The following is a 60948-nucleotide window of genomic DNA, read 5'->3' as shown; positions in this document are numbered from 1 at the left end:
TCAAGACCACATTTGAAAATTACAAGAAAATCTGGCTCCTTGGTGGGTAAAAGCTTTTGCACAGCGCTGTAAACCTGAAACTAATACTGCACAATTATACAGGTATATGTGTATGTATATGTGTATATCCACACATGAACCAGGATGTTCATGTGCGTGTGTTAATAGGGCAGGATGGGTGTATCTTTACATGAAACTGAAACCCTGCTAACGTTCACATTTTAGGAAACTTACAAAAATGATCAGACACTGCCCCCACCAAATGTTTCAGCGCTGGAAAGGTATAGATGGGGAAGGTCTGTGAAACTATCCAACCATGTGACAAGTGCCTCTAATGGAGTGCTGGACCATTAGTTTTCTAAAACCACCGAGTTTAACACTGTGGTATTAAAAGATATTATATGTCCTCTTCTATATGATGACATAAACCTAGATGTTTATCAACTTTAGCTTGGGTTTAGGGATTAAATGTTATGAAAGAAAGCTTCTGCTGCAAATTGTATGGATGTTCAAATACATTTCCCCAACAGGATGCAGTCAAAGAAAAGATGCATGCATAATTGGAAGTTTAAGATCCATGTTGTTGGTATTTGTGAACTAAAAGGCTTCACTATGTTGATTTAAAAAAAAAACCCCTGAGTTTCTCCTTTTAATATAAATACAGCTGTTTAATATAAATGCACCCATTCATAAAACAAGATTTTTTATTTTTATTTTTTAACAAATGTAATACTAAACTTCATCAAGGTAAATAGATGATCTAGACTAGTGATGTCTGGGGAAATTGGCTCCACTTACAGTCCACTTTGATCTCTCAGATATTGTAATATAATTAGAAAAATGGTGAAATTTTAACAGTATGTCTCAGTTTTTCTTATATGATAAAGAAGTGCTGCTGTGGTAAACAAAAAGATCTGTTAGCACAACTCTTTGGGCTTAAATTATAAGAAATAAATATGTAAAATTGTAGAAATAGTCCTGGCAGCTCATTGCCCAGACGGTTCTGTAATTATAAAGTGAAAAGGTTTTGTTAATCATCAGACTTTCTCTCTCCCCCTTCTCTCTCGCTCTCTTTTTAACTATGGGCCCACTGTAAAAACCTCAAATTTACTTAGTAGCTAGTGAAAAAGCAAAACTGTTTCGGTCATTTATTTGCATAATAATTAGTTTATTACTTTGGTGTAATATGAATGGTGATGGGGAAAGTCTTTATCATTACCAAAAGCTGTAAAACCTATTAAAATACAGTTAAGAGTCTAAAACGCATGCCCTCCCCCACAATTTCCAAAATCATCCACTGGACTAAATTGCAGTCTTTCCCGGCCGATTCTGGCCCCCGGGCCTTATGTTTGACAATCCTCCTCAAGCATATCAGAGACAGAAACACAAAGCTACGAAATTCCTAAAGCCTTAAGTTTTTCTGTTCACATAGGACAGAAGCAACAAGCTCTTGTTAACTTGCACTCCCCCCCCCCCCCCCCCCCCCCAAAAAAAAAGATGTCTAGACAAAATAGCTGCTGATTGATTTTATATAGATTCGATTAACCGTTTCAGCTGCTGACACCATGTGTCTTTTGTAGGAGGGGTGTATCAACTTTGAATAAAACGAAAACAGAAAGAATATGCTGTGAAAAAGTTTCAAAAGTTTGATGCTTATCTACCGCGCATGGAAGAGAATTAGGGCCACTGGGGAAAAAGCGGGCACGTCTTTTTTTGTGTTTTCCAGAACTCCGACTTTTTTCCCCTCCGAATTCTGATTTTAATCTCAGAATCAGAATTCAGACTTTTTTTTCTCAGATTTGCGGGATTAAAGTCAGAATTCTGACTTTTTTCTCAGGATTGTGGAAAAGAAAAAAAAAGACGTGCCCGTTTATTTTTTCCAGTGGCCCTAATCCTCTTCCGTAACTACGCCTACGCTCTTTCATATAGGGAAGTTCGAGGTAACTACTTTTATAGTTTACTCGGCAAAACAATCCCACGTAAACAGTTTAGTGTGTTTTTCCTTCTTCTCTATTTTCAGATGTCTTCTATAGTGTTTGCCATATCACATGGAGATGGACAGTGGTCTCTCTCGGCTGTCCGACAGTAACATTCTCACTGGCACACAGACCTGACCTAGAATTGCTACTTAGAATTCGACTAAACCATCTCGCAGTAACAGGGGGGTGGTGGGAAGCGACGACAGGAAATCTTGACTGGGATGTAATGGAGTAGGACCACTGGAAAGCTCCGGCGAATGGGGGGGAGACATATTCCTATTTTGTAATGTTACCGTGAAAATGTTGTGATTTGATAATTGTGCGGTGTAAATTCGTCGCTCAGGAAAAAGGGGAAATTAAGCTAGCATTCCAGGTGAGTGTTCCCCTTTTCACATCTAGCTGGAAAGTATCGCTACCACGGCTCGCCTCCTGGCAACGGGCACACGCGGGTCCTCCTCCCGGGGACATCTCACTTGGTATCCGTTCTTCTCTGCCTCTGTCCCCGAAGGCTGGCTAGCAAAACCCACGTAGCGTCTGGCCTGGCAGACAGTGAGCACCCTTTGAACCGTAAATGCCGATTTTTCCAGCGCAACAAAAGCGGATTATTCACGATGTTTTCGGCATGGTGTAAAACCCGCGGAGAAATATTGGTTTTTACCCCATTATACTGGAGGACCGCCCGTGCTTCGTGAAAATGAAAAAAGGATACAATGCAGCATGCATGTTTTGCATTCTTCGGGAGCTCCACACCGTTGGTATTGTATTTTCTTCATTTGAAACGTGTTTGGTATGATTTATAAATCCGAAACGAGATTATAGGCCTCGTCTGCTGATTGTGTCGGCCAGCCCTATCATCTGCCGAGCGATTTAATTGTTACATTGTTAACGGAGCGGGCAGAACTTGAAAATGAACGTTTGTCCAAGGCGGGCCTGAGTACTTTCATTAACAAACGAAGCCGTGGGATGAATATATGCGTGGGTTTTTGTGTGCTTGTGGGCGACGTCGTTGTTCTCGCTCTCAGCCGCCGTCCACTGCCTCCCTCTTCGGGGAAGACTTTGTTTGCGCTGGCCGAGGCTCCATGAATGCGAGTGCTGAAGTCCTCCCTTCCCCCCCAGTTCTCTGGCGAAACAGGAACAACTTCTTTTAGGAAAAAGAAAAAAAAGTTCCTGGAGTTTCAAGCGCCATGGAATTACTTTGTCCGCCAAGAGTTGTCCAGTGAGGCGCTGAGATTTCAGGGGGGAGTCTAATCCCTGTAGTTGCTGCGTGCTTTTACGTTTATTTAGCAGTTTTAGGTTTGTGTAGCTTTGTGTATATTTTAAGGACGCCTTCCTCGAGTAGGCCTGTTCGTGGGTAACTTGTGGCATTGTGCTGTGCTACCTTTGGAAAAAGAAAACAAAGAGTTAGACATGGTAACGAATGTGATCACTCTTTTACATTTTACTAATCTTGTTTAACTTCAGGGAGGATAAAAAAAATCCACAGGTCCGACAGTGTGGAAATAAAAGCAGAGTAAAAACACAGTCACCACCTGGGAATTTACTGCTGATGAATAAAGTCTTATATTGTTCTCCCTTACCAAGTGATTTCTTTTGCCTCACTGAACATTTTGAAAGCATTCGTCAGGTTGCTAAATGCAATGTTTTTCCCTTGTTTTTTCTTTGTTTTGTTTTTTTTTCCCCTTTTTCCTCAAGAGAAGTCTGCAGCTTTTGCACTTTGTAGCAGTCCTTTCTCAGATCAGATGCTGTTAGTTCCTCTGAGTTAGCAGTGAGGAGGGGGAGGTTCAGAGTCTGAGGACAGTTTTGGAGCATACATACCAGTTGCTGAAACTGAACTGCAGACCTTGCTGGGTCTCTTCAATTGCTAGGCAACACTGCTGTCTGCCATTAATGTGCATCATTGCATAGTCTTGAAGCTGTTTCACATGCATCTTTTTGTTTTTTGTAGAATCACTGCTTCTTTTCATTGGGACTTTGTGTAGTTAAGGATTTACAAAAAAAAATGCATTTTTGTCTTTCCACTGTGCATTTTTGGTGCACAGAAGTGAGGAAGCTCTTAAAAGAGTATCACAGACGCTCTCCTAATCCCTTATGTGCACACAGGTCGATAACTGAAGAATAAATACGTGTCTGGGTTAAAAAACGCGAGCCTACACTGTCACTGTAGCCCCTAATGACCTCAGCTTTGCACTTTTTATGTGTTTGCTACATGTTGGACTTGTGAACACCGGCTACTGAGTGCTTTTTCTTGCCGTTTGCTTGTTTGTGTTTTGCCCGTTGAGCAAAGTCCCTTCCCTCTGTTCCAGGTGTGAATGACTTGTGGCTGTAGGTTGTCGTGAGGTGGCCAGGTTCCTGCACAGCCTCTGTGGCTGACTGGGAGAAGTCGAGTGGAGAGCAGACATCAGTGCCCAGGGGACCTGAAGGCCTGGTTCTCCATATGAGGCCCTGCTGAAAGGGCAGGGGGGCTTCTGAGGTAACCCAACTCAACTCTGGCTCTCTCTTCTTTTATTACACACTTTATCACACAGTTTCTTATACACACACACTCCCCTTGTCCTCTCTAGGGTGACAGAATGCTTGTAAATGGGCTTCCTCGTTGTTTTCATTGCTTAGGAGTAAGTAAAACAAGTAATGGCAGGATTATAAAGCCAGTGTCTGAAGTCACTCCCTGTTTACGATATGGCTAACTGTATTTACAGTGAACAGTTTGTTTTAAGTTTCTGAATTGTCCTTAAAAAAAAATCCTCATTGTGTTAAAATGTAGATAGTGGCCCGATGCTTGTCAGAAATAATGGAAAATCACACATGCTTGAAAGTGTCTGAAATCTACATTTTTCTGCTTACTGTCTGGTAGATGACATGGACTCTGTTATACAGGAGTTGCTGAAAAAGCTAAAACAAAGGGGTGATTTTGGACAATCTGTAGCCGTAAGGCCTTTGTGTTCATTATATGTTGGAATAAGAAGAGCTAGAAGCACGAGGCGCATGTTTTTCAGCTCTGCTTTTTCCACGCTATAATTGCTGTCAAAAACTCACTGGTGCCATAAACCGATAGCTTAACGCTGCTGTGATGTAACCATAACAAGTCAGGCGCGGGCACTTTGCAACGCCGGTCACTATCTCTTGACATTTATCTTTGGAGGTGCCTGCTTTCTGATGATGGAGCCTTGAATTGCGGAGCAGGCAGCCTGTTTGACTGCTGTTGACGCTCAGGGGGTAGCGGCTTGAGGAAAAGGACCTCACCGCCGCAGTGCATTGGACTATCAGCGCAGTGTTTGGTCTCGCTCTCTGATCTGCACATGTTGAGGACACAACACGGTCAGGGCGCTCTTCCTGAGAACGCTGTGCGCACTGTTTATTTATCTGCTATCTAATCTGAAGTGTGTTAACCAAAAACCACAGCGAGGTGAAGGACGCGGGGAAATGGATATTGATGTAAAGCGGCAAAGGATTTATTTTTGCCTCTGAGTATTGGACTCTCATGTTTCTGTGCATTTGTTTGCTTCGTGGGTTTTCTAATTAAAACTCGCAAGCCTTGTGTTGTGTATGACGTGGAGGGATGTGTTGGAGAGGCAGTTTGTCTCTGTGACTGTGTGGCGGGTAAAGGGGGAGGGGGGGGTCCCCTCCCTTGTCGTATAGTGGATTAGACTACCCGACTCAGTGTGTTTTTCTACTGCTTTAAAGGTTTATTTCATCTCTGTAGGACCTTTTTTTTATTTGTACTAATGAAAGATCAGTTCATTAAAGACATTCATTCACAGTTCATTAAGAAATTCAGTTAATTTCATGAATGGCTCTCATGGTTGTAGGATGTCCACAAGGAGAAGGGAAAATAAAGTTTGACGTTTAACTTGTATTACTAACATTATTCTGCCCTTAACTTAGCATTGTAAGATTTTGTGTATCTTTTTTTTTTTTTTAAGTCTAGCAGTGTTAAATTATTACTACAATGCAAGAGACCTGTAATCTAAGTACTTGATATACTGCAGTGTGGCCCTTAAAGGGAATTGAAACACTTCAAAATCACCAAACTCCTATAAAACAGGATTGTCAACTACTGTGGTGCGTAGTTATATTCATCGTTCCCACCAGAACTGTAGAAATATGATGGTATAATAGGCTAAAATTATGAACTCATAGAATATATTTTTATTTAGTTCAATGGATGTAGAAAGCAATTTTTAACTCCTCAGATTGTAGAGGATTGCTCAAAACCACTAAAATAAGCTTGCCGCTGCAGGATGTTTCTGAGAGTAGGTGTAAGCGGATGAAGGTTAAAAGAAACTTTTGACTTCTTTGGCTATTGATTTGTATTTTGCTGCTGATATTGCCCGTTCACTCCTCTGGCAATTATAATGGACAGTTGATATATTTTCTCTCTCTCTCTTTCAGTAGATATAAATATGGACTTAATGCATTTGATAGGTATCTATGCCTACAGCAACTTTTTTTAATCTCTAGCAACAATGTTTCTCATCCTCGGCATGAAATTGTGAACACAGTTCTTCTACGAGAGTCAGTGTAATTAAAATCAACAATTAGTCGCAATCAGTGGGTTCAGAAGGTGCTATTTGGGGGGGGAAAAACGTTCGCTTGTATCGGATTGAGCCAGTTGATGAAATCGGTGATGAAGTTTAGGCAGCGGAATTGGCATTTAGAGAGAGAAAGTGGAAAATGATGATCTTCCTGCTGCAAATTGGGTTACACGGCAGAAGCCAGTTAGAACCAGTAACAATAGGAGGTGAAATGGGATAAAATGGAAGACAATAACAGAGTGAAGATACACAGATAGATTGATGGATGGATAATAACGTGATGGTATTAAAACAATACAAAACTTTTATCCTGTTGTAGAAACATGGACATCAGTGCTTTCAGTGGATAAAATTACACACTTCAAATTTGCAAAATCTCTGAATTCTCAATCTGCTACAAACTGTTGTACAAAAGCGAGCGCATCGGTTGTGTGCGTCCTGTTGATCACAGTTGGTCCATCATAAGAAATATTAAGATTAATTACTATAATAATAAAATATAAGGGGTACGGTTAAGGCCTAAATATGTAAATTCACAACATGGAGCCCGTAGTAATAAGTCTTTTCCGCTTTCCTACCAGCTGCAGCTGAATGTATAAATGTGTTTCTCTAATAGCTGCAGTTTCACATCGTTTTAGTGTAGGAGGTCACGGACTCGTGTGGATGTGTGGTGGGATTGTTGCCCATACAAGATCCTCGGGGATGTGTCTGGCTGAGTCAGAACGTACCAATCAATCTGCTTTCATGTTTTTTTCGCTGTGATTGACAGTTATGGCACAGACAGGCTGCTTCTTCTACAACGAGGGAAAGGGCGCTCGCAAACAGAGCTGCTTTCAGGTGGAACCTGGGTGGTGGTGGTTGTGGGAGGGGGGTGGGGGGGAGCTCTGTGAACTGCATTTACCTCAACTGTGAGCCACCAAGCAGAGGGCCTTTCCTGCTACAAGGCTGACACTTTTTTTTGGGTTAGCCTAGCTTACCATATGACCAGGACTGATTTCACACACTTACTCACAGTGGGGCCGACATTACTTAGTCTGTAATCTGCCAGCTGGCCCAGTACAAAGTCAGAGTGATGTCTTGATTGTGAGATAACGGTGTGGTAAATTCACAGCTAGCAGGTGGTCATCCTGTGTCCTGCTTTCTGCATGTTTCATCCAGGCGGCGTTCTCATCAAAAACACTTAAAGTATTTCAAGAAGTGAGAGACGTTTGACTCTGACTACAACCTGTTGTGTGCCACATCTGTGAAAGTGCAACTTTGGACAACATCCCCACTGTAAAAACGCTGGATAACGTCCAGCGTTTTCATGAGTGAAAAATGGCTTTAACGAATAACAAGGTGGCCACAAGAAGAAAGCATTGTATCGTGATGAAGTTGACTAACTGGGAGTTTTTTATTGTTTCATTTCTTTATCTTTGGTGATCCGATAAGATGCCCAACAGTGTTTGTTTAAACTTTAACACAATTCAGGGAGCTCAGTTTTAATTTGAAATCTCAATTTATTCATCTGCTGTGGTAACTCTTCATCGGTAAGTATTCTTTGACTAAGCGATCACTGTAAATATGAGGAAGATTCTGGTGCTCCAGCCCCTTATTCTCTTTAGTTGAGCTTCTGATAAGTGATAGTTTCAGCGCTTTGTAAAAAAAAATGCACTGTTTTAAATTAGTTTGTGAGAAATAAACAGAGCTTCATAGAGTTAAATGTTGTTTATATGGCTGAAGTGATTAATCTACATAATGCTTGCCAGGAAATTGTTTTGCAACTAAGTTGATATATTGATGTAAAGCAAACATTAATTTAAGTCCATTTTTAAGCAAAAATACCAACTCTACCAAAGTGTAAGCTTCTCAGTTGAAGAATGATGCTTTTTCATTAATGCTTAGTTTTGACTGTTTTCTAACAGTAACGTCAATAGATAATTTATAGTGAAAAATCACAGAGTTGTGCAGGGGTTAGAATAGAATAGAATAGCCTTTATTGTCATTGTACAGAGTACAACGAAATTGGAGTGCCACTCCCTTGGTGCAAGTTTCAATAATAAATATAAATGTAAAATATAAAAAGTACAAAAAAAACAATCGTAAGTACTCAAACAATAGTATGTACAATATATACAGGATAGCAGCATTAATATAATGACAGTAGCTGTGCTGCTTCATACCAGGAAGGTCCTGGGTTCAAACCCATCGGGCATCTGGGCGGTTTGGAGTTCGCATGTTCTCCCTGTGCTTGTGTAGGCTTTTCCTGGGCTCTCCAACTTCCTTCCAAAGTCCAAACACGCACATGTAAGGTTAACTGGTGACTCTAAATTGGCTGTTTGAGTGAAGATTAGTGAAAATGTTTGTCTGTTTCTCTCTCTTTGTTAGCCTTGTGATTAACTGGCGATTTGTCCAGGGTGTAACCTGCTTCTCGCCATATGACAGCTGGGAGAGGCTCCAGCCCCCCTACCAGCCTCATTTGGTTAAGAAGATGGAAAAATTGTAGTTTATACTGGACTTGAGTCTTATGGTCACTGCATTTGAAAAGCTTGCTCAGAATAAAGCCCCCTGCATTAGCGCAGGTATAAGAGGAGAAGAATCCAGAAGAATCAAGCAAATAAATCACAGTTTTCCCCTCCAGGAAGTCTTATCTTTTCAAGCTACTCGAGAATCTTCCTCTGTATAATCTGGGAATCTCTGAGCTCCTTTATTTATATAATTGAAATGTCAGTAAGGGCTGTCACGGCTGTACACTTGTGTATAACCTGGCTGTGTGTATATTAGGTTACAGAAATTAAGAGGTGCAAGAAATAGCCCTCTTCTGCTAGTACTTACACGGCTGCATTTGAATCGAATTGACTCGTTTTTTCGGGTTTTCTGTTAGTGATAGCACCTGGTACCATGTACTCTTTTAGTACTTGCTTGGCTGGGGTTCCAAGTGAGCTGAGTTGATCGGAAAATGTAATGTCAGCAGACTGTGTGCCACCGATTGGTCAGTCAGTGGTGTCATGAGAGTGACTCCTTCCCAAAAATTAAAACTGTCATTTTTGAAATCCAGCATCGAGGAAAGTAGCGGCACAAAAATCACGGCCCGAGTAAAAGCCATAGACTGAGCGGGTATGCTATCGGCTCGACGTCGTTCATTGTTGTATTGTTTGTGCCACATACAAAGGACATCACAGGACATTTGGATGTGTTGCTAAAACAACCCCACGCACATTTAGGTGATACACAGTTGTAGTAGAAAATGAGTCGAGCTGAGTAGGTACCGCGTCCCACCACTTGGGGTGAGGGTAACAGTGATGCATATAAACAAGGGTTCAGACCACACAATGGTCACTGTGTCAGTTTAGATGAATATAGAGTTATGATATCCTGCCTTTTCGTGACTGAGGAACATGGCAGACTACATGGTGCTACCCAGCCAATCATGCTTGCAGTCTTTCCTGATACTTTATGCTTTCTGTGAAAAGAATCCAAACACACCGTGGCAGTTGAAGCAGTATGATACTGGTTGACTAGTGGTCATTTCACAGTTCCACCTAAACTAAAGTGGTAAAATCATTCTTCATCTTCTTTGCCATGCCTGCAGTTGTTCACAGCTGAACTTTTGAGAAAACTCAACAGCCGGCACAGTGCTCTGTACTGATATTGATGAACCACACAGGAAAGACAGAAGTGCCACGAAACACCCAGAAAAATGTCAACATGCTAGTTTTTTTTTTTTTTTTTTTTTAAATGTATGTATTATGTGAGAAAAATCAACTGCCTATTTTCATCCTGTGTCACCTAGATTGGGCCGTAATTGGGCACAAGAAGATGCATATCGTACCATCTTAACCCACTAAGAGTCAGACTTTGATTTTAACTAGAATGGACCAAGATCTTTAGATAGATGATTCATGGACTATTCACAATGGAGTAATTTCAATTTGGAGTCACCACTGTTTATATTGTAATCAGATCATTTATAACCAGTAGCAAAAATTAGCTTTTGTTTTGTTGCATATAAACAGTAGTTTCCAAGCAGACAAAATCAGATGTTAGCGCCTTAATTATCTAAATCAGCTAACTTAAAGGTAATCTTTTATTTTTATATTTAGACCGCAACTGTAAGCGCTTTGTTATAGGAGGCAGACAAAGGGGATTTTTCACACGTTGCTGCCTATAATTACAAATGTCATGTGTCTTGGATGTGGCACAAATTACACACACTGGTTTTATTGTATTATAAGCTCATCGCTTCAGATGGGAATCTCAAGAGACCTTCCAATACAGATGCTGATTTGACATGTATTAGGGCCCTTTACTGAAGATGCACTTCTTTTAGTGCATCTGTATTAGATTCTTTTTTTTTTAACCCGCTGTCGAGTAATTCGAGCCACCTGCTTGTGGTTGTGAGCAAAGGACTTGAATGTGTTGTTTCTTAATCAGTTTTAGATCATGAATGTGAGGAACAAAACAACTCTAAGCTTCATTCTGAAAATGTATTTTCTTGAGTTATGTTGGCAGTTAAAAAACATCGCCTTAAATGGTTATTGGTGAATAAATCGCATAAAAAGAAACCAGGCAGGATGCTCAGCATGCATCTGATATCAGGATTAAGAAGCATCACCATTAATGTGAAGATTTCATTTTAAGTTAGTTCACCAGGGGCGTGGCTTTTGCATGGCTTTACATATCACTTATTGCTGCGATTCCATGGTTATATGCAGGGACCTAAAGGAAGCTCAGACAGAAATGCACACGAGCATGCTCTGACTCATGGGAACAGCACATGCCATAAACTTGAAGCAGAGTTCTCAGTGGATCTCCGACATTATTAGGACAGCTAAGTACTGCCTCATGTTGGTATTTGTCTGTGCACCAGTATAGTTATGTGCGTGTATATTGCTCTGTGACTGTATATTTAATTAGGCAGGTCTTAGCCAGTGTGTTTAAAATTCCATGGGTATGACACACCAGTGTAAACTGGGGTAATTCAGGGACACAATCTGTCTCATATTCTCTCCAGAGTGCTAATTTTGTTGTACGATAAAAGAACGAAGATAGAACATCTATTATATACTCTTTGTGTGTGTGCGCGTGTGCTTGTGTGTAGTTTCTCTCTTTAGGAAATACCAGGTCAGTAAAGATGCCTGAGCTTTGTTACGTGGTTTGAAAGGTTGCAAAGCCTGTTTCTTGTGGGCGCTGTGGTTTGTAAAATACAGAAAAGAATGTATGGAAAATATTTTGCGTAAGCACGTCTTGAAGTTTTGCATAGTGTGTTGTCATCTTTCCTGCTTAATATTCTTTTAAAAATTTTGATGCAGTTTGATTAATGAAACGTTTTAACTAATAACAAGTTGCTTGCAAGAAAAGCTTGTTGACCGGTGAGGAACGCAAATTTCTTTTCCTCTTTACCTCAGTGGTCTACATGGCTGCTGAAAGGCCTGGCCGTTGGGATTTCCCACAATACTTGTAGTCACAGGGAGACGTCCTCCCAGCATGAGCAAGGTTGGAATGTGGCCCGAGTGTGGGAGCGACTGTGCGGATGAAGGAAGGGGAGTCACGGACCAGAGAGCAGGGGAAGGGAGGAAAGAAGGGGTCTGCACAGAGGGCAGCAGAGTTTGTCCTAACTGAGTGCTGTTCCTGTGTTAATTCATATCTGAGATAGAAATGAGAGAAATCATTATTTAGAGAGGAAAAATGCGTATGTGTCTTACTGTTTACTGCTCATATTTGCTGCAGTGACTGCTGATTCCAGGAGTGCTCTTGCATTAATTAGCAGTTCTACTGGAGGTCTTCATGGGTTTAAAATTTTGATCCTAAAGGGATCCAGAGGGGATCTGAAAAAATTCATACGCAGTCTTAAATGGACCTTAAGATAATTGGACTAGATCTGAAATGCAGTTGACCTGAACAGACCCAAAGAGAGACCACCAGCAGTTAATTGGCAGGATGATGCACCATCAGCTAACAAGCAGACTTAAAGAGAGGCAGTTAAATTTTTTTTTCTTCCCTCTTTTCTTTGCTGGAGTTTTCTTTTGCCTCAATCACTTTGTACTCTGCAGTGTAACACAATGTATTTTGATGTCACAGCTGAAAGCAAATCTACTGGGATACATGTACATTTTAATTGTGGAGTTTGCATGTCGTCCTTGTGACTGCATGGGTTGACTGCAAGGCTACGACCTTCTTAAAAAATGGACAGATTGGTGAACGTAATCATTCAGACATCCAACCCAGAATTAAACTCCTTAGGTCCAGAATAAGGTCTCTCATATTATGGTATGTCATGAGTTAGTATGGCTTACTATGCTAAGATGTGCTAGTCATGAAGTAGAATTAATAGAAGGGTGACCAGCTTCTAGGTATAATGGTTAAGAACTGGACCCACAGGCATCGATGTTCACAAGCTCACTTCCAGCTCTGGTCGTCTTTCTGCTTTCTCCTGCTAACAGAGTATACTTCAGTAGAAATCTCAGCTACAGTTTGACCTGATTGGTTTGATCCAAATGGACATCGAAGGGTTTTACAACCAGTTTTATTCTTGTATAAATGTTTTCAGTGTGATTTATTGTTCCAAGTCTTATCTGGGATCCAAAAGTTGTGCAGTCTTTGATGTTTCATCTATAAAGTCCAAGATGTGCTGTATTTTACAAGTGAGAAATATTGTCGGATTCTTTTTACCTTGATACCTTTTAAAAATCTTACTGTCAGGTTTTGATACTAGCAACCCCCTTAATTTGCACTTCTTGTCATAGAAGTACAGGCACGTTCTTGCCAGTTATCCCGTTGTCTTTGTCTCGTATTGAGCACAAAGGTGTGTGTGTGTTTGTTTTGTGTGAGCAAGGTACAGTCACTTAGCCAGGGATGCAGAGACAGAGGGCAGATGGAAAGAGATGGAAGTGCGGGGTGAAGTGTGTGAGACGGAGATCAGAGCAGGCCAGAGTGCTGAGTGCCAGTCCTGCTGCCGGAGCTGGCCACTACACATGGCACCATTCCCAGGCTACGCCAGCAGATGTGCCACTAGTGAGTCAGCGTGTGTGTGTGTTTGCCTACTTGCACTCGACTGGGAGACAGACACCCACCCGCACTCTCTGTGAAGACAATGGCTTGTGTAATGACTACCGTATCACACCCCTTTCCCATCCTCCTGTTTTCGTTGCCACTTCCATCACTGTGATGGATACGGTGAGGCTTCTGTCACCACGATATGATATGACACAGTGTGACATTACACACATGTCGCCTCCCAGGGGATGGTGGGCCTGGTCTGCAGACCAGAGGAGAATGTGTTGTGGATGGTTTGAATTGGGAAAGCTGTTATGCAGGACCAGTAGGAAAGCTAATATTGGAAGTAATGGAGGGAGCTGAGGAAAAAAGGAGAAAGATGGAGGTGTGTAAATATTGGACTCTGGGAGCAGTCAACAATTTGGAAAATACAGAAGACTTTAAGTTTCTTGTAACAACTTGATTTCAGTTGAAAGGAAGCCTGGTCATACTTGTGCGTGCGTCCTTGAGCCTCTCACAGTGCATGCATAATGTCAAATGTTAGTCTAGTGGCGTCACAGCTCTATCTTTAGTGACATTCAGGATTCTTTGCATTCTGTGTTCGCTAAGTGTAAATAATGAGCACAACGCAGGGTGTGGCATGCTGGCAGAGTCCTTTCAGGAAGTCACCTGAACAGGTGAGCATGCAGGTGTTTCCTACACTGTGGTATTGTTAATGTCCAACAGATATCTTTATCTTACTTTCATTTTTTTTCTTACTGTTTTTTTTTTTTTGTCTCACTTCTTCAAGACAGAAAGTAGCTGTAATGTTTGTGCAGGTTGTGCTGTTTATTACCTGAGCTAAAGCTGCATATCAACATCATCGTCATCATTTTAGATTTGCATTAAACTTTACATAAACTAAAATGCTAGTATTTTAGCGGTGGCAGCTTCATAATGAAGTAGAATTGCAAATGACAAGTTTAATGTATAAATAATAAAACTCATTGTCCTTGAGTTCAACAGATTGGCAAGTTTTGCTTGCTGTAACTCAGTATTTCTGTTTAAGTGACATTACAGCCACTATTCTTACTTTGTGGCCCTGCTGTCTTACTACTCACTACATACTCATGCTTAGAGTATGTAGTGGCAGTATGTAGGGGCAGGAATAGCTCAGTAGGTAGAGTGGTGACCCCATGATCGGAAGGTCGGGGGTTCAACTCCACTGAACGGCTACCCTGAGGTACCCCTGAGCAAGGTACCGTCCCTACACACTGCTCCCTGGGCGCTGCATTGGTGGCTGCCCACTGCTTCACTGGGTGAATGGGTTAAATGCAGAGGAACTATTTCCCTATGGGGACTAACACTTACACATTATTATTATTATTAAACTCAATTCATATCACAAATAGAGCAAACAGATATAGAAGATTTACCTGTCCTTCAAGAAGCTAAGATGCAATTTAAGGTATAGTACAGCGCATGTAGATTGGAAAACCATAAAAAAAATAACTAAAGCAAAAAGTAATATAGTCAGTGAGAGCAGCCATCATAAATTTTATAGTCCAGTCTAACATTTCAAGCCCATGTTGATAAACACACAGTAGCAGTATCTGACACAGACACCACTGTGTTATGCTTTGTTCCCATTATACACACACAGTACACTGACAAAGTTAAAGGACTGACTCAGAGAGATTTTGTAAAAGTACAGAAATTCAGTGCTGCTATCCTGTAATCACCACCTGTGGCTTACTTTGACAAAGGGGCGATCGTGGCTCAAGAGTTGCCAGCTCGTCTTGTAATCGGAAGGTTGTCGGTTCGAGCCCCAGCTCTGACAGTCTTGGTCGTTGTGTCCTTGGGCAAGACACTTCACCCGTTGCCTACTGGTGGTGGTCAGATGGCCCGGTGGTGCCAGTGTCCGGCAGCCTCGCTTCTGTCAGTGAGCCCCAGGGCAGCTGTGGCTATAATGTAGCTTGCCATCACCAGTGTGTGAATGGGTGAATGACTGAATGTAGTGTAAAACGCTTTGGGGTCCATAGGGACTAAGTAAAGCGCTATACAAATACAGGCCATTTACCAAAGTTATCCAGATTTTCACTACATATTTAACTCCAAAGGGAAGAAATCAAACATCGTTTGAACATTTGGAAGGTTTAAAATGTGTTTTCATTAGAAAAGGGCATATTTTGGCATAAGGCACATCCTTATTTCACCACTCTGTCAGATTTTTAAAAAAAATCATTTTGTTGCATATAAGCTTTTATTCATGTGACCATTTCACTAAATTGAAGTGTGTGTGTATTAGGGCTGCCACGATTAGTCGACTAGTCACGATTATGTCGACTATTAAAATCGTCGACGACTAATTTAATAGTCGACGCATCGTTTGAAGCTTTGTAAGATCACAAAGGACGCAGGAATGAGTAGTAGGATTTAAGAGTGTAATAACGGACTGAAACAGAAGATGGCAGCACTACATGTACAAGGATGCCAACTGCCGTTAAACCCCGAAGAAGAAGAAGCTGTGTCCCAGAATTCATAGCGCAGCTGTCAACAATGGCGGCAGCTAGTAGTTTTAACTTTACTCTTATTATTCTTTCTGGGTCACAAAATAAACGTTTAACATATTTTCAGGCGAGAATGTAGCTGTGTAAACCTCAAATATCTGCTCAGTTTATCAAGACACCGCATATTTTCAAAAGCGCTCCGACGTTTTCGGAGACGTCTGTTACCCACTAGCTCGTTAGCTAGGCGGGGGCAAGGCTAACTAGAGCCGTGAGAACACCGGACTCCCGGCAAATCGTTTTCAAACCCACCACCGTCTTTCGCTACTCAGGTTAAACATATATATAAGTCACTTAGATAACTTAAAAATGTTATTGTTTGGCTTTCTTTAGTATTTTATTTGTTCCTGAGTAAATCGGTTTGGCTGAGATTAAAGTTATAGTTTTTGCACAGCTAAAACTGTCAAGCAGACAGCTGATTATCAGAAGTGTGAGACGCTGGAGAATATACTCCGGTGTCCTGTTATATTTTAGAAAGCAAGGAGTTTATTAAACTTCACCGAAACAATCTGCAAATTTCATTAAAAATTAATAAACTACCATCTTGTCTTTATTTTTAGTTAGCACAAACACTTCAAGCTGTAAGCTAATGATAGTTATATAAGACCAGATGCTGCTGGTGCAATAAGCTGTACGCTGTACGTCCAATGGATGATGATCTGATTAGTCGACTAATCGCAAAAATAATCGGTGACTAGTCGACTATCAAAATAATCGTTTGTGGCAGCCCTAGTGTGTATAAGCTGTTGTGATGAGATGTAGAGCGTTGTTTTTTTTAAATTTTGTTTTATTTTTCCTGCTCTGAGTTGGCTGCTGCTTTTTCAGATTGTACAGTTGGTTGCTGATGGCCATGTGTTTTGTATATTCTTACAGAAAACTGTGAGAAGAGGTGGAAATAATGCTTTTTGATATTTCCCCTAAACAAATAATGGGCAAAAGCAATTCTTGAGATGGAGGGTGAACAGACGGAGAGTGGGTAGGGAAGCTAGAGTGAGAAAGAGGGAGCAATACTCCATTGTGACTGAACTGCAAAATGGGATTTGCATAAATAAGGCTGAAACATCAGCAGGCCCTTTTACAGCCACCAGCAGGGCTGAGATGAGGGAAGAGGGATGGTGTGTGTGTGTGTTGTTTTTTTTTCTTTTTTTTTAAATAAATCTTTGTTGTGTTTAAAATTTTCAGCCAGTGGACTATGTTGACAGCAACATAGTTCTTTTCTTCTCGCTGATCCCACACCTTACCAGCGGAGTATACCAGTAGATACTGCATTGCTATAAAGCCTCCCACTCCCCTTCAGAGGAATTTGGGTGACGTAGATTGGAAGGGTCTACTCTCTAAGCAGGCAGCATACAATGACTGTTACATAAGCATGAAAATAAAATAGTCCTCCAGTGCCACCCGCATCGGAAAGCCCAAATCTAATTGAATTGAACTATTTTCTGCCCCCTTCATATTTATATCACAGGCAAAAAGCTCATTTTTGGAGCGTCATTATGCTGTTTTCCCATTAACTTGCATGAACTGCATCTCCTCGTGTTTGCCGTGATAGACAGTTCAGCATCTTTACTGGAGGTGGAGGAAGTGAATTCTCTGTGATTACCTCTATGATGCTTTCTTGTTTAAATGTGTGTGTGTGAGACATGCTGGAACGTACACACCTGATGTGTGTGTGTGTGTGTGTGTCCGTGTATTCCTTATGACAATCATGTCAGCAAGCTTTCCAATTAGTGTCTTGTTAGCGTGCGATTGGAAAGAACAGATGATTGACAGTTCCTGCTGTTTGCTTCCATGTACGCGCACAGACTTGCATCACACGCATATGCTTGTTATTGGGGTCTAGATTTAGATGAAGCCCCTCCAGGCTTTACATGCAAGTTGGAGTTGAATGAAGTAGAAGACTGGTTCTTTGATATATTATAAACTATATCTACTAATGCAAACGAAATATATATATTTTAAGTGATTTTATTTTATTTTATTTTTTCTTGCTCTTCTCTCAAGGCTCTCCTCCTTTTGTATTGCTCCATAGTGAAGGAGTCAGTCAAGGCCAACTACTGCCTGATCCCACCAGGTCCGAACATTTTTAACTTGCGCTGGACACCTTCTCCTAAAGGGTTCACTGAGCTTTAAGCAAAGTGCTTGTGATGGTTGAAAAGAGTTTAGTATACATCCCTCAGCACCTTGTGAAGAGGGAATAGAGAAGCCTAAATTTCCCTAGCTGGCAATCATGCCCAGTTTGTGCAAAGTAAATGGTGTTTTTAAATGTCAGTCAGCTTTTTTTTTTTCTGACGTTCATTGCTCTTTTTAATGTACAAATGAAATGGTACACCCTCTAAAAGTCCTAGTTGTTACTGGTGTCCTAAACATTTTACCTGTTTAAAAACACCAACAATCACAATCAGATGCCACTTTAGGAGTAGCCTTTATTAATATCTCATTAGGTTTTGTAGTGTACATTTAAATTTTTTAGGAGCAGGAAGGTTCATCCAATTAGATTTCTCTTGGAGACAGACGTTAAATTCAGTTTACATTGTTAAAGTGAAGGGGAACCCTGAGCATGTTTTTGTGGCCGGTACACAGTAGCCGATAGCATCTGATATAGTGTCATCGTTAGACTCCGCTCTAGCACAAGCTCCAATTATAGAAACAAGACGTTAACAGCAGAACCTGTTTTCTGCGTGCCTGTTCAGCTGGTAGTGTGTAATTATTCAGACACAAAGTTTAACTGAACTTTTATATGGGGACTGTCGCGTTAACAGAAGCTCTTGTTTCTGATTTATGCTGTATATCACAGCTGCAGAATTACACGTGCTTCAATATAAAATGCGTAAAAGAAGTTGCCTTTCGTTACATTTTTAATAATGAGCCTAGCATTTCTCTGAAGTGTCTCCACTACAGTATTTTTTTTACATTTAAAGGTTAATCTAGTCAGTTTAATTTGGTTCTACAAGCCGCCTCTGTTTCTGTTGAGAAGCCAGCGTCTGCCTGTGTGCAGTAATCTGTGCTCCTGACTGCTGTAAATCACTTCTTCTTCTGTGACCAGTGAGAGATGAGTGTTGCTGCTGTAGCAGGAGTCGGTGTATTTGTCTGCTTCCCAGTGCTGCCACCATCCCCCCATACAAGTAGAAAAGGGGGCGACACAACCCCCAAACACCATTCCACCTCCCTCTCCCCAGGGGGACTCTGGAGCCAGTTACAATGCTGAGTGTTTTGGAAGAGCTCCTAAATATTTTCAGGATGACAATGTAATCTCACTGACTGGGCTGCTCTCTTGAACAGGATTCTCGTGCAGTTCTCGCTCTCACTCACCAACACACACAAAAGACAGTGTTTGGTGTGAGTCACAGTACCAGCTCGACAGCTCTACCACATGTGCCAAAGATAAAGAAAGTATCAATGACTAACCTAACCTTTTTTTTTAAATTGTAAAATCATTATATGTAAATCAACAGATTTCTTTTTTCCAGATAAATATTGGTGCTCTCTGGTGGACAAACTAAGCAGTGGTGGCAGCGTTTGGGCTGTGACTTAGTTTTTATCAGTTACTATTGAACCAGACTCCATATCAGCTTATAGTGGAGCATTTATATTATCAAGCACCTTGAGATGATTGATCTTGCATATTGATGATGTATAAATTGAATCAAACTATAGAGTTAGTGGAGGGGAAGACTGATGTTTTGTGTCTGCTGTTTTTTTACAGTCTTTGTTCTGTCAGCTGTTTAAATTGGTCAGTTGTTTTAACTAACACATGTTGAACAATGAGGATTGAAATTATGTACGTACTTCCAGAGTTCACTACAGATTTAGACTGTATTTGTGAGGGGTGTTTGTAGGAACACCCATGAGCTTCCAAAGACAGTGTATGCACAATTTCTTAAACAAATTATTAGATTATTTATTTTGTAACTTTTTCCTGCAAATACAATTGTGAAGTACTTGGTGATTATTACCGGAGCATTATAATCCGCCGTCTCTGTAATGAGTCTCTTATCCGTCACCGTTTTGGACTGCAGCTGGATGTGGTAGACTTTGTCTGCTCTGAAGCACTCGATACAGACGCATGAACCGGTTCTCCCCCAGTCGGTAGACCTTGAGGACACAGCAGATCTGTAGAGTTGAAGAAGATTATCATTACCAGCTGCAGTCTAAGGGCTCCAAGGCGCTTCTGCGGTGGTATTGCAGACAGACAGCTTTGTGGATGGCTGTATACATGTTGTAGCTGTTTACTGTCACTAGGGGGCGACGCCACAAACAACTGATCTGTAGGCTACTTTTACTTGCTTGTGCTATTGTTGGTCCATCACTTGTGGACAAAAGCAGGTTTATAACTTGCAAATTGCTTAAGTGAAACCAAGTGTTCAAAATAAAGAAAAGCGTCCACTGCAGCTTCTCATGCTGCTCCTGTTTGTGGCCCACTCTTCAAGCCGTCAGGGTTCAGGTTATGCATACACTCATCCACGTCGAGCTATGTGCTTTTGTTGTTGTTGTTTTTTTTTTTGAGGACTTTTGACGTTGGAGTTGGTTGCCTACGGAGAGCCTCTCTGCAGACAAATACCTATGCAAACAGACACAACGTCTCTACCATAAATTAAGTATAAGACGGCGCATGTAATGTGTCCATTTGCAGGATGCGATAATCTTGGAAAGCAGCTGAATGATGTTGAAAGCTGTCATAGTAGAGACCAGGCTGTTGATCTGCTGGCAAGCGGGTTAGCAGTGTCTGAATTTTAAAAATGAAAGCAAAGGGTATTGTCCATTCGTTGCGGATGGCATCATTCTCTCAGATGGATATGGAATAAAGCTAAAGCCAGTCTCTAAATGTATTTGGGCGGGTCTTAACATACCTGGGCGGCCTGCCCATATAAAGTCTGTGTGTGAAGCACTGAGTGTGTTGAGGGCGAAAAAAAAAAAGCACTATAAGCAGACATTTCAGACACTGGGGGAAAAACAAACATGCTGAGGTTACAATTAACAATGACTGAAGTCTGTGTAAGTCGTCAGGTAATGAATTTGACCTACGATTTTCTTACTGAATAATGTCAGAATTACTTTATTAAGCCCTGTTTTGCCCAAAGCAACTTTAAAAGAGGGGGGGAAATAACAAAGATTGATAATAAGAAGACTTTGGGTAGAGTGTCACTTTGAACTCTCTTGAGACGGCGTCTACCTTTTCCAGTTTTGTTAACAGTCCTTTTTCTCCTTCTTTTCTCTCAACAGTGTGCCCAAGGGCCGTTGAAAGCCCCCTTGGGGGAATTTCATAAATACACACTGAACAAGAACAAGAGAAGCCTTCTGGACTATTGTTATTTTTTTCCACACTTTTCCCACACACACACATACACTTACACACATACACGCACACCCACACAGACAAGGACGTAGAGAGAATGTTGGAGGTCCAAGAGGAGAGGCCAGCGGCGGCAGGTACAGCAGCGACACATTTCAGCAAGAGGGAACGAGGAAAGAAAGAGAGAGAAGAGGCCAAGGACGGTCGGGGAAACCTGTCGAACATTGGGAATCCTGTTCCTGGCTCCAGGAACGTGCGTGCAAAAGCGCCGCTCACACACACAGGCAGTCCTCACCAGCTCATCACTCCACCCTGTTCTGTAGTCTTGGGAGCTCCATCAATGAACTCCAATAGGCTAAAGAACTCCCCGTCCACCAACACACAAAGGTGAGTGGATTCATACAATGTGACAACCTGTGGATATTGCCCTGCGATACTTCCTTTCTAATAATGATCAGCTATTTTGTGGGTGTAACTGAAATCTAGGTTATACTGGCTATATATTAAAGCTATGGATTAAAATAATGTTTAATCCAGACTGTTTATGATGGACAGCAAAGCATTTTTAACTGCATGAAAATCTTTGGAAGTACATGGAAATAAAACTTTTTAAAGGGTTGTTTGAAAAACTACTACCCTTTTTTTTTTCTCCTTTTTTTTTTTGTTAAGACAACCTTCCTAGACAGTTTGGTGGACTATTAATGATGACTAAACCACTTAAGCTTGTTATTTAGCTTCAATAACATGTAATCAAACTTTACTGAGGAAACATCTGTCCACGGCAATTCTTTTTTTTTTTTTCTACGTAATTGGAAAAAAAGAAGAAGAAAAAAAGCCAAGGTCTTTAACAACAGTTAAGAACAAGGGGCAAATTGAAAAGCTCTGCCTGTTTTTCCAGCTTAGATTTAGTTGAAATAAGAAATATTAACTTTAAAAATCAGCAAGACCGAGGCCACATTAAGGCGGCCTTTTTGCTCATATGTACTGTACTTTCTAGAGAGCTGTTGTTCTAGTATTTGAATGTAAGAAATAAACATATTCCTGCTGTCAGATCTGTTTACGCTGCTTACAATCAGCATGTCGTTTAAACCCTTATAGCCATCAAGAATGGGGCAGCTCTTTTCCTAATTGATGCATGTGGGCACAGAGTTCAGTTCAATTTCAGTTCACTTCTGGTTTATTTAAAGACCCTACAGTACTCAGAAAACTCCAACGATTAGATGATCCGGTATGAGCAAGCATGTTGTGACAGTGGGAAAGAAAAACTCCTTTTGAACAGGAAGAAACCTTTGGTAGAACCAGGCTACACGAGGCACAACTGTCTGCCACGACTATTTGAGGGAATGAAGGCAAAGTGAAGAGAAAAACGGGAGCACAGGGAGACAGGACAGTTATTTCTTTTTCTATTCCAGCTCCTAAACCTGGTAGGAAGACCTAGTTTAAAATGGTGTCTCTTCTCTAGTTTGGCTAGAAAAGCTAGCCATAGTTAGAAATTACTCTTAAGTAATCTTTTTGCATGGACATCATTTACTTTTCTGTAGCAGCAGGCAGAAAATGCGTTTGGATAGCTGTTAACACAGAAACTAGGCCCTATCTAGACTCTTTTGGCTGATTACTTTAACTTAATTACCTCTGTCTGCTTGCGCTTCACCAGTGGCTGTGGCTTAATGATTGTAATGTTACTTTTTCCTACACACTCGACAGACGGAGTCACTCAGTCCCTGCAAGGACCCTGAGGCACACACGTTACCTACAGGGCTTTCTTCTTAAAGAGGAAGGCTCGGCCGTTTATAAAGTCATCTCACTTGCACATCTAAAATTAAAAAACAAAAAAGTAAAATAAAATAAAAACAATAAATAAAATAAAGCTAACATGTTATCCTTATGCTTTTTAAGGTTATTACTACTCTGGTATTTTCATTTCTCTTTACTGAATTGAACTTACTCTCTTGATGTCTTTAATTGTAGCGGTATTTTGAAGTGAGGCTTGTAAGCAAGTATGTCTACACGATACCTGATAAATCTATAAGAGTTGCATGTTGGCAAGGTCAAGAAGGTGGTACAAACCTGAACAATTTGCTTTACCTGTATGGTGTGGAAATTAGGTGTTGGTCAGGTGTAATGCTAATGTAAAATCATTTTTTGTGAATTATTAGTTTAAGGTTTTGATGCGTGATCCAGAGCTCTTCCAGGGTCAGGGAGTACACTGGGCTTGGAAGTTTTCCCTGCTGACTCATGGTTCTGGAGCCTCTGGAAATGACTGCACGGACTGCCAAACTTATGGCTTTGCCTTCTTGTTCTGCTGGCTGTGTGTCTCTCTACATACGTACAGTGTGCAGAGCTGTGGCTGAACCTTTTGGACATGTTGGCATATGTTATGCTACTTGTACGTGTGTGTGTGTGTGTGTGTGTGTGTGTGTGTGTGTGTGTGTATATGAGGAAGAAAGAAAGATATTAGGGTGTGGTATGGAAGTTCTCTGCCAGTTGGATGTTTCCTGCTTGCCTGAACTGAACTGCTCTCAGAGCCGGTTAGCAGCAGTCATTTGTAGGTGCCCTGTCTCTTTGCAGATGAGATCTGTGTGCACTGAATTCCCCATACCGGTAACTTAATCTTGCGTTCACAGACATCTATGCCAACTGTTGGTTGTCAAACTGATGCTGTGTTTAGCAGTTGCAAGTTGTTTTTTTTTTTGGTTTTTTTTTGGGGGGGGGGGGAGGACTAAAAGAACACAAAGTTCACATTTTCCTTTGGTTTTCTCTCTGCCACCCCTCTTGGGTACCATATCGGAGGGGAAAAAGGCACATGTTATGACTAGGTGTCGTGGGATTAAAGACCCTATGGATGGCAAGGTGCCTCCGCATTTATCTGTGATTTACCTGGTTCATTCTTGATTCCAGAAAATGATTATTAGATAAGCCTGCTAAAATGCCCCTGGCCTTTTGTTGTGTCCAAAATATCTGATGTTTTTCACAGATTTCAAGGCAAAGTAGCTGTTTTAGTTCATGGCGTAAATGTATCCTTATCTATTCATTGTTTTTCAGCCCTAAACCTAAGACGGAGGCCATGGTACGATCACCTCCTGTCGTGTCTCCCTCCACTGCCGCCCAGAGTGACTCTAAAATGCCCAATCAGGGCAAACCAGGGAGTACGGGCAGCCAATCACAGCCCTCACCCTGTGACCCCAAGACCAAAGGGGCTCAAAATGTTGCAGGTGGAGTGGGGCTTAAAAACGGCCAGAGCCTAAGCTCCGGCCCAAGCTCCAAGGTGAAATCCAAAAGGAGCATGAACAACTCTGCAGAGTCATCCGAACAACCAGAGAGTGGTACGCCTACCAGTGAGGAAACAGGTAAGAATCACCATAGCCAGTACAGTATTATCAAATCATCTGCTGTGTTGTTTGCTAATACTACACACTCTGCCAAGAGAATACAAATTGGACATCTTGAAAGATGTACTTTGCAGTCCCTCATTGCCAGTCACATTGATAAACCTAAGGCCACTGATGGCTTTGTGTGTGCGTGTGTGTGTACAGATAGTAGCAGGGCGAAGAGGATATGTGTTACGGAGAGGAGGGCGCCGTACAGTGGAGCTGACTGGTACTCTGGGGGAGAAAGTGACGAAGATAACAGAGGATTCTTCAGTAAGTGTGTTAACATGTGCATTCAAGCATATATAATATTCCCTCCATTAATCAACTTGACTTGACAGCGGTTTTCAGTAGAACTACATTTCCCATAAATCTGTGCTTAAAGTCGTGGGTGATACCCTGTTCTCTCCCTGCAGACTCAAACTCCAGCGATGTGAATCCCCAGGACACTGTCACACATTCTACCTCCAATGCCGGACTCAGTCGCTCCTCAACGCCCTCCCACAATACACTGGGAGGCCAAGTCTCCACAACAGAGCCTGCTAGTGGCCAGAAACAAGGCTCAAAATTTGTTTATGTCTTCAGCACAGGGATAGCTAACAAGTAAGGAAGCCAGAAGTTACCTTTTCTATTACTTCGTATTTGTCATATATTTTTTGGCTTAGAAATAGAATATTCCTGTTTAATTGTTGGTGTTCACAGTTGGTTTATCTAGCCAAGTTTTAAATATTAATGAGTTTATAGAAAGTAAAACATTTTTTCTTTTACATAATAAAAACCTACATCTGCAGCAACACGATTAAAATAGAATTGCTAACAGTGATATTTTCATTGAGTGTATCTTTGTGCTTCTGTCATCAGTGACTGTTAAAGCTGTTTGTATATGTGGGACTAAGGTACTTGGCTTCCTCGCCTGTCCTTCACCCAGCTTTTTCAATTATAGCCTAAATATTTTGTGTGTATCTGCACAAGCACGTGTGTTTTTCAGTGGGAGTACATGCTTTGCTTAGATTACCACTCTCTTTTGGGAGTTGGAGATCAAATATGTGGATGCCCAATAGAAGGTGTGCACGTGTAATACTTTTCTTAGTCTGCTGACCTTGGCATTACCTTCATGGTCGCATCTAAGACTCATTCATGTGGCTCACTGTCTCACACACTCACACTCACTATTGTGTCTGATGACTGATATCTAACCGTCTGCCTCCTTGTCCTCAGGGCAGCTGAAGAGGTTATTAGTGGCCGTATAGAAAACATCATTGTCTTCCACATTACAAACATCTCCAACAACAGGGACATAGCTCACCTCCTCTTGGTAAATACTCATTTCATAGTAAATAAATACTAACATATATACATGGCATATGAAATTTTATATATATATGAACATGATTATGTTGACACTGCTACATCTCAATCCCGTTTCTCTTTCTCTGTGTTAAAGAACAATGCAGCAAACGACTCCAATCCTCCCCAGCAGCCTCCGTCCCACACCCAAGATCAGAGCCACCAGCCTGGATCCAACCCGTCCTTACCTGGCACGTCAGAGCCAGCCCCACCACAGCCTTCAAATCAAGGGAGCCAATCTGGTGTTCTTCCGCAGGAAGGCTCATCCTCTACAGGCATGGAATCCAAAAATATTCCCAGCAGCAGCCCCAGTAACACTACAGCCCCAGTTGACCAGGTCCCTGCAACCCAACCAGAGGCTGGCCTCAATCCCCCAACATCAGGTGAAAGTGGACAGGGTGGAGGAACTGGTGGAACAGGTCTGACACCCCAACAGCAGCAGCAACACCAGCAGCTAACCCAGGAGCTGTTGAACATGGAGGTGAACACAGAGGGTCTGTCACAAGAACAGATAGAACATCGGCAGCGCTCTCTGCAGACCTTGCGAGATATTCAGCGCATGCTTTTCCCTGATGACCGTGATGCCCCGCCAGCTGGAGCTCAACAATCTCATGGTGGACCCCATGATGGGGGTCCTGATGCGCCACCCCGGAGGTCTGAGCAGGGCCCCTTACAGGCTATGATAGCGCAGTCTCAGAGTTTAGGCCCACCAGGTGGACCAGTAGGACCTCGTCCACAAGGTCCACCTTTTGGCCCACCCCATGGTCCCAGGGACATGCCCCCATTTCCACAGGATGAAATGGGTCCACACATGGGAGGCCCAGGTGGATGTGGAGATGGAGAGCAGATGACCCCAGAACAGGTGGCGTGGCTGAAGCTACAGCAGGAATTTTACGAAGAGAAGAGGAAGAAACAAGAAATGCAACACCGGCCAATTGGTCCTGATATGATGATGCACCCCCATGGTCCACGTGGCATGATGCGAGGGCCCCCCCCTCCTTATCAGATGGGCCCAGGAGAAATGTGGGGAGGACCCGGTGGGCCACCGGATCACTATCCAGAGCGCATGAGCATGGGTCCTGGCCCCAGGGGTATGCCCCCACATATGCAGAGGATGCCTGGCTTCTCTGGTATGATGAATCCCGAGATGGAGGGCCCCCCGAGGCCTGGAATGGGATGGCCTGATGAGTTGCCTCCCCGTATAGGAGAAGCGCGTTTCCCTGGAGGACCTGGGCCAATGTTTGCTGGTCCAGGAGCTCGTGGTGAGCGTTTCCCAAACCCTCAGTCAGTCCAAGAGGCAATGTTTCACCAAGGAATGGGTGGAGAGAAGGGTCTTCCTCCTGGGATGATGATGGACATGCAGAGGATGATGGGACACCAAAGAAGTGGAATGGAACCAGGTAATGGCATGGGTATGTTTCCCAGAATGCCCAGTGATGGTCCCATGAGTCCTTCCTCTAGACTGCCAGGAATAGGGGGCCGAGAAATGGGACCTGAGTTCGGCATGGGGCCTGGCCCGGGGCCAGGACCTCATATGCATCCTTCAAAACTACGAGATCCCCCCATGAATATGAGCCCTGATGAGATGATGAGAATGAGAGGGGGTGGAGGGCCAATGGAAAATATGGGTCCACAAGGCAGGCCCATGCAGGGTCGGTCATTCCCTGAGCAGACGCAGCCAGGAGACTTTCCTATGGGGCCTGGGAGATCCTTCCCTGGGGGTGCTGGAGGAATGAGGGGTCCACATGCAGACCAAGCATTTGGTCCAGAGCACAGATCTACACCAACTGGAGGCAATGGCCGTATTAATCATATTCCCTCTGCTGGGGGTCCTGCACAAGGCCAGAGGGGCCGCAAGCCAGCAGATCTGAATGTCCAAGCAGGAGGTGGGAACTCTCCCAGTGTTAATCCACTTAAGTCTCCTCCTCTGAGGCAAGTGCAGTCCCCCATGATGGGCTCTCCCTCGGCTAATCTTAAGTCCCCTCAAACACCGTCCCAACTGGCTGGCATGCTCACCGGTTCCACAGGCCCTGCTGCCCCCCCAGCACCTCCAACTTCAGCACCAATGAAGTCTCCTCACTCCATGATGGGATCAGCAGGTGCTTCTCCTGTTCATATGAGATCTCCTTCTCTCCCTAACCCATCTCCAGGATGGGCTTCCTCACCAAAACCACCCATGCAGAGTCCTGGAGTGCCCCCTCAGGGTGGCAAGCCTCCGCTCAGTATCACCTCACCAAATATGATGCCAAGTATGGAGCAAGGTATGCATTGTTTTTCCTTTTCTGTTGTTATCTGTACCCTTTTCTTGTAAAAAGAAAATTCCTAAATAAAAACAATGAAAAAAGAGAAGTTGTATTCAGTTAATATTGGGATTTTATTTTTTAAATGATTATTGGGTTGAATTTTAGTTACAGTTATTGTCTCAGTGATCACATTTCAGATATTTGACTCAACTTGTTGAAACAGAATCAACCTAAAAACTGAAAATGATATGGATCTGATGTGTCTATCTTCCATGTTCATCAGATCTTTCAGATTAACACATCTGTGGGGTGGGGTTGGGTGGGTTATGGTCCAGTGGCTCCCTCTTCTGGCCACATAATATAGTAGCCACATTATCTTACTAAGTCTGAATTTGCACACAAATGGCAAGGAATGTCACTTGTGGTAATTTAATGTGAAACAATCCACAAGAAGAAAAAAAAAATCGACTGTTGTATTTTATTATTTCTTTGTCATGTCCTCTGTTTCTTCATATGTTGTCGTCTAGGTGGTAACGGCCCTCCCTCAGCCCCTCCTTCATCAGGGGCTCCATCTGGCTCCATGTCTCTCCCAGGCAATGTCCCGTCTGGTAGCCCTTACACCATACCTCCTGAACCAACACTATCCCAGAACCCGCTCTCCATCATGATGTCACGCATGTCCAAGTTTGCAATGCCCAGCTCCACCCCACTTTACCACGATGCCATAAAGACTGTTGCCAGCTCTGATGATGACTCACCGCCAGCTCGCTCCCCTAACCTGCCGTCAGGGAACAATAATGGTAAGACGTGAAATATCTTCTGTATAATATTTAATTTCAGTTCTCTGAACTTGAGCTACTTTACCAGTCGCTATACTCTGTATATAATAATTTCTTTTTGACTTATAGGTATGGCAATGAATCACCAAGGCAATCCACGTATGATGGGACCTGGAAATGCTGGACCTATGCCTGCCCTCAGCCCTCTAGGTATGAATCCAATGGGATCCCAGCCTCTCTCACATGGCATGCCCCCACAGATGCCCTCTCCCAATGCCCCAAATATGGGCCCAGGCATGATGCCTCATGGTATGATGATACCACCAAATCCTCAAGACCCTGGAATGGCCAACCCTCAAATGATGCCACAGGGACGCATGGGTTACCCTCACCGGGGCCAGGGATACCCCCTAACCCAGTCACCTTCCCAGCAAGGCCCTTTCTCTCCGCACAATGGTCCCGGTCCCCAAGGCTTCCCTGGCCATCCTATGGGTTTCCAGGGAGAGGGAGGACCTATGGGAGGACGGATGGGGAATATGTCTCATGGGGGAGGGGCTGATGGGGTTATGTGCAAACCCAATACCCCTGGTGGGCCAGAGTTCAATAACATGCAAGGTGGATTCAGTGACGCAGACCTTCATGAGGTAATGCGGCCGGGAGCTTCTGGTATTCCCGAGTTTGACCTGTCCAGGATAATCCCTTCAGAGAAGCCCAGTCAGACTCTGTCTTACTACCCTCGAGGTGGAGGAGACAACCCCGGGGGGAAACCGCCACACCCTTCTGGCTTTCCCATGCAGAGCATGATGGGCGACGGCCCACCAAGGATGGGGATGCCAATGCAGGGGATGGGGGGAATGTCAGGGGGACCTGGTCCTGGGGGAATGGGCCCTCAAGACATGCCAATGGGCAACCCTGGCCACAATTCAATGCGGCCACCGGGATTCATGAGCCAAGGCATGATGGGCCCTCAGCACCGGATGATGTCCCCTGGGGGCCCAGGAGGGATGATCCAGGGGAGACAAATGGCCCACCCAGGTCCTGGAGGCTCACCTAACATGATGATGTCACTGCAGGGCATGGGCGGCCCCCCGCAGCAGACAATGATGATGGGGGCTCAGATGAGGCCTCGTGACATGGACATGGGCTTCAGTCCGGGCCCTGGAATGTTCTAATCCAACAGAAACATTGTATCTAGAATGTTCTTGGACAATACACAAGGAAGGAGTAATGATATCGGACTCTGGAGAGTATTCATTAAACTGATGGACTCGAGTAAAGGAGGTAAAATATGAACGAGATGGCGTACCCAGAAAATGAGCAGAGTGGAGATAACCAGTCACCTGGTAATGTCCTGTGTGAACTATTCCGGCGGAGACTGTGATAGGGCCGCATTGGAGTACTTTTTGCCACAAGAACATTTAATTTTGACTCATGAACTTCAGAATGTATGGGATTGTTGTGGTCACACAGTTTTGCAAAACTGTTCATGTGGGGGGGTTTTTGGGTTGTTTTTTTTTTTGTTTGTTTGTTTTTGGGTTTTTTTGATTATCTGACTGTAAAGATGACTTCGACATCAAAGAGGAATCAAACCTAACTAAAAGTCAGCGTGGAGATGCTACAGTATATGTCTACTTTTTTGAAATTAAAAAAACAAAACAAAAAAACAAATTTGTCGCGAAAGTGGTATGGAACAAGAGAAAGGAAAGAAGAATTTGTGCTTTGTGAAGACTTTAGTGGAAATCCATCTTGTCTCTCGCTCCATTGTTTTGACTGTATCTGTACAGTATATACGTGAGAGTGCGTTGGCGTGCTTGACCGAATGTGCGTTTGTGTGGTATGTATGTATGTGTCTGTATGTATAGGCATTCTATCAGTGACCTCTCAACTCCTCTTACCAAGCTTTCATTGGGGGAGGAACGTCCCCCTAAAAATACTGTACTGTTTACCATTGGTGGGCTATTCAAATTTTAGTCTATTTTAATTTTCTTTGTAACTCCAGTGTATAACAAACCAAACTATGACCTCATTAAGATAATAGTATTATTAAAAAAGCACAAACATGGACCATCTGCAGAAAGCGTCTTCTTTCTCTATTTTTACCATTGAGAGCAAACACATTTTAAGTGTGATGATCCTGGCAGCTTTGCAGCACCATGATAATCTCCAGTCCATTTCAAGTTGTAGATGACATTTGACTCTGTGCTCCAAAACTTTCAGGACTTCCTACGCTCGCCAGCGTGAATACTATTGCTAATACCCAGATGTGCTGTGTTCTTCTTGTTCCTGTTGTGTTCCTGTTTTGTTTTGACTCTCTTGTTGACTCTGGGTAATGATCATTCCCACAGCAATAATCTCCCGATGGTCAGCAGAATAGGACAGGAGTGGCTGTACGCCGCAGCAGGTATGCCAGGTATTATAGAACTAGAGCTAGGTAGATCTGGTATAAAAAATTTAAACAGATAAAATAATTTTTTTTTTTTTTTTAGTAAGGCAGGTGTGGTGTCCGGAGTGAGACACAGAAATGTAAACACGTACTGCTTACCATCCAGTTGACTTCTTCTCTTTTCTCTATTGTATAAGCTTGTCATGTGTTTCTCCATTGGCTTTGGTGCAGAATAGCCTACCAGGGCTGTGGTGATGGACTACAAATAAAAGATATTCTTTTGTTATATACATGTCTATGGAGTGTGTGTGTGTGCACACGTGTGTATGTTTCCACAGAGGAGTCTTTACTATTTCACTTACAAGGACTAGTTACGCGTCTTTGTCTTGTACATACTCATACCAGCTTACCAACATTCTGCTACAAGAAGTGCAAGTCATATTAAGGAGCAGCGTTGATATGCTGACATTTTATCAGGAGGTACTAAGTGAGACTATTTTCAGAGGACACCACACTTCTAAAATAGATTCAAGCTTGTTGATGCGTTCAAATGCTTCTCCATTAGCTTCAGAAGAGGCCTTGAGGTTTTTCTAACCTGTATTTTAAAAGTTTCATTTGGCCTGTGGGAATAGTTCAGAGCCTCTCGCAAGATGTGAGCTTACAGGGGGGAGAAGAAAAAAAAAAGACTCCATATTGATTAAAATCTGTATTCATGTCACACCAAACCAAAATAAATCTTTACATTTTGAGTGGCAGGTCATGGGAACCTCCCACAGATGAGGTACAACGTGTGTTTCTGGAACAGCGCAACGCTTGGGTCCGTGTGATTCAAGCATGCATTGCACTGTGGTCTCACAAGGAGGCAAAATGTTGCATTCAAAACATGTAGCAGAATAAGTGTTCTAACACAGTCTCTACTCCACACCTTTCTAAACACTTGATCCAGTACATTAAACTATACTTCCCTGAAGAATGATCGAACCGTATATGATGAATACAGTTGGGAGCGCAACTGATTTGATGGAATAATTTAATCAGCAATCAGACACAGGCCACATAATACAAACCTGTCCATATATCAGTGTGATGCATAACTGCAGTAGTTGTTTAAAAGTGTAAAGGAAAGGTTGAGAATGCTGTTGGAGATGTTAACAAACACCACCCCAAAAAGAGGAAAAACAACAAATTTATCCTATGAATAAATATCAATGCTAGACTAAAGCCTGATGTAATACATTCCAATGTGCCATAAAGGCCTCATTTCTAAGTTAATTAAAAACACAAACCACATCATTTTACTGACTGAGATGTCCCCTAGTTGCAAAAAACATGATTTTCTTTGCAGCATTCACATATGCTTTATATTTTCCCAGTGCAGCAAATGCTTGCAACCATAAAGAATCCCAAACAAATGTAAACCTTACTCCTGTTCAGGTGAGTTACCAGTTTATTCTTAAAAACGAAGCTAATTGTGGGGTTAACAATTAGAAAGTATAAAATAACTTCAGCCTTAATCAGTAAGCTTAACTTGCATTCAAATATAAAGCATCTATCACACTCTTCCACTTTGCACTCAGCTGTTATTGAACTAATCGTTTAACTTAATTTTAAAGGTTCTATATATCGGGTTTTTCATATAACAGCAAAAAGCTATTCATACAGATGTAGTGGAGTGATGATGATCTTAGCAGAGGACGAAGCTGCAAGCCTCCTGCGTGTTGTAAAATGAGTGTCTTTGTTCTTTGTTTTTGTAGCCACTGTGCGTTAGTGTATGAGTCCCTCCCTTTGAAAATGTTTGTCCTCCCTGCATTTATAAAGAGACAGAATGCAGTTCAGAGTATTCACATGGTGCCCCACCCCCACAAAGAGCACAAACAGAAGAGGCAGGGGAAGTCAAGGTAATGTTACTACAGTTTATGACATTACCAAGCGCAATAAAAGCACCCCATCAATTGTTAGTCCATCTAAGATGTCAAACAAAATCTGTGTGTTTTTTTTTTTTTAAAAACACACATCCAATCTGAATGCAGGACAAAAAATATGGGAAAAGTGCCGCTGATGGTGGGTGGGCATGCAGCATATCACAGCCATTTAATGGCTTTTACTGTGTTTGCATAGAGTGATGGTCGGGGCTGGATGCTTTTTGTTGGCTCACGTGTGCACAACCTTTCTGTTTGTAAATGAATTGCAGCGAGAAAGGGGGTGGGGGGGTGATTGCTTTGGTCTTAAGATGCCAGTGCTCTAGTGCACCATTCAGTGCTTCAAAATGTCATTTATAGCACCTTTAATGCGATTGCCATGGTAACAAGATGATGTTGACTCCTGAAAGCAAGCGGTGTAACCCGAAAGCTCTACAAAAGTGGCTGTACTCCAGCGTGCTCTGACAGTGAGATGATAATGACTGATGCCGGCTGGATGGAGAGAGGACTGAGGATGTTAAAAAGGCATGATGCGTGCTGGCTGTCAGCGGTGTGCCGATGCGAAGGCTTGCTCAAGGTTCAGGGTTCGGTCGGGCCTACGGTTCTGTTGCAGTGCGAGTGGTAGTCTTCAGGGCTCAGCGAGTACGTGGAGAGGACCCGTTTGAACTCCTCCAAGGGGCAGTAGACTGCACTACAACCCCCAATGAGTTGATCCTGCAGAAAGAAAAAGTAACTTGAGGTTATAGAAAGAAAAAAAAAAAGCAATTTTTTTTTTGTTTTTGCTCATCCTGCGACACATTCTCAGCTCCTACCTCGCCTACATATGACACTTTAACAAAGGCCTCATTAGTTTTCCGGTTCTGGTGCAGCTCCACAGTGAGATCAGCGGCATACGGTGGCCATCTCATGTCAAAAATCCCCAAAGCCAAGAGACAAGGAATCAGAGTGGTGTCATGTGCGGAGTACAAAAACACCTTCCTGTTCGAGAGAGCATTTCAAGAGTGAAGCATTTGAAGACCAACCACAGTTATGTGTGAAATAATGCGCGTCCAACCTGCTTGGCTCTGATGAGGTGCCCTGTAGTTTCTCCTCGATGTTGTCCACCAACATGTGCAAGAGAGGTCCCACAGACAGCTGCAAGCTCTCTCTGCCACAGACAGCAAGAGAAAGGCAGCCTGTGAAGCTGAATGCACAAGTGGTAAATCTCAATCTGGCCTTTTAGATAAGCCCCTGGGACTGGTGACTTTGGTTAATCTGACCTCTTGCTGGGCTCGAAGATATGGCACATCATATCCACGGCTCTTTGCTCCACTTTATCCCTCCAGGTGTCGAGCACTTGAGGGCAGGGCAGGCCGTGTGTCTGTTAATGCAAAGGAACAAGTCGCAAGTCTTCAAATAACTCCGTATAATTTCTGTTTAAATAGCATGAAGCTAAATGCATTGATTTCATTTGTCTGTGAGAATTAAATGACAACAGATAGACATCGACACCACCGCTGACTTTGACTAGTGAGAACCCTCCAGAAAAACTGCGGCTTCCTACTCATTAAATGTGATTTCACCCTCTATTGTGACACATGGACACATGCTGTCAATCTTAATATCTGGGTTAATATCAGGCTGGATCTCAAGAAGATTAATGAACTCTGATGCTGAGTTTCATCTTACATAAGGAGCAGCTTGCGAGGTTGCGGCTTCCTGGCCACGTCTTTACAGTAAATCCTATGTAATTCTGATAGCTTGTGGCAAGAGCTGGCAAAAAGTCACATAAATCACAATGTGGCAGTGTCACCTCTCTGGCAACCATGTCATCCCTAATGAGGATGAAGTCAACTTTCTGGTGAGCAGCAATCCCCAGCTCGCTCTGGATGCTCTGCAGGTCTGCCGCGATGTCTGGCAGAGTGGTCGACTCTGCCCAGCGGTGGCTGCAAAGAACACACGCGGTGTCAGCCACAAAACACAGATACACCGTGACAACCTGTCACAGGCGCCTCAACTCTGCTCATAATGTTTCCACAGCACATTATTTCAAGGCTCCAGTAGGATGGTTTAGGCTTGATGGGACTCTATTGCTAGGAAAACACACTCTCTTCATACCCGCAAAGGATTTTAAGCATCTTGCATCCGTGATAGTTAGGATACAGGATTTCAGATTCGGCCTCCGATGTTAAAATAGGCACAATTGCTGCAAGTAGAACAGGAAATTGCAAAATAAATGAAAAATTAAATAAACAGATGAGATGAGACAGAAAAATGGGATAAGTAACATACTGCACATCTCCGCTCTACCTTTTTGTTTTTGCTGGAAGAGCCCTGCAACCAGGCACTTGGCAGACTCAATGGTCCTCACAATATTAGTGGAGCGCACGCTAGAAATAAGGAGGAAAAAAATAGGTCATGGAAGGCACCCAGTTCTAAAATAGTAAAAGCATTTAAACTCATATCCTTTGTACTTGCACTCATAAACCCAATCTATCAAAATGTCAGAGCACAGATATGAGGGGTTTTTTTCTCCTTGCTCCTCATTATGATTTGGACCACTTACTAGACCTCAGCTGGGTTAAATGTGGAGGTAAGGAAATCGCTTTCTTCAATGTATCTCCCCCTTAGTCTTTTGCCCAACTCATACAGCTGCTGCATGCCCAGTGTGGTCAGCTGACCAGGGAATGTGCCACCCTGCCAAACACAACAAACAGGATCAGGTTATATACCCACAGATGTGGCCGGGCAGACACACACCTGTGATCACATGCAGGAATCCGGGCTGGATGTGGTACAAGAATGGCTGGAGTCCATATTGGGGGATTTAGTTTTCTAAGCTAAATCCAGTGAAGTTAAACCTCTTTAGCAAAGCAGCTCTCAGCACAGGAAAGTAACAGCTCCACGGACACTGTGACCGGACACGATATGTCAATAGGAAGCTCTACGTACAGTTCAGCGGCGAGTGAGTGAGCTCAGGCCAGTGATGTCTGTAGTGGCACCTTTAAGCCACTAGATGGAGAAAAACTACATGAATTGAGGAGAGTAACAAGTGTGCTACACACATAAGGTCTATGGAAAGCCCAGAAGAAATGTGTTCAGACATTAACTTTGTCATACCACTAAAAGCAAAGCAGCATTATTAGGTTTATTCCATCATTTTCATAGTGAGAGTCAAAGTCAACTAAGCCAGATGACAGCCAGCAGCCACATCACACCTATTTAAAAAAACAAAAAAGACAATGACTCACACTAAGTATGTTTTTCCGATAGCTGTCTTCTATAGGAGCCGGGGGCCTGGGGCCACCCTGAAGATCTGTCACTACATAGTCGATGCTGGTGTGCGGCGGTGGCTCCAAAAGCGTTGGCACCCACTGGGCCTTTGTTGAAAAAAAGAATTTGCAGTTTTTTTTCATGTGTGAAACATCATTTTCTACAAAACATGCTCTTAACGGAAGACAGTTTTACCTCCATAATATCAGGTATTGACTTTAGGGGCGTTCGGGCGCCGTGCCGGAACAAGATCTGGACCAGCTTTAGCTCGTAAGGGGAATCAGCGTTCGTGTCAGCAAGGTTGGAACCTGTAGCAGCCTTTTCCGGTTTAGTCTTCTGCTGTGACCACAGCATCGAGCCAAACGCCACGGACACCGACCCTAACGCAGCCGCTCCGCCCCAAAGTCCCTTCATGGCTGTGCTGTGAACAAAAGACACCAGCTGTCACCACAGAGCCACAGAGTGAGATAAAGCATATGCACAGGATCGAAACAGTCTGTGTCCCTTACATAAGAGATCGATTAGAAAGTTGGAATTTGATCTAAAAACTATTAAAGCTTCCAAGTGCATGGTTTTAAGAGACTATGAAAACATACAAACATCCATTTAAAACTCTTTTAAACTAAATTATTTGGACATTCTGTTTGAACAACATCAGTTAATCAGCAGTCACAAATCCTCATCAGTCTTTCAATACAAAACTGTGAAAACTCAAAGGATTTCAAATAAACAAGACAAGAAAAGCAGCAAAAGCCTCACATTTAAAAAGCCTTTGTTAGGCCATTAAAATCAGTCTAACAGCTGCTTCTGCTCTTTTCACTAACCTGTGTTACCTGGCACAGTTAGACCTCCTGTCACGGTCAGGGATGTCAGAGATGATGATGGTGTGGCCAACTGTAACACATTGAGTAAAGCGGAAGTTGTTACTACAGACAGAAGCGTGAGTGTAGAGAATCAACGTTAAAAAAAAAAGTTGACGGTTTCTGATGGTGCAACACTGGTGCAATGAGCTCCCCAGGATGTGACGTTTTCCTCATTAAATATTTATTTTTTTGTAACACTATCTACTTCTGCTATAAAACTCAGATTATTAGCATTTCAACAGCACAGGGCACAGGTTAGGCAACAGGAACTCAGTGAAACACGTTACGAAAACAGAGCTAACCGAGGTGAACTCTAAACTAGCGAGGTGCAGCAGAGGGTAAAGTCCCTGCTGTCAGCCTCGATGCCAGTATCACCAAGGAAGATCACTGCTACCACACAGCCACGGCATTACCTACAGATACAGAATAAAGTGTTACCCTCGATTAAAACATACACGGCGTCCGGGAGATGACAAAATTCACTTCAGTCATTCAGCAACTAAGTTTCCACCAGTACAGAGGCGCAAGTCATGTCGGTAACTGTAGGCCGGCAAATAATGCTTCAGAATAGAAGAAAATGAGAGAGAGGTGAAGATTAAACTACATTTCCCGACATCCCCTCGGAGTACTGCCGCTCTTCTGTTTTTGTTTGGAGACTTGAAGGGGAGAACACCACCAAAGTACGCTACTCCCCTCTACAGGAAGAAACTGTATCTGCATTTCGAACTAAGAGGATTTGTTACTTTAATCTATTTTATAAAGTTATAGATCAAATATATTCGAATTTGGACAATTTGTTTATCCAAAAGCGAGGATTTTCTGGGCTTTTTTTGTTGTTGTAATCTTTAATTGCAAATGTACACTACTGTGCAAAAGTCTTGAGCAACCCAAGACAATTCTTTTTAAAAATTATAACTTGAGATAAAAATGGATATGCAGTACATTACGGTAAAACAGAGTTTGTGGAGTTCAGACAAGCTTGAAAGTCAATATTTGCTATGACCACCTTTGTTCTAAAGCACAGCCTGAACTTCCCGAGACAAGGTTTTCAGTCTACTTCTTGCGTAATTTGGCGTACCTCAGCACCTTCTCTCTGTTTCCCTTCCTTAAAAGCAGCTTCTTGACAGTCACCCTTTCACTGAGAGCATTTTTGATGAAGCTACAGTGAACAGTAGATGAATAAAAAAGGGCCAGATGCATACTTCAGGTCCTGCGGCAGGGCTTTGCTGGAGTTTTTTCTTGGTCAGTTGCAGGAAAATTAATGAAAAAAGCCTGGAGTTTTGTTGCTTAAGACTATTTAGAAAAAATTATAAGAATGTTCAGGTCCTTAAGGAAAATGTAAAGAAAAGAGGGCTGACCCTGATCTGGATCTCAGCCGTCTTATGGCACAAACGTACTTATTCTATGTGTGTTATATCAACAAGTTTAGCTGTTTTTATTTTAGTAAAAGATATTAATACTTGTCTGAATTTCCCCCCAGTTTTTCCTTCTAACTACAGCATGTAAATCTATTAAATTAAATTTCCAAAAGTCTTAAGCAGAGCTGCAGAAAAAAAAACAAGAAACATGCCCCATTTATATTTATATAAGATCTTTAAAAAGAAGACTTTTTTTCAGGAATTAACTTTTTAAAAAAAAAGATGTGAGTCACGCATTCACGTAGAGATACCTAACGCATGACTTGCTCACGAATTCCAGTCACACTGAAGGGACCTTCATCTTCCATGTTGCCAGAGTCCTCTTAATCATTACTGAATCATAACTCAAGTAAAGCAAAATCTCCTTGAGCTTACTCTTGTTTGGAAAGAGGTCTTAAAAGGACACCAATTGGAAAAGATATATAACACTTAATAGTTTTCACTGTAGAGTAACTTATAAACTTCCTTGTAGGTTTTACATTTGTATTAATTTTAGTTTGATGCTTAGTCTCGTGTTTGTCTTTCTTTAATGTATGACCATTTATATCCTTTTAAGCTGATTCTGGTTCTTGCACAATTTTCAAACTATTTTTTAAAAATGAATCCTTTAGAAAAGAAGACAGGAAAACATTTTATTAAGCAGCAAATGTGCTATCACCATCCTGGTCTAACTCAGAATACACAAATATCTCTGTGAAGCTCAATCTCAGAAAGCTCTGAGGTTCCACAGAAATAAAAATAATACAAAAGCAACAAGGATTTTCCAATTCAGCTTCAGCATGTGGCAGATTAAGCTGGATACCAGACCTCAGCATCCTGGCAGAAATGGCGAGACAGTCTCTGTTTGTGTAAACATTGCTTATCTTCCACAATCTGTCTCCTGCAGGTCCTTTGTGAGGACGGCAAACAGAAAGTCGCTGCAGCAATGGTACAGTGATTCAGAAATGCTGGAGACTCTTCATCTTTGTTCGGATCTGGAAATTGCATCACTTTGTCTTGATTTCAGCATTTCTGCATTGAGCACGTTATTTAAATGTTAGTTGTTCTAAATGTTCATCTTGTGCAATTCTAACAGTTTAGTGTGTGCATATTTACATATACTAAAGTCTTTCTATGTTCATACGACAGACAAATCAAAGGCAAGTGTTGTACGGCACTGAATAAATCACACGCTGAGAACAACAGAGCAGATTGTACAGCTGATGATTTATTTATTTGTTGTGGGTTTGCGATGACAGTTATTGCATAAATGTGTGTGTGAAATAACCAAAGACTGCAGTGGATGTACAGCAGGATGGACAGTTCTTCAAATATTATGCTATGTTTATGTACATATACATGTATATATTTTTAAAAAATCATCTTCCACTTGTAAAGACAACATGGTTATGAACTACCCGCACAGTTACTGTGCTACAAGAACAATACATTCAAAGACACCAACCGACTCACACACTTCTTAGGAACACACTTTTAACACAATGGCTCCGGGAGAGAAAGGGGGAAACGCTAGTGCATTGTTGCCACCTAGTGGCTGAATCCATTCATAACAACATCCAAGCAGGACCGCTTGCTTTTTCTTTGAGGGACCTTCAAAAAGAAAATCCTGTAAAAGGCTACATTCTCTCATTTCTGTGCACAGAAGACTTCTGACTAGTATAGGACTGACTTCACTGACAGGCTTTGAGATTGCAGTGCTATTATTTCCGAGTTAGGTTTTTATGTTTGCCTGCAGGTATAGTGCAATCAGGTCAACAAGTGGTTCAAATGACAGTCTCTACCACGGCTTTTAAATAATTACAAAAACAATGTCATAAGGAAATAGATATTTCTGACGCTTGATAAGGCACTTTATCGAAGAGCTTCACAGTTTCTACCATACTGCGATCTTGTCTATTTATTGCAAATCTTTTTTTCTTTTTTTTTTTGCATTTGTGTGTGACAAAAGTCAGCTAATCTGTAGTTAACTGGTTTAAAATGAAAGGACTCTCTACTCCTAATGTGCAATAGTCAGGTGTCAAACCTGTTACTCTGTTCTCATTATTCTCCTTTACAGCTTGTTTTGCAGTTTTTCTTTAGAGCTCTAGGACACAAAGCTCACACAAGTCAAGTTCACATTATCCACTCATCACATGTGCTCAAGTGTCAGGCCTTGGTGCTACAGTTCATAGTTAGCCTCAGCTCATGCCTCCATCACAGAGATCTATCTCCCAGACACACATTTCTTCCGAAGGTCCAGCCCTTCTTCCTCTCTTCCTCATCCACCACACTTTGTGAATTTATACTGCCAGGTCATCTTGGCGAGCCCTGCTGCTGGTCCCGCTGGTCTTGCTCAGGCGCCGTTTGTCCTTCAAGTACACTGAGTGTAGCAGAGGCAATGGCGAGCAGTTATTGGGCAGGCCTGTTGGTACCTGGTTGTATCTCATCCTGAGGAAGTCTTCATCATCCTCCAGGTTGTCGCAGCTACGATGTCGCTCAGTTGCCAGATTGGCTGAGTTCTGCTGCAGCGCCATTCTGGTGTTGAAGGGATGAGAGGCCATGGAGGTCATGCGGTTTATGGAGGCGGGGGCTGTCAGGCACTGGTTGAAGTCAGGAGGTGGGGTGCAGGAGACTGAGGGTTGTGGTGAGGTGTTGGACTCCAAGGCTGCAGACACCGCTACCGTCACAGCTCTCTGCTTGCTCTTTTGCATCATCTTTTTGTGTATGCACCTCTTGATGCTCTTCCAGCCGAGATGGTAGAGCTCCAACACAGAGAGCAGCAGAGAAACGCCGGCCACCACCAGCATGAAGACGATGAAGACATTCTTCTCCGTGGGCCGTGACATGTAGCAGTTAACCGGATTGGGACAGGGCAATTCCTTGCATAGGTACAACGCATCGAGGAACACCCCATAGATAAGATACTGCACCACAATGAAAGTCACCTCCATCATTGTACGGATTAAAATGCTCAGGACGTAGGTCCGCAGCAGCGCCCCTTTTAGGCGAACTCTGCCACTCCCGTCAGCAACCACCTCCTTTCCGCTCTCCTTCTGCTGGAGGTACTCCTTCTCTCCCTCCAGGTCTCCTCCCTCTTCACCTCTCGCCTCTCTCTCCTCCTGCTCCCTCTTTCGCCGCTTCTCCTCCCTGCGCACTGTGTGCATGGCGTGGCCCATATAGATGAGGGAGGGCGTAGAGACAAAGACAATCTGCAGCACCCAGTAGCGGATGTGTGCGATGGGGAAGGCCCTGTCGTAGCACACATTGGTGCAACCTGGTTGCTGGGTGTCACAGAGGAAATCGCTCTGCTCGTCCCCCCACGAGGACTCTGCCGCCGTGCCCAGCACCAGGATACGAAAGATGAAGAGGATGGTGAGCCAAATCTTTCCGACCGAAGTGGAGTGTTCCTGGACTTCCTCTAGGAAATTCCCCAGGAGGGTCCAGTCCCCCATCACTACTCACGGCCTGGGCGCACACCTGAAGCACAAAGAGCTGGTAGGAACAACGGGGAAGGTGAAAAGAGGGTGCACCGGAGGGGGAAAGGGGGAGTTTCTGAGGTGGAGGATGAATAGAGTGGAAGAGGAGGGGGAAAAGGGGAAAAGAGAAATACAAGCAGACAATCAGTGACAGCTGTAGGTCATCTGCATTCCCGCTGATGGGAATGACCTGGTGTATGAGTGGCATTGTGTGGCACAAAAATAGCCTCTCTGCCTGTGAATTGCTTTAGGGCTGGATACTGTCACATGAGAACAGCCATTTTTTCCCCTGAGAGACAGACGGAGGAGAAGAAATTTGGTAGCCATGTAAAAGAAAATAATAATATTATTATTAAACATTAGATTATGTGTGTTTACATTCCCTCTTGTCCTGTTCCAAATTATTAAAACAGATTAAATTACAGAAAGCGAAACACACCTCCATCAAAGGGGCGAGTCAGCACAGAAAGACTTTGCCCTTTTTCAGTGCTGTGACCTGGCCTGAACTGGACATTTCCCATTTCCCCCCGCGGCACACCACTCACAATTTCAGTGCAATGGCTTAGATGGCCACTGTTCTCCTTTGCTGTGATGAAACCCTCCTTCACATTCCAGTCTCCATCTATCTGGAGGTGTCAGTCAGACTGCTTCTTCTCTCTCTTTTTTTTTTTTTCAAACTAATCTCTTGACTTAAGCATTATTGAGAGTCTGGGTAAGATCCAAACATGGCAGTGACAGGCTGGGAAGTCTCAGCTGAGAATGACCCTATAAGGCGGTTTACTAGACAGCTTTATGGGTGACACAGATGACCGCCATCATGGAGGGGTTAAGAAAACCTGTCAAACTGGATCAAGTGGTGACTTCTAACATTTATGGGCTGAATATGCATGTAGCTACTTTTAGCTTTTACTACGCAATTAAGAAATAAAAGCCGGTTAAAACACCTCAGAAAGAAAAAAGGGTTGAAGGTCACAGGTCAACAGGTTTTTCCAACGCGTCACGCATTTGAAGTTAATGCTCTGTTTGGTGGTGTAGCAGAACATGTAGACATTACTCTAAAGGAGCCAAAAGCCAAATATACTTTCATGGAAGGAAATTATATACAGTATAATCCCTACAAGCAAAGTAAGTAAGCAAGATTTTATTTATACAGCACCTTTCAAGATAAAGTGCTTCACAATAAAACGCCAGAACATAAAACTAAAAGTTAACCAAGCACAAGTCTAAAGAGAGAGAGAGAGAAAGAGAGCTACAAAAGCCACAGGGGATGTTAATATGATTTCTTACCACCTCTCATCTCTTCCTGAAGGAAATCCTCGAGCAGCTGTTTCCATAGCAAATAGCTGTTTGGTCCACAGTGCAAGGTTTTGAATCGACTGGCTAACACTGACTCTGGTTATGTGTGACAGCGAGATATGGTCTAAATGACCATGACCATCTGTCTCGCCCCCTCCCTCTGTGTCTCTATGAAGTATATATATGGCAATAAGATGGAAAATCAGGGCATTGTGCTCCGTATCTCTACAGCACAGAGTGGTAGAAAACAAAACACCAGTATGACAACATTTTGGAAAAGAAACGTTTAACCTCCATCCACAGCCCAAGGCTGACAAGCCAATGCGCAGCACAGGAAAACTGCGCTGTGCTATTTTTCCAGCATACATCTGACACCTTGGATAACTGGACAGCAGCTGGCCCAGAGCCTTAAACGGATAAAAAGCTCACGATCTTTACTGGAAGTAAATCGCAAACAGCCGCAGAGTTGAGGAAGTGACTGAGAATCCAGCCAGCACAATGCCAGGAGACCGCACATTAAAACAGCCACGCTCTTATCAGCTGATACTGACAACAAACCTGTGCAAACCTGGGTAACAATGCATTTCCCCCTGGGCTATGACAAACTATGTGACAATCTCTTGCTGGTTTGCATGTGTCATTTTCTAAATGAATCCCAGATTCGAGCCGTGAGCATAGAAGAGATCCAGAACAAGTCATTTTGTAAAATGATGTTCTTTAAGAGGATACACGTTTTTAATGAGTTTTGCTTTTTAAAGGGAGATTAGGTGAAGACTGATTGTTCCCTAATCTATTTGTACAATGGTACAGTGGTATTCAGACTCTCACACAGTTTCTTAATTTAATGCAATATTAGTTTCAAGGCTGCCAAAGTTCCCCCCGTGGTTCTAAAGCTGTGCACCATTTAGATGCTGATATCTTGTAAGCAGGATTTGATTGCGTAAACTGCCTCTTTTAGAAAGGACTTATAGTCCGTCAGTCTGGGCACATGGTGTACATACACAGCGATGAGAAAGGAAGGCAAAGCAGAATTCAGAACAAGTGGTGTGAGGCTGTTTTCTTGGCTACGGTCTCCTTCCCTCGAATACCTCTTCCTGCTCTCAGAGGAAGCAATCTCAAACAATATGATTTCCTGTGGACAGCAGGAGCAAGACATTGAAATGAGCAGAAGGTGAAAGGGGTGGAGGTCAGAGACGAGCTGCTCCTATGAACCGTTTCTGTCAAAGTGCCTTTTACTGCTACTGGTTGTCGATCACACCTGTGCTGCAGGGATTTACTGTGATCCACTGTGCCCTTTTCTGAACAGTGCGCTTTGCCTGTGCACCATCACAGCTGTCAGGTCTGTTTATAATCTCAGTGGTATTGTAATGGAGGAGTAATGGAGAATCTAGTTAGGTTGTATTCAAAATAGCAAAGTGCGTAAATGCAACATTACGTATCCCTGACTTATTTCCTTTGACGCTGATCGAAGTGCCTGTGTTTGCACTGAGAGAGCTTCACAGAAGGAATGTTTATGTGGTGGAGGGATCCTGTGATGAACCAAACAATAAGCTTAGCTTTCTACGAACTGAAGGAAAAACGATGATGTTTCAGCACTGCAAGGTCAACTCAAACCGGGCTCACAGTGTGCAGCCTTATTGTAATTTCCAGTCAGAACATCAGTCAGGCAGCTGAGACAAGTTAAGAGAAAAGCAGCAGCTACTTCACTGAGAGGTGATGGCTGCTGCTGTGACTCACTGTAGACCAACAGGAAAATTGTTGTGTGTTTTCTCTCCCTCTTGCGGTGCCAGAGGGCGGTGGAGCTTGTTTAAGAACCAGTGAGGCTGGTGGCAAGGCCCGAGGCTAGGGAAATCTTACAGGAACACGAAGCTATGTTTGTATTGCTATAAATTTATGCCCACCAGAGTCACCTTGTGTCATAACACAAAAGAGACATAGGCACATTCCCTCAGTTGTGGTTTCTAAATCTTAGACAATAAAATCCTTTTGATGATATTTTACTGATGAGCTTTATAAACTACACACTCTTTTTCCAACTCCCCCTCAGCCTGCAGTGTATCCACAGCCCGGTAACAACAGGGGGCAGGGTTGATTTAAACTTTCCTTCAGTGATGTGCACCTTTCAGCACTAAGCCGTGTTTGACAGACTCCGGATGCTCTCAGGGGATCAGGATACACTGGTTGATCTGCGCTGTCATCACAAGCACACAGACAGTAAGGTGGTGAGTTATACACTTTCCTGGCTCGCTTCCCTCTGATGGGGCATTGTTTAGACTACCATCAGTGGAGGAAAACGTATGTTGTGCATTAAGAACAATCGTGTTATTCGTGTCTGAAAGGATTTGCTGAAGAGATCAGGAAAAGTCATTTCTTTCCTACGGAAGGACAAATTTGGCCTAATTGTATTTTGGAGTTACCAGCATACAAAACCCTGTTAACTGAATAGCCAAACTAGGGAAGAAAATGGTCATGTGCATTATTTGAAGATATTTAATCGGCAGCTATAAGGCCTGATGCATTTATAAAGCCTCTGTAATGAGCTGCATGCGCTAAGATGGTTTTTTAGTGTCAGAAATGTGATCAGTGCTGAGAAAAAACAAAACAATCCATAACGCTGCATAGATTTCTGCAGGAAAAAGTTAAATAAACAGCAAGACACTAATGGTGCACATTGTGTTTTAAGCACCTAATTGTTTTTACATGAACCAGAGTTGGGTTGTTATGCTTTTAATTCAATTTTAAATCTAAAAATTATGATATATTGTAGTGATATTCATCTCTATCACATCCTCTAACCAGGTATAGCATACAATAAAACTTTATTATCTGAAGTTTTTTTTTACTCTTGTCACTATTTTACTCTATGACCTTGGTTGTGTTGTGTTGTGTTCCTCTCAATGAAACAGCCTCAGTATAGCTTTACTACAGAACCGCCATGTGTTAAAAACAGTACATACAAGTTTTCTGAGCTTATTTCAGTTAGATATCAATAGCATAGTGGATAAGGATATACAAGTTGAAGTCACTCACACTTGGTTATTTTTACTCTCTCGTACTATTTTTCCCAGTTACAATGCACACACGTATTTATTTTTCTAATGCTTGAACTTTAGCACGTCTCCAGAGTCAGTCCCAGTCCTGCAGCAGCTGTTTGGGTTAGGGACTTGTTCCTGAAATGCCAGGATTACAATCGAGGATGAGCGTGTTTAAGTTTAGCTATAGTGGCACGCTGGCTGGTGTTAGATTGGTGTAGGGTGACCTACAAAGTGGATCTGATTTGGCACGAGAGCGAGAATTCTTCGCTCTCATGTGAGTCACCTGTTGCCACTTCTTACAGACCCGCACGGGTCTGGGCTCCCATATATCAGTCACACCAGCAGAAGCCAGCAGGCCGATGTGCTGTCTGCTACCTTACATGGCTGTCTGGCTCTTCATCTACCCACTACTGTACACAGACCCACAGCCCTGTTATGATCTATTGTTGTGCTGCATATGGCATTACGCTGGAACCTTCAGGCCAGAAAGCTGCAAGGTGTTTCAGGGAGCAAAACAACCTCCTAACAACCTCCTGATCATGAAAAGCAGTTTTATATATTTTTATTTCGGTGTTTACTTATTTGAAGACAGTCTATATACTCAGTAATACACATACCATTCAGCCGTGGCATAGGGCACTGCTTTCAGATTAGCGAGCTGGTAATCTTTTATCTTTTACTGGCAGGTATTTAAACAAATCTCTTTTTTTATGATGGCAGAGGGAGTCTCGATTCACACTAAGACATGCTAATGGCTACTTTTAAGTGTGAATGTATCAGCTGTTGGTGCTTGAATGTCAAACAGAGGAACACTGATACAGATTTAGGTTGAATACCCTGCTGAAATCACAGAGTAAGATTTTTTTTTTTTTTTTTTTACTGAGCATCACATGAAGTTATAAATCTGTTATTTTGAAATATGAAGTCCTAAAAGTTCTTATTTCCTACATAAAAACGGCACTTTTTGGGGAGTAAGTTAAAAAGAAATGTACAGTTCATCTTTGAAACAAATCCCTAAATAGTAAGTAAAGGAGAAAAAAACGCCCCAAACTGTATCATTACGACATTAAATACCGCCCGTGTATTTAAGAGGCCTCTTTGATTATGAAAGACTTGCTTATAATAGAGCAGTTGTGCTCCGTAGCACTGTTACTAAAGAATTTAAATGTCTTCCACCGTTGTTCAAGCCTGCTTGAACAAAAGAGTCCTTTAGTTTTTTGTTTTTTTTCGCCTGTATTTCTCTATGAACACTCAGAAGAGTAACTGGTATCTACAGGCAACTCATTAATTTGATTTTTATCACTTCTCTGTAGAAGAACAGAAACTGTAAGGGTAAATTGTGCTAGCATTAAAGTAGAATTATCACGGCACAGGGATGACGATTTCTTAAAGTCTTCATTGAGTAGGTATGCATTGCTGGTGGCTCTGTGCTTTAGGTTACCTCCAGTACTGTGCTTTGTTTGAGTATATTTGTCTTATATGAAAGCCACGAGGGAAGAAGAGCGAGACGAAAAGAGTTAACGTAAGTGGGTTGACAGCTGTACCTGCCGGGGAGGACAGGGGGTTTAACACAGACCAGGCCTCTCACTCCATCGTACCTCTCTTCAAGATATCATCACTCCCTTAAAGACTGCTTTAGTAAGATGCTCGCAGCTTTTTACCAGACGGTCTGCATCATTTCACTGAAATGTCATTGAGTATTATTAGAGGCTTCTATGCTTACCCACCGTTCTGCTTTAGTGCCGATATTCGAGAAGCTGCTTTCAATCAAGCAGAGATGGTCCCTCAGAGGAACTAAGTCTTCCTTAAGTTAGCGGACAGATGGCAGGTGTAGATGTAGATGACCACAGCGCGATTGTAGGACCACCTTCTTGTGGACATCAGCAGAAGATGACTCTTGACGCCGGCATCTGAGCGTCGTGTCTTCCCACCACGAGCTGTTTGTCCACACAGGGGGCACGAGAAGAAAAAACAGGGCATCACGAGAGAGTGTTTCCCCCATGGACCTCCCTTCTCTTTCCCTCTCTCTCTCTCGCTTCCTCCTCCTCCATCTCCTCCTCTTCCTCTCCACACTCCCCCTTAATTCTTACATCCCTGGTGCTCTATTTTTTGCTGGGAAGCGTTCTCTGGAAGGGGAAGTTGAATTGTTTGTCTGGGATCAATGGCAATTCCTGTCAGAGTAAACTTCAAGACAGTTATTTACCATGCGACTCTTGGGTTTACTGCTGAGTTTTCTGTGTTCAGGGTGAAATTCCCACAGTGTGAGATGTAAACTGTAATGAGGTGAGGTAAATCCAAATTATCTAGTGAAAATGGGATTAGCTTTAATTCAACGACCAACAACTTTACTCTAAGTTGTGTTTTCAGGAAACCAGTAAACACAGGAGAATCAAGATTTTGGTCAAAACACCGTACCTGCTTTGTTCACTTGTTCGTCTCAAGGTTTCCCTTCATCCCTCCTCAAAAGTCACGCAGACCTGCAACCAGTTGGTGAAGTTTGGGATTGCAACAAAGAGTCACAAACAAAACCAAAATAGCTCATCCTCCTCTTCCCTTGTTTCCCTGTTTGCTGAATGTAATGTGAGTGTCAGCCGAGGACCCCCTGTACTGGCCTCTGCCTGCAGACACATGTTCTATTATATAACAGGAATCTTTCAGGTTTAATTCCTCCTTGCTGGAGGCCATTCCAACGGTTATAATGAAGCATTGAGAGCAAAAACACACAGGCAGATAACTTCCCTTCTCGCATGTCCTTAACGTCTTTCAGAAACATTCAGGTTTCCCACCACTTCACATTTCATTTTAAAAATAATACTAGGTCATTTAGGAAAATACATGTACTTTATGTGGAACTATACCCATTATGCAGTGTTAGCGTCATAGAAAATGTAACAGCAACACCAGACTGGTTAGCTTGGCTTCCAGGAAGTTACTGCACCTGGCCAGGAAATAACCTGCCTCGTACCCACGCCTATAACCACAACAGGGAGGAATGAAGATTAAACAGGTCCTGTAATCAGACGAGAGGTTATTTGCTGGGAACAGAGAGGAGCTGCTGGGGACAATTTACAAGGTTTACCTGAACTTGGTTATTGATGAGAAGATTTTAATGTTAAATTTACAATAGGTCTACATACAGAGTTTTAAAGGTAATTTTTTGTGGGGTTTGTTATGTTGAATCAAGTTGTCGTCGTTTACTTGATAATAGTCTCTCACAAAGATTATGCAGCATATTGAAGAGCGGAGCTTTAACTCAAGCTATAAGAGGTACAACTACTGTACCAAAAATGTTGTGACTTTTAGTTTCTACTGGTAATTTAATTAAGAGGATACTTCAAAGCCTACAAATGAAATTATTCTAAGTCAGATATCAACAATGAAGATTTGGCTTGCACCAGATTACACTGCCTAACTGTCTTTTTTAGCGATACTGAGGCCTCGAGGTCTTCAGCGCTGATGAGTGTCCAATAAAACTCTAAAAATGCTGGGAGCTAAAATTTTGTTTACTATTATGTACAAATTGTTTTTTTTTCCTAAACAACACCAGGTTCTGGAAAGAAAAGCAGATTTAACTTACAGACCTTTTTTTTTTAAGCATTGTAGTCCAGTCTTCCTTTTTTGAAATGGTTTTAATGCTCTGTCTAATTGTCTCAAGATTCTGGGACAAAGAAAAACCCTTAATAAAAATGTCTATTCACAGACCACAGTAAAGTATTCCCATCAAACGTCTGCAACTGTATCTACTTTTTACACATTCAGAATAAACATGGGTATTTATCCATTTGATTATGTGGCACAAAAGACCCTTTTCAGGGTCTCAGGAGCCTATCCCAGCTCTCTTAGGGTACACCCTGGACAGGTTGCCAGTCTGTTGCAGGGCTAACACATAGACACAGACAACCATTTGCACCTATGGGCAATTTAGAGTTACCAATTAACCTATCCCTACTAAATGCATGCGATTGAACTGTGGGAGGGAGCAGGAGTACCTGGAAGGAGCCCACACAAACACAAGGAGAACAAGCAAACTCCACATCAAAAGGCCCCGGGCTGATGAACCGAACTCAGGACCTTCTTGCTGTAAGGCAACAGTGCTAACCACCAGAGGTGGGACCAAGTCATTGTTTTGCAAGTCTCAAGTAAGTCTCAAGTCTTTATCCTCAAGTCTCAAGTCAAGTCTCAAGTAATGTCAGGCAAGTCAAAGTCGAGTCTCAAGTCACTGGTGTAAAAGTCCGAGTCAAGTCACAAGTCTGAAACTTTGAATTTCAAGTCCTTTCGAGTCTTTAAAAAAAAAAAACAACGAAAAAATAATGTTGCAGTTATGCTAAATGTAAATATTAGACCATGTAATTTTAAAATCTGTGTTTTTCTCAACACATGACAAAATAGTGAACTTAGAAAATATACACAAATTGTGAAATTGCACCTCTTTAAAATGCAGCTCAATTAAACCTAGCTCCAAGAATAGTTTTCACCGACAGTTCTGAGATAAGCTGCATGTCATTCTTGGATGCGGTTGTAGGACCGGCTTTAAAATCGCATGACAAAAATATCATACACATTAAAAAAACTGTATCACCAACGTAGCCTGGACAACATTTGCTAGTTAGATGAAGTCAGCTATCTCATCGTAGCATATTTATATGCATATTTATAATCATACGGTTCTTGGAGTGAGTGCATACACTCATGAAGTTTAGTAACTTCAGGTCACTGCAACAAGCCCAGGTACAGTTTACCGACGGATGGGTGCAGGACCTTGAAATGCACCGTGTAGAACGAAAGACCATCGTACGTATCATAAGTTTACCAGTCTCACAAATCGTCATCATAAATACACATTCCTTAACCGTTTATTAATATAACCTTTGAGCTCAACGGTAATTAATTAGTAGTGGAAATAATTTCTGGTAGCATCACAGAAATGTAGCAGTGACAATAATACTGTATGCTGTAATCGTACTGGGCAATTAGTGATACAAAACAACTGTTTTATCCTGTGAATAAAAGTATATGTTTTTGTCAATGTACCATAATAACAGAGGCGAAACGCAATATTGTGTCAGGACAATTCACTATTTATGCACAATAAACAAAGGAGCATAGCGCGACAATTTCTGTTCAGCGCCAGACTTGCTTGTAACCTATATCACCAGTTATGTTATGAAAATGACGTATTAACTACTAAAAAACACTGACCTTTGTGTAAATGCTTGGAGCAGACTAACATGTGAGCTGGAGGGTTCTGGGACGTTATATTTGACCTTTGAATGGCTGCAATCCAGGCCACCCGTCGCCTCTTTGTTACTTCGGAAACATGGCTTGAACAATTTCTCTTCAATGAGGTAATCCGATAACAACCGATCTCTTTACCCGTCAGCTTCCAGTGGCTGTCATGCGACCGGCTATTGCAGTTAATAATACAACGGCTTCTTGTGTTTCTTTTTATCGCTGTATAACTGATTTTAATTGAAAGCCTGCGTGCGCTAGTACCGCTTGCCACGAGTTCCCAGAATCCTTTGCGGTTCTACCCGTGAATGACGTCACATTTTCAATCTCTATATAATATGCATGTTAAATTTTGTATTTGGGGTAAAATATCAAGTCTTTTCAAGTAAACCGGTTCAAGTCCAATTCAAGTCCCAAGTCATTGGTGTAAAAGTCCAAGTCAAGTCACAAGTCTTAGAACATTTTTTCAAGTCAAGTCTAAAGTCATAAAATTAATGACTCGAGTCTGACTCGAGTCCAAGTCATGTGACTCGAGTCCACACCTCTGCTAACCACTGTGCCACCATGTGCCATGTTGTTTAAGAGAAGTAGGACCTCTAAGTGCTCAGATAATTTGTATATAATTCTGATCTGATGTGATTTGATTGTTGATTTTATCTCTGAAATTGTATATGTCACCTTTTGTGTTATCTTTTCTTTAACTTGTCGGCCCATGTGACCTGACTTTCCTTCTTAACTCTTCAGGATTTGTCAAAAGGTTGTCAACTGCACCTTCACATTTAATACTTAGGCTCTTGACAAGAAAGCAAATAGGATTATTTACCATAAAGTCAAACTTTTCTTTTACAGAAGAGTTTCCATCGACCTTGTTATTCTATTCAAAGACTCCCATAACTTCTTAATTACTGATTTGGGCCTCTTATCCTTGTCAATTTCATGGCCTAAATTGTCATATGAATGGTTAAATTCTCCTCTTTAACAACTGTGCCTTTGACTGTGGAACTGGAAATTTTTTTAAGTATAAATAGCAGGAGCACCAAGTAAGAAGGATCTTGTGACAAACTCATTAACTTCTGGCCCGAGGAGGTATGACCTCTGCTGTACCCCCACCCATATACATACAGTATGGCCATATATATGTTTTACATTAGTTTTATATAAGTCTGTTCTTTCCCACTCTTTGCATGCAAGCTTAATTTAAAGAAATGTGTCTGGGTGTAATGTTTCTGAATATTTCTTCTTTCCTTCTTCATTTTTCAAAGGTTGCTGGTCATTAATTAAATAATTTACTCTTTTTTCCCTTCATTTCCTTCGTCAAAAGCCCATGGAGTATCTAACACCCCTTAAAGGCTTCAGTTAGCTTCACTCCATTTTTTGAAGGGATGGAAAAGTTGTTGCTAATTCCTAATTACGAAGCTTTCCACAGTTTAAAGGATGTGCTCTGATGGTCCCATTGTGTTGAACATCAGGATGGATTTAGAAGCGGAACAGCATTCACATCCAATAACAGCACGAAGAGATTTGTAACAAAGAAGTGCTGTCCATGACTTCAAGTAATCTTGTCGCTTAGAGCTTCTCAGTAGTGCCAGGATGAGGTCTGAACATGTGTGTATGTGTGACAGTGAGCTCAAGAGTGGGAGAGGATTGCATTATATGAATTTCTATGAGTGAGCGTAGTATGCAGAATTTGTACTTGAGTGTTTGATGGAAAAATCCCACACTGCCAGGATGCATTAACATAACCCTCCCCAATAGCCTGAGAGTCTGAACCCTGCACATTTCAGCCCTGCCTCACCCAAGTCCAAGGGAAGCCATGCTTGATGGACATGTACTTCTGAATGGTCATCACAGCCTTATGTGCACCCACTAACGGGAATTTGTAATCCACAGTAGGAAATTCTCAACACGGAAAGTCAAGGTTGTTTAATGTAATTAAAATAATTATATGCGCTTGTATGTACGCCTATATCACCACAGACTCTAGCTGTGAGTTCATAACCAACGGATGGGTCCCTCTTTTCTTAAGCCCAGACAAGTGTTGGCCCAGAATGTCACTTCCAGAAACAATTCAAAATTTCAGATGATCAACCCACAGGGCAGTTTACAACTTTGCCTCAGTCCATCCAGCGAAAGTGGCGGTTTTTAGTAATGTTGTTAATTCATTTATGTATTTATTTATTTATGAGTATAATAGTGAAACATGTTCCTAAGGTTATGTCAGGATTTCCAGCACAGAAGTGTGTCTGGTTTTACAGCCGACGGGGCCAGAAGATCACAGAGGCTCAATGATAATTTTTTTGAAATACACAGTCATGCCACTGACTACCAATAAGCATATTTAGCTATGATATTTCCAGATGTTTTTTCTTAACCACTACACATATTTTGGGTCTTAAATTAAAAAAAACAAACAAAACAAAAACATAAAATACGCTCAAAGTGAATTTTTTGGCAGGTTTTAACTAAGATCATGCTTTAGAGATAACCCCATGAGCTAATGATAATCTTTCTTGAGTTACAAAGAGACATATATACGGTGGCCAATTTCCCAAGGTCTAGCTCGCGTAGTCCCATGTGCTCCAGAATCAGTGTCCTCCTCAATCCTGGTGATTGGTGCAGATCCTGCCACTATAAACCAAGTAATTAACACGGGTTTAGTTGTTACTAGAATAACTTATTTGCAATATGCGTATTTAACATTTTCATTACAAAAACACAATACTTCATTTTAGTTGTAGTTGAGGGAGCACAGTGATCTACAGTGAATAGTGGGGTTATCCAGCTAAGTTCAGGCTTAAGGAAATGGTGGGTTTTCAGAATAACAAATCTTATCAGGGTTTATCACCATGGTAACCTGTTGCTACAGACACCTTAAGTCTGCAGAAGATTTCCCAGAATACATATTAACATTGGTACCAAACGGAGAGATCATATATCTCCAGCTTTAGCCTCCCTACACTGGCTGCCTGTCTACTACAGGATCCAATTTAAACTTTTACTTTTTGTTTTTAAGTCACTTCACGCCCGAGCCTCTTCTTACCTGTCTGAGCTCCTTTCTGTTTATGCTCTAGGAAAAGTCATGAGGTGTAGCTCAAAATTAATGCTATCCATCCCACGGACTAATCTCACATCTCGTGGTGATAGAGCCTTCTCTGTGGCAGGTCTCAGACCTGACCAAGTGCACAAACACTTGATCAATTTAAATCACTTCTGAAGACATATTTTTATGTCCTGGCTTTTAACACACTATGACCCAAGCATTTTGGTCTTATTTAATAGTCTTAGTTATTTTTTAAATTCTTTTATTATCCTATCATTGTTTTATATTGTTATTATTGTTTATATATTGTTTCTTTTTAATGGCATTTTTATATTGTTAAGCACTTTGTGAAGCATCATCTTTCTGGAAGTGTGCTTTATAAATAAATTTGACCTCTGACCTTAACAGGTACGAAGTCACCGCCTACTTACCAATCAGCTGAGTCACCATTCCTGATCCTTTGGATGTCTGCACATGTCTATGTTTTTCCCTGATGAGCATCAATATAGATACTTGACTTTATTTCTCGATTTATTTCTTTTTTCTTTTTTCTTTGTTAACAGCAAAAATGCCATAATGAATGATCCTAAAATGCTACACCTCTAGTAGACCTTACATCAAATCTGCACAAAATCTAAGTATGTGGTTGAATTTTGCTTTTACATTTAATCTTTAGTATATTCTTAGATGGTTTAAACTCACTGGGCCTGCAGGTGAAATAAACTATGACTGTCTTACACCCCTCTAAACATTAATTTAATGGATTAACAATATTAATTGTTAATCCATCTGATTGTTCTGTGTCTAAATGTCAGGGCATTGAAACCCTGTTAACTGATATAGTCAGGACACTTTCAACCTTCAAATAGGCTAAACTTTGTTAATACAGTGTGCCCTTTCCAGTCTTCAAATATTCATAAAGTGTTTCAAATACTGCACCAATATTATACAAGACACATCTCCTGGATGCACTGGTACGCATCTTCAGTGATGTATCCTGGGGTCATCAGGTGTTTCGGGTCTCACAACATCATACACCCTCACCCAGGTGACCCAGCCGGGGTGATCAGGCCCCGACTTGCGTACCAGTAGCTACCCACGGATCAGCCCTCTTAATCCACAACCACCAAGTGGCTATCTCTGCCGCTTCGCTCACAGCCTGGATGACCCTCTGTTTGGCTGCCCCAGCCACACCCAGTCGGCCTAGGACTTTGCAGAGTGATCGTCCCGCAAGGCCCCTACAACCCACTTCTATGGGCTCACAGAAAGTCTTCCAGCGCCTTCCCCTGCACTCCTGCACTAGTTCCTGGTACTTTCCACGTTTCCTTTCATTGGCCTCCTCAATCCGCTCTTCCCAGGGCACTGTGAGTTCCAGCATGATCAGCTCTTTTGAGGCCTCAGAAATAATGATCATATCTGGCCGGAGGGATGTTTTTGCAATGTGCTGTGGGAACTTAAGTTGTTTACCCAGGTCAGCCTGTAGCTGCCAATCAGAGGCTGTGTTGAGGAGGCCGGTTGTTTAAATGTGGGTGCACCTGGGGTTTCTCTCCAGCCTTTATGAAAGAGATTGCCTTCCTTGGAGCATGATGGTATATATAATGGTAATATAGACTACATTGCTATAGTACCCGGCTGGTATCTTCATATCAGCTATGCATTAGGCTATATGTTTAACCTCTTCATATTTTCCTGATGTTATGGCTTTATCTTCCTTGCAAAATGAGACCAGACGCTGCTAGCGCCACCCCTTTCATGTGACTGTACCTACAATGATAATTTCCAGTTTAGCTTGTCAAGATAACAAGTATTGTACGATCGCTCAGCCTCATGTTAGCATAAGTGACGGCAAAAAGCAGAAAGATATCCTGTGTATGTTAAACTTGCTTCATATTATTACAGGGAATAAAAAGGGGCAAAATCTTGACTGAAGTCAAGCATTGATGCGAATGGCATGAAGTAGTGGTAGCTAGATATACATCAGGAGCCTGATAGTAGATGAAACTCAGGTTCCCAGGTGATGTGAAGATAGCAGTGGAATGTCACATCAGATAAAAAACACACAAATCCAGCGAGAATGATCACTATCTTAAAAACACTACTCAAGGAGAGATAAAAAAACAGAGAAAACACTACGAATGACAATGATACTGTATTGATATTTCATTTATAAGTGACTTAACAGTTACTCAAGCCATGAGTTTCCAATCGTAAGCTGTTGTAAAGTAAAAAGAAGACCTTATTAGTGTGATAGTGACACAGTTTTTCAAGGCAGTATGTTTCAAGACCAATGGAAACACAGACCACACGTTTTTACTGAGAACTATTGGTTATTATTAAAATACTGTCGCTCCGTTGACAAGCCGTGCAGAGCATGTGGTTGAGGCACTAAGTGATTAGCCGTGCTGTCTGCACATTATAGGCCGACAAAGCTTTGAACCAACAAGGTCGAAATTGCAAGAGGCCCACAGTCGTTGTATTTTAGACGTCACATAAGTCTCCACAAAGTGAGATCAGCTCTATTCTTACCAACAACACTTTGGTCCTTATTGTGGCACAAAGGCTGGATATTCATATTCACAGCCTCATCATGTGTACCACAGTGAGGACTTCTCTTTAACATGGTTTTATTACATTTACAATGATTGCCTAACGGTGGAAAAGGGACCAGGACCCCCTCGTTCCACTGTTATTTCTGTTCACAGCTGCACTGATCACAGTCTGTGTTTTTATGGCAACACTGAATGTGTGCATCTGAGGCAGCATCACATAATTAATACGACAAAGCCGTCATTGTTGATACAAGAAGTAAATGAACAACGCTGGGAAATTAGAATTTTCTCCTGATTTTGTGACATTCTCATATGGGGCGCAACAAACTTACAAACATAAACACACTTCTGAAGACTCGCTCTGTCTTTATTTCTTGTTTTGCTTTTGCTACAAATTGTTTTAAATTTTTACCTGTGTTACTGTCAAGCCACATAATAACAGTAGCACAGGTAGAGGAGTCATAAAGGAAGTGAACTATCTGAGTATGTTGAGTAATACCAATGGCTTTGGCACGGACTACTATGTACAGTTCAGTTGCGATCCTTTCAATGGTGTAATAAGAGAATGTGGGATGTGGGCTGTAAACCTTTTTTGGCTCATGATCTGTGACATGCCACAGAGAAACAACACTACATGATAACGGTTGTTTTCAAAGGCCTCACTTTACATTTGAAATTTGGAGGATTAAATAAATCACATAAATTAAATAACAAATAGTTTGAATTTAAACTTCACACTGTAATATTATTAGCTGACTCTAAATTATTTAGATGCATACAGCTGTTTGACTTCAGCTGGAGACACAAGCTCCATTTTAGGTTGTGCCAGCAAGGTCCTCTGGTGTAAAACCGCTAAATCAAACATGCAAAGCAACCTGCTGTGGTAACACCCTTTAGCAAGAGATGAGCTGAAATTAGATTAGTCCTTCGATTCTACATTTTCCAGTCTTTTGTTGTTCCGTTTTGGTGAGTCTGTGTCATGAATTAAGCATTTTTACCCAGAGAACTACTGCTCACTGGATATTTTCTCTTTTTTGGGCTATTTTCTGTAAACCTTAGAGATGGCTGTGTAGGAAATTCTCATTAGCTCAGCAGTTTTTGAAATACTCAGAGCAACAACCGTGAAATGTTGTTGGTACCAATGACTTAAATCACTTTTCTTCCCTATTCTGATGCTCAATTTGAACTTCAGGGCATGTTGACCATGCCTACACACCTAAATACACTCATTAACTGATTAGATATTTGTGTTCCTGAGCGGTTAAAGAGATGTAAGTAGCCATGTGGTCAGTGACTGTGTTATACCCTTTCAAGTTAATACGGTGAACAGGTTAGCAAACAAGAGTGTGATTTATATTATATTTAGTTATTAAGTTAAAATACTTATTTGATTAACTTCTATTAACATTAAAGAACATTAAAGATTGTTAAAATGTAGGTCTGACATTTTGTTTCAATCTCTACTGTCTCCTGAGAGCTCAGGGTTTAGCTGCTAAATCTTTCCATATGTTCTCTAGCAGCTGTACATTCTGCTGCTGATGCTGGGGGGTAAATTACTGGTTTGTACAGCCACATATGGCAAAATAAGCACAGTTTGAATACACGCTGTCAAAACAAGCGGCACACTTTCTTTTTAAAACAAGGCTGGAGAGTAAATGGACCTGTAGCCCACTGTATTTTAAAGAAAAGCCATTATTTTCTGCATCTGTATCAAATATTAACATATTTACATGGAGTGAAAAATACCCAGGGGCCTCAAATAAACGTCAGTGAGGCATACTGTAAAGTCAGCTATCAGTGTTTCTATTCCAAAAGCTTTTATAAGATTATTGAATGTTTGAATGTCGAAATGAAAGCAAACAAAATCCATGCAGAGGGCCTTGTCAGTTCCTTCTCCACCCTCCTAAGAACAAGGTTATCAAGATATGGAAAGAGCCGAAGGAAACATGGACTTAATGCCATATTTTCGCCACCAAGGTAGAATTACAGCATCCCAGTGTGCAGCCGTGGAGAAGGAGCCTAACAAATGCAGGAAGAGGGATATCTGTGTGACCCCTCACCCAAGACGACTAACTAACTGAGACATGAGGACAGATGGGTACTGTGTGTATGCATGTGTGTGTGTGTGTGTGAACAAATTTAGCCCATATGTTTTCAGTTTGTATGATGGCTGAAGACAGACACGGGGTGTGTTTAAGTATGCCTCCTATATAACCCTAAAAACAAACAGTGAATGAAAGAACAGCTTTGTTGGTCAGATCCAGCAGAAGTGCAACATGCAGCCACCAGGCAAGGGCAACAAAAAAGCAGTTTAGGACTGCTTCTTTCTGCCTGATGGACCCCTGAGTGGAACTATTTTAAATCAAATAAATAACAAGCAAGAGGCACTTTTACAGCTGATTTAACAATTTAAGTATGTTCATGAATTGTTGTTGTGTATTTTCTGTCTTAGACACTTTATCGTGGCTATGTTTTATGGCTTCCTGCTCATTCTTAAAGTGTCCCAGATGCATTCGAAGAAACACGATCAAGTTATAAATCATTGCCAGTGTAGCATATGTGAGAACACCTCGGTGGTGGCTGCCAGTAGTTGGCTGACCGCGTGTCCAGTTCTATCTGCAGATAACATTGTGTTGGGTGGTTGGCTCACTGAGAGGATCTGAGCATGAAGTCATCCTGGGTCTGGCCTGGATTTCCCTGATAGAGAGACAGAGGGTGTTACTCTCTTATAAAGTCACGTCCAGTCCTTGAGACTGCTCTTCCTGCCCTGAGTGATATGCATGCCCACAGGTTCATTCTTACTCTGCATTTCTCAGAACCTTAGTCACCCTTTCGGCACTTTCTCAAAAAATCATAGCTTTCATCCTCCTTTTGTTTTGTTTCCTTGCAGGTTTCAAAACACCTTGTTGATTCCCAGGCAGAGGCAAGTGTGCTTAGCTGCACAGGGTGATATTTTTTTTTTTATATCAAATGCTAAAAATGGCTTTTAAATCTTAAACATGTTGTAATCAATATAAGTATAAATGATCTCTCAATGAAAGGCGTTGCTCATATTAACACTCTGAATCGGAATTCTCCCAAGTATTATATCATCTTTTAACACCTTTCATGGTATTGTTTTGGTTTCACAGATGACAGCATTTTTTTCCTTTTCGTTCTGCTGACTCTCAGCACATGTGGCTGTTGAAACCAATAACCCTCAGCAGTCAGGCAAAGTTACCAGAAAACATATGGAAACATTTAAAACGTATGAACATGGAAGAAAGGTGAGTTAGGTGACCTTGAACGTTGCATGGTTTTTTGGTGCCAGACAGCCAGGTCTGAGTATTTCAGAAACTGCTGATTTGCTGCTGATTTTCCTGCACAGACATCTCTAGGGTTTACAGAGACTGGTTTGAAAAAAGAGAAAATATTCACTGAGCAGCAGTTCTTTGGGAAAAATTGCCTTGT

The 60948-nt window shown here is 42.0% G+C and overlaps 3 protein-coding genes across 7 annotated transcripts; 1 reads left to right on the top strand and 2 right to left on the bottom strand.

Annotated features, from left to right (window-relative positions):
- Positions 1-2178: 2178 nt before the first annotated feature.
- bcl9 (BCL9 transcription coactivator) lies at positions 2179-31730 on the top strand. 2 transcript variants are annotated; one of them, XM_085433813.1, is made up of 10 exons: positions 2179-2352; positions 4283-4449; positions 21253-21709; positions 24365-24669; positions 24856-24963; positions 25107-25293; positions 25909-26005; positions 26135-28298; positions 28808-29080; positions 29189-31730. In XM_085433813.1, exons 3-10 carry the CDS (start codon positions 21423-21425, stop codon positions 30229-30231), a joined length of 4464 nt encoding a protein of 1487 aa, XP_085289939.1. In that variant the 5' UTR covers positions 2179-2352; positions 4283-4449; positions 21253-21422; the 3' UTR covers positions 30232-31730. The 2 variants fall into 2 exon arrangements, with proteins under 2 accessions (XP_085289939.1, XP_085289938.1); XM_085433812.1 differs by lacking the exon at positions 2179-2352 and adding an exon at positions 2394-2734.
- Positions 31731-32135: 405 nt separating this feature from the next.
- On the bottom strand, positions 32136-38072 carry acp6 (acid phosphatase 6, lysophosphatidic). 4 transcript variants are annotated; one of them, XM_085433814.1, is made up of 12 exons: positions 37932-38072; positions 37447-37507; positions 36809-37034; positions 36592-36720; positions 35907-36037; positions 35651-35730; positions 35459-35546; positions 35154-35286; positions 34621-34721; positions 34416-34544; positions 34174-34339; positions 32136-34075 (listed from the first exon to the last, which is right to left on the bottom strand). In XM_085433814.1, the coding sequence occupies exons 1-12, from the start codon at positions 37966-37968 to the stop codon at positions 33941-33943; spliced, it is 1416 nt and encodes a 471-aa protein (XP_085289940.1). In that variant the 5' UTR covers positions 37969-38072; the 3' UTR covers positions 32136-33940. The 4 variants fall into 4 exon arrangements, with proteins under 4 accessions (XP_085289940.1, XP_085289941.1, XP_085289942.1 ...); XM_085433815.1 differs by having other exon boundaries at positions 34416-34508; positions 37932-38069; XM_085433816.1 differs by having other exon boundaries at positions 37438-37507; positions 37915-38002.
- Positions 38073-40096: 2024 nt separating this feature from the next.
- On the bottom strand, positions 40097-49282 carry LOC146690741 (gap junction alpha-5 protein-like). The gene is made up of 3 exons (XM_085433818.1): positions 49096-49282; positions 48408-48617; positions 40097-42425 (listed from the first exon to the last, which is right to left on the bottom strand). The coding sequence occupies exon 3, from the start codon at positions 42323-42325 to the stop codon at positions 41174-41176; it is 1152 nt and encodes a 383-aa protein (XP_085289944.1). The 5' UTR covers positions 42326-42425; positions 48408-48617; positions 49096-49282; the 3' UTR covers positions 40097-41173.
- Positions 49283-60948: the final 11666 nt, after the last annotated feature.

The sequence above is a fragment of the Copadichromis virginalis genome, linkage group LG16 (assembly GCF_057382275.1).
Source record: "Copadichromis virginalis isolate Kocher_CV1m ecotype Utaka linkage group LG16, C_Virginalis_male_GT1.1, whole genome shotgun sequence".
NCBI classification, from domain to species: Eukaryota; Metazoa; Chordata; class Actinopteri; order Cichliformes; family Cichlidae; genus Copadichromis; species Copadichromis virginalis.
The sequence above is the reverse complement of the archived record's forward strand: the minus strand, read 5'-3'. Positions and strand labels throughout refer to the sequence as shown.

What these genes read in the sequence shown, in the direction of transcription:
- bcl9 (XM_085433813.1), top strand. Translation starts at nt 21,423, where the DNA reads ATGTTGGAGGTCCAAGAGGAGAGGCCAGCGGCGGCAGGTACAGCAGCG. An exon ending in CCGTCCACCAACACACAAAG is followed by an intron (nt 21,710 to 24,364) that starts GTGAGTGGATTC and finishes ATTGTTTTTCAG; the next exon opens with CCCTAAACCTAAGACGGAGG. An exon ending in AGCACAGGGATAGCTAACAA is followed by an intron (nt 25,294 to 25,908) that starts GTAAGGAAGCCA and finishes CCTTGTCCTCAG; the next exon opens with GGCAGCTGAAGAGGTTATTA.
- LOC146690741 (XM_085433818.1), bottom strand. Translation starts at nt 42,325, where the DNA reads ATGGGGGACTGGACCCTCCTGGGGAATTTCCTAGAGGAAGTCCAGGAA.
- acp6 (XM_085433814.1), bottom strand. Translation starts at nt 37,968, where the DNA reads ATGACTGAAGTGAATTTTGTCATCTCCCGGACGCCGT. An exon ending in TTTAACCCAGCTGAGGTCTA is followed by an intron (nt 35,731 to 35,906) that starts GTAAGTGGTCCA and finishes CCTTATTTCTAG; the next exon opens with CGTGCGCTCCACTAATATTG. An exon ending in ATCTTCGAGCCCAGCAAGAG is followed by an intron (nt 34,545 to 34,620) that starts GTCAGATTAACC and finishes TTGTGCATTCAG; the next exon opens with CTTCACAGGCTGCCTTTCTC.